This window comes from Aethalodelphis obliquidens, unplaced genomic scaffold (genome assembly GCF_003676395.1).
Source record: "Aethalodelphis obliquidens isolate GAN/ISIS:26980383/991018 unplaced genomic scaffold, ASM367639v1 scaffold33, whole genome shotgun sequence".
Taxonomy (NCBI): domain Eukaryota; kingdom Metazoa; phylum Chordata; class Mammalia; order Artiodactyla; family Delphinidae; genus Aethalodelphis; species Aethalodelphis obliquidens.
Window position 1 is genome coordinate 3057086 of NW_020837977.1, and position 70929 is coordinate 3128014.

The window sequence follows — 70929 nt, forward strand, 5'->3', positions numbered from 1 at the left end:
TCTCTTTCTTTCCCTTTTCTTCTGAGCTGTGTGGCTGACAGAGTCTTGGTGCTCTGGCCGGGTGTCAGGCCTGAGCCTCTGAGGTGGGAGAGCCGAGTTCAGGACATTGGTCCAACAGAGACCTCCTGGCCCCACATAATATCAAATGGGGAAAGTTCTCCCACATATCTCCATCTCAACGCTAAGACCCAGCTCCACTCAACGACCAGCAAGCTACACTGCTGGATACCCCATGACAAACAACTAGCAAGACAGGAACACAGTCCCACCCATTAGCAGAGAGGCTGCCTAAAATCATAATAAGATCACATACCCCAAAACACACCACCGGACATGGTCCTGCCCACCAGAAAGACAAGATCCAACCTCATCCACCAGAACACAGGCACCAGTCCCCTCCACCTGGAAGCCTACACAACCCACTGAACCAACCTTAGCCACTGGGGGCAGACACCAAAAACAACGGGAACTATGAACCAGCAGCCTGCTAAATGGAGACCCCAAACACAATAAGTTAAGCAAAATGAGAAGACAGAGAAATACATAGCAGATGAAGGAGCAAGGTAAGAACCCAACAGACCAAACAAATGAAGAGGAAATAGGCAGTCTACCTGAAAAAGAATTCAGAGTAATGAGAGTAAAGGTGAGCCAAAATCTTGGAAATAGAATAGACAAAATGCAAGAAACATTTAACAAGGACCTAGAAGAACTAAAGAGCAAACAGTGATGACCAACACAATAAAAGAAATTCAAAATTCTCTAGGAGGAAGCAATAGCAGAATAACTGAGGCAGAAGAATGGATTAGTGACCTGGAAGACAAAATAGTGGAAATAACTACCACAGAGCAGAATAAAGAAAAAGGAATGAAAACAATTGAGGACAATCTGAGAGGCTTCTGGGACACATTAAATGCACCAACATTCGAATTATACGGGTCCCAGAAGAAGAAGAGAAATAAAAGGGACTGAGAAAATATTTGAAGATATTATCATTGAAGACTTCCCTAATATAGGTAAGGAAATAGTCAATTACAGGAAGTGCAGAGAATCCCATACAGGATAAATCCAAGGAGAAACATGCCAAGACAAATATTAATCAAACTATCAAAAATTAAATACAAGGAAAAAATATTAAAATCAGGAAGGGCAAAGTAACAAATAACACACAAGGGAATCCCCCTAAGGTTAATAGCTGATCTTTCAGCAGAAACTCTGCAAGCCAGAAGGGAGTGGCAGGACATATTTAAAGTGATGAAAGGCAAAAACCTACAGCCAAGATTACTGTACCCAGCAAGGATCTCATTCAGATTCGACGGAGAACTTAAAACCTTTACAGACAAGCAAAAGCTAAGAGAATTCAGTACTACCAAACCAGCTTTACGACAAATGCTAAAGGAACTTCTCTAGGCAGGAAACACAAGAGAAGGAAAAGACCTACAATAACAAACACGAAACAATTAAGAATATGGTCATAGGAACATACATATCGATAATTGCCTTAAATGTGAATGGATTAAATGCTCCAACCAAAAGACACAGGCTTGCTGAATGGATACAAAATCAAGACCCATCCATATGCTGTCTACAAGAGACCCACTTCAGACCTAGGGACACATACAGACTGAAAGTGAGGGGATGGAAAAAGATATTCCATGCAAATGGAAATCAAAAGAAAGCTGGAGTAGCAGTTCTCCTATCAGACAAAATAGACTTTAAAATAAAGACTATTACAAGAGACAAAGAAGGACACTACACAATGATGTGGTGCAGAAAGTGAGGAAAGGGGGCCTAATATATTAAAATCAGGTGAGCCCACAGACATAGCTGCCATGGGAGGCTGAGGGAGAGGCCCTTGCTTTTTAAGTTCTCAAATAATTGATGGACTAATATCCTGAATGCAGACATGCATTATACATAGGTCAAAGAGAGTGTAAACTTTTTTCCCTCTAAGCCAGAAGCTGGTTTCTACCTTTTGAAAAGTTATTGAGTACAAGCAGGCACTAAGACCTTTGCTCAGGAACCAGCCAAACTGCAGGCCGTGGTTAGTGGAAATGCATATTTGTTCTGGGAAGCAAAACTAGTGGGAGAAAAAAGGGCAACTTTTAAACAAAATACTAAAAAGAAACAGATCTGAGGAATCTGGTGAAACTGAAACTTTTAATCCAAAGAAGATAATAATGACTGAATGGAAAATAATCTTCATACTCATATTTTGATTTCAAACATTGGAAATTCTTTTATGGTCTAGAATTGCTGCCATCGCAGTGTATAATTGTGCTCGATCGGCAGTTGTTTATTGGAGTTATTTCTTCTCTTAACCTCAGGTTAACTGATCGCAGCAAAAGAATTCGTTGGGGAAATTACTTCAAAGATAACTGTTTCAAATGAAAGCCCGTCAGCTAATAATACTGTGCTCCTTTGGCTTCCAGTGGAAGAACGATCCCATTATAAAACAAGGGAGAGAACTCTACATAGGCATGGCTACTTTCAGCGACTAAGCTCTGCTCAAGAACATCTCTTCCGGGTACTGATGTGATCTTCCTAGTGAACAGGCTGGCTTACGTTGTAGGGGAAATATCAGTGTAGATATGTGTCCATTCATAATCCATGTCCAAAAATGCCATGTTTTTCCCCATTTGGCAAATCCAGGTGGGAAAAAAAGAGATACTATGTATTAGAACTAGAAAGACAGACTTTCTAACCTATTGCTCATATTGAGCAAGGTGCTTCCTGTTTTTCTAGTTTAATAGTCTCCTCTGTCGTCCAGTGGGTACAATCTCTTGGTTATATGTTTTAACCAAGATATGCTTATATGTTTTAAGCAGGAATTTTAATTTTTATCTGAAGCCCTCTCGATCCTCTATGGAAACCTCTTGGGCTTTCTTTTTTTGTCAGTGAAAGCCGTAAGTGAAAGTGTAGTGAAAATTATATCCACTTTTTTTTTAGTGAATTAATGTTTTATAACTTGAAATGATAGCAATAAGGTAACTTGCATTCTTTCCTTTCATTGTTTCTCAAACTATTTGCTTTACCAAAGCATTTATTTGAATTATTCATCGATATAAAATGTAGTGTCTCTACGGCAAGCCTCAAATTCATCTCTTTCTTTAGGTAACTGTGAGCCTGAGATAGCAAGTAGAAAAATTATATTTTATGATGAAACAACAACAAAAAAGTATTCTAGAGAAAATGTTAACCTCTTTGGTGGAAGAGAGTTAACATTAGATTTTTTTATTATAAAAATGTTACCTTGCACATTTTGTGACTTCTAGTTAATGTTCCCAACTCTCAGTCTACTCTTTGCCCAACGCCAGACATCCGGTTAGTCTTTTGGAATAACAATATAGCATTTAGCCAAAAAAATCTAAAGCCACCTAAATTTTATGTCATTGTACTTAAATTACATATTATTTCCATTTCTATATTCATATTGGAGTCTGGTTAGTTTCAGCATCTAGAGTTGTGGTTTGGGCGACTATTTCTACTCTTTAAAAATTTTAGAATCAAAAAATGTATTCAAAACAACTAAAACCAAGTTTTAATTACATGCTAAAGGTTTTTAAACTATACATGAATGTGAATGCACTTTCATTATCATATTAAAATATTATATATTGGAATTTTTTTCTCAACCATCTATCCATGAAAGCTCAAATTACTGGAACATATAGTACTCTTTTAAGCTTATGGGGAAAAATCTCTGCTTGACAAGAAACTTGATGAGATCTCTGAAAGGGAAAAGTTTAAACAGCAGAATTACATACCAAAATTTCAATGGAGAATGTAATCAAATTATGGTAGTTTCATAAATGTTTTACAAAATTCAAATTGCAAAAATGAAAGATTTATTTTGATTTAGGAGGAGGAAAGTCAAAATGTAAAAAATATTTTATTCTACAAATAATATGAGTTTATAAGAAGTTCAATTATACACAACAAAGTGCCTAACTTCAGGGAAGGATCAAAAAGATATTAATGCGTGTTTGATGATTTACTGTCAGATGGTGGATCCAAATCCAAGATCATTTCTCCTGTTGCAATTTTGGGTGAACATAGCAACATATGGAGAATCCATCTAAGACATGGTTCCTTGATTTTCTTTACTCAACTACTTTCACTTCTATAATCACTTGAGTGTTATTACTTATGATAACAATAGTTATTGTTATTATTTATAACCAGTTATTTGGTCTTTAATTAGGAACAATGCCATTATTCAATATTTATCAAATTTCCATTAATTCTCTAGTAACCATGTCAAGAAATCTACATACAAAATTGAGTAGTAGTTAAGAACACAGTCTGGAGTTAATTTGTCTGTGTTCAAATCCTGGCTCTGCCACTTACTAGCTGAAGATACCCTTGCTTATGGTTCAAACCCTATTCAGATTATGTAAAATACAACTCTGTTTTTAGTAGTGTGGTAAAAGAAATACTTTGAAAACCCCTCACACTTGAAATTATTAAAATTCTGCATAGAATATTTATTTGCTTTAATTCATTTCTGAGCTGACACAGAAGGAAGGAATCTGAGGAACGTTATAATAAAAGAGGAAGCAGGTGGGTAGCCTCATAGGGGACTTCACATAAAGCTGGACCCCTTCAGTGAGTGTAAGAGAGGGTGAGAAATAAACCCACTACACAGGAGGGGACAGCTGGAAAACTTGCCTGACTTGATCTTGGCACTAGGTGGTAAGAAAATAAAATCGTCCTTGAGAATTTGTAACCACAACCTAGCCCTTACACGACAGATGTTTCCAGTCTAAATCCACCCTTTTTGCGGTCTTAAAAATCTGAATCAAGGAACTTAATTTAAAGTAGTTCCAGATTGGTAGCATCCCTTTGGGACTAACTGCAGCAAAGGAAGCTCATCTTAGAGCGATGGGGCTTCAACCCAGGCCTCAGATAATCTACAGATAACCTTCCTGGTTGTGTGAGGTGGCAGGAAGGGAAACGGGGCATTGTCAAAATCACAACAAAAACAAACCAGCAAGAAATTCAGATATTTGAATTAGCAGATACAGAGTATAAAATAACTATATTTAATTTCTTCAGGAATAAAAGGAGCCTATAAATATATAAAGGGAATAAGATGGTATAAATAATGACCAAGCAATTTTGAATAAAAGCCAGTTAGATCTTTGAAAATAAAAACTCAAATGTGTTGTCATTTTTTAGAATTATGTCTGTCTTTTTCTAATTGATTTATTCAATAATTCTGGATATAAAAACTTCCAGAAGTGCATTATAAAGTGTTTCTGCCAGTTCATGCTTTGCTTTTTTTTTTATAATTGAAGTTGATTTATAGCAGTATATTAGTTTCAGGTGTAAAGCATAGTGATTCAATATTTTATAGATTATACTCCAGTTAAACTTTTTGCAATATAATAGCTCTATTTCCCTGTGCTATACAATATATCCTGTAGGTTATATATTTTATATCTAGTAGTTTGTATCCCTTACTCACCTACCACTCTCTTGCCCCTCCCCACTTACCTCTCCCCACTGGTAACCACTAGTTGTTCTCTATATCAATGAGTCTGTTTCTGTTTTGTTATATATATGTTTGTTTTATTTTTCAGATTCCACATATAAATGATAACATACAGTATTTGTCTTCCTCTATCTGACTTACTTCACTAAGCATAATACCCTCCAGGGCCTTCCATGTTGTTGCAAATGGCAAAATTTCATTCTTCTTTATGGGCAAGTAGTATTCCATTGTGTGCATGTGTGTGTGTGTGCGCGTGTGTGTGTGTGTGTGTGTGTGTGTGTATATATATATACACACATATAATAATTTCTTTATCCATTCATTTATTGATGGACCCTTGGGTTGTTTCCATATCTTGGCTATTGCAAATAATGCTACTATGAACGTTGGGGTGCATGTATCTTTTCAAATTAGTGTTTTTGTTTTTTTCAGATATATACCCAGGAGTGAAATTGCTGGATCATACGGTAGTTCTATTTTTAGCTTTCTGAGGAACCTCCACACTGTTTTCCATAGTGGCTGCACCAAGTTACATTCTCACCAATAGTCTGCAAGTGTTCCCTTTTCTCCACATCCTTGCCGATATTTGTTATTTGTAGACTTTGATGATAGTCATTCTGAGAGCTGTGAAGTGATATCTTGTGGTTTTGACTTGCATTTCTCTAATCATTAGCCATGTTGAACACCTTTTCATGTGCCTTTTAGCAATCTGTATGTATTCTTTGGAAAAAAATGTCTATTCAGGTGTTTTGCCCATTTTTTAATTGGGTTGTTTGTTTTTTGATATGGAGTTGTATGAGCTGTTTGTATATTTTAGATATTAACCCCTTATCAGTCATATCATTTACAAATATTTTCTCCCATTTGGTAAGTTCTCTTTTCATTCTGTCAGTGGTTTCCATTTCTGTGCAAAAGCTTTTGAGTTTAACTAGGTCCCGCTTGTTTAGTTTTACTTTTATTTCTTTTGCCTTAGGAGACAGATCTGAAAAAATATTGCTGTGATTTATGTCAAAGAGTGTTCTGCCTATGTTCTCTTCTAAGAGGGAGAATAGTGATTCAATAGTGATTCAATAGTGATTCTTTATGGTTTCAGTTCTTAGATTTAGGTCTTTAATCAATTTTGAGGTTTTTTTAATATGGTGTGAGGAAATGTTCTAATTTCATTCTTTTACGTGTAACTGTCCAGTTTTCCTAGCACAACTTATTGAAGAGACTGTCTTCATGTTTTACCTTTTCATTCTCTTGATGCCATTTTTTGATAAGCAGAAGGGCTTAATTTTAATGAAGTTCAGTTTATTAATCTATCCTTTTAGGTTTAAAGTTTATTGTGTCTTGTTTGAGAATGTTTGTCTACCCCAAAGTTATGAAGTTCTTCTCTTAGGTTTCCTTCTAGAAACTTGATTTTTATACTTTTCACTTGTATATCTATGAGTCTATCTCAAATTAATTTTTGTGTATTGTGTGAGGTAGTGCTTAGTATTTTTTTCAAATGGATATCAGATTGATAAGGAACCATTTATAGAAAATATCAACCTTTCCTAATGAACTGCAGTGGTGCCTGTGTCATAAATCAGGAACCGTATATGTAGGGGTCTACTCATTTTGATTTGTCTATCTTTGTGCCAATACTACCCTGACTTTACAGTAGTTGTAAAATTAGTTCTGAGATCTGGTAATGTACTTCCTCCATTTCTTTGCTCCTGAAATTCAAGATTTTCTTGGATAGTCTAGGTTTTCTGCTTTTTCATATAAATTTTCAATTCACCTGACTGATTTTCACATACACACAAAAACACACTGGAACTTTAATAGGAATTGTATTGAATTTGTAGATCAATTTGGAGGGTATTGGCGTCTTCAAAATATTGAGTTTTCCAATGCATGAAAAAGATATGTACATTTCAATCAACAATTGAATCAAACTTCTCTCAGCATTTGTTTTTTTAGGGTTTTTTAAGGTAAAGGTTGTACATATAATTCATTAAATATATAACTATGTAGTACTTTGGTACAATTATAAGTGAATTTTTAAATGTTCTTTTAGTTTTAGTTGCTAGTAAGAAGAAATTCAAACTGGCATTTATATATGATATCTATAATGAGCAGTGACCTTGTTCATTTACTTATTAGTTCTAATTATTTGTAAATTCTTTTGGATTTTCTATGTATGCAATCATGCCTTGCACTAATAATGACAGTTTTAAATTTGTCTTTTCTATATTTTATATATTTTTTCCCCTTTTCATATTACAGTGACTAAGGCTGAAGTAGAAATACTGAATAGAAGTGATGATAGTGTACATCATTGTTTTATTCTTACCTCAGTAGAACATTGTGCTTGGTGTTTAACCAGATTAAGTAGGATGGCAGCAGTAAGACAGTTGTCAATAGCTTTTATCAGGTTAAGGAAGTTCCCTTCTTTTCCAAAGCAATGAGAAATTACTTTTTTTTTTTTGTTAGTGTGCTAATTTTTATCAAATGATCTTTCTGATTTTATTCAGATGATATATGAATTTTCTTCTTTATTCTAATAATGATGATAATTACATTGATTTCTGAATGGTAAATAAACTTTAAACTAGTAGAATAAATATTCATCATAATAAACATAATATGCTATCATATATATATATATATATATATATATTTTTTTTTTACTGGTTTCTATTTGAATATTTTATTTAGTATTTTAGTGTCTTGGGTTGAAATAACTTTCTAGGCCCAAGATGGAGCAAGTACTGATGGGGGCAACAAATCAGCAAGCTGAAAAGAAACTTAGATAACATTTGCATTTAGTGTTTTCCTGTAAATGCTCCCCTTGACCAGAAACACAGTATATTCAGTCAGCCAATCCCCAAACACCAAGCCAACCTGGGGCTTCTTACCCAAAACAAGGTTAACTATGTGGCCCCAGCAGTCAGGCATTTTCTATTTGTCTCTTCCTTGTTCTTTATTCTTTATCCTATAAAAGCTTCTTGCCTTCTGCCCCATTTGGTAGTTCTCTGAAAGCAGATGGTCCACTTCATGAAATGTTAAATAAATTTTGTTTGTATCACCTAAACGTTTTTCTTTAACCTTTTTTTCTAACATGTATTTTTTGAGAGGTATTGGCCTGTAATTATTTTTTTCTTGTAATGTCTTTGACAGGTTGATATATCAATGTTATACTGGCCACATAAAACAAATTGGAAAGTATCCTTCATTTTACTACTTTTTGGAAGAGTCTATGGAATTTTACTATTACATTTTCTCAAATTCTTGGATAATTCACTTGGGAAATCATCTGGTCCTGAAGTGTTCTTTGAAGGAATTATTTTTTCTAAGTTTTTTTTTTTTAATTGAAGTATAGTTGATTTACAATGTTGTGTTAGTTTCTGGTGTACAGCAAAGTGATTCAGATAGATACATAGATAGATATTCTTTTCCATTATGGTTTATAAAAGGATATTGAATATAGTTCCCTGTGCTACACAGTAGTGAAGGAATGTTTTTAATTACCTATTCAATTCATTTAGTAGATATGTTTTATTAAACTTTTTCATTTTTTCCTGTGGAAGTTTTGTTAAGTTTTCTCAACTGTTTTGCTTATTTTATCAGAATTTTCAAATGCATTGGCATAAAGCTATTTATAATATATTTATTATATTTTAATATTTGCAAGATCATAGTGGGTTCCAGTTTTTCATTCTTGATATATCTTGTTAAGGGGGTATCACTTCTATTAATCTTTTCACATAAGAACCTTTTTGATTTGTCTGCGTTCTCTATCATTACCTGATTTCTTTCATCTATTTTTTCTCTTATTATTCTTTTTTCTTCTATAATCTTTGAATTTATTTCATTATTTCTTTGTGAGATTCTTGTGATAGAAGTTTAAATCATTAATTTTTAACTTTTTTCCTTTCTACTGTATGCATTTAAAGCTATAACTCTATATTGAACAGTGCTTTAGTTGTATTACCCAAATGTTTTGGTAACTTTTTCATTATCATTCAGTTAAAGATATTTATAAAATCCTTGTGATTTCATCTTTGACCAATGGATACATTACTTAATTTTCAAACAGTTGGGATTGTTTTATTTATATTTATCTTTTTTTTTCTAGTTTAATTTCATTATGATCAAAGAACGTACACTGTGTGATTTCAGTCTTTTGAAATTTGCTGCTTTCTGGCTCAGCATATGGTCCAATTTGATAAATGGTCCATTAACACACATATAGAACATTATTCTGTTGTTGGATGAACTCTTTGATATGTCTCTATATGTATCAAATAATTTATATTGGTTGATCAGATCTTCTATGTCCTTCCTGATATTTTTGTCTGATAATTCTATAACTTACTAAGACATGTGTTAAACCCACCCACCCTCTAAATTGTTGAATGGCCTATTTTTTCTTTTACTTGTCATTTCTTGATATTGAAGCTATGTTATTTTGTGCATAATATTGATACTTCTTATATCTTCCTGTGGATCAAGATAAATATGAGTCTTTAATGTATAGTTGATTTAGTTGGATTTTAAACTAACATCCAGCCATTTATCTTCCCTTTGTCTCATCTCTTCTTTGTTTCTAAGTTCCTCCTTTCTTGACTTCTTTCAATTAATCAATTCCTTTCAATTTTCCTGATCTATTAGGTTTTTATTTTTACATTATTTATCTGCTCTAGAAATTACAATATGATTTCTTAAATTAACACTTAAATTAATACTGCTACCATTTCTTAATCAATGCAAGAATCTTATAACAGTTTAATTCCATTTATCCTCCTTTGTATCATTGTTATCACATATACTATTGTATATACATTTTAAAATCCACACAGCATCATGATTATTGTCATTTTAAGCAGTTAATATTTATTTATACTTACTCTCATATTCACCTTTCTGGTATTCTTCATTGCCTCCTGTAACTTCATTTTTCCAGCTAGGATCCCCTTCAGTATAGCTGAAGAACTCCTGACAGTACCTCTCACAATACAGATATTTGGGCAACAATTCTCTTAAATTTATTTTCTTATAATCCACAAGTATGTTTATTTCTTCTTCATTTTTGAAGGATGGTTTCTATGGGTGTTGAATTCTGTCCTGAAGGTTTTCTCCTTTTAATACTTTAAGGACATTATTCCCTTGCATTCCATCTAATAGAGTTTCCATTGAAAAGTCATCCATCAGTCTTATTATTGCTCGCTTAATGACAAGGGACCTCTATTTCTAGTTACCTTTAAGATCTTTCATTGTCTTTGACTTTTAGCAATTTGACTATGATGGGCTTAAGTGTGATTTTCTTTTTATATGTCATGATTGGGAGTGTAGAGCTTTTAAAATCTGTTTGGCAAATCACTTTGGGAAAAATCTCAATAACTCAGAGGCATGTGTAAGTTGGGTTATGACTATAGATTAAAAGGGTTATGGGGAGAGGGGAATTAGTTCAGTTATCTCCTTCAGAAAACCTCTTAAGTGCCCACACCCACTCACAACCCCCAGGTCTCCCTTAGGTGCTCTTTCTTGGGACATAGCATTAGAGCACATTTCATACTACATTGTAGCTATCTTTTTCACTACTGAAATGAGCAGAATGCAAATAATATGGACACTTTTTTTCAATATTTACAAATGTGTATGTATGTGAAGCATATAAAAATGTTAATAAATGATTTTATTATGGCATTAAGTTTTTGTTAGATCATTTTTCGTGTATTTTGCTTGTTTAAAAATTTTAAAAACCTAGAAAATAGAATAGGTGATTTAAAATGCCCTGAATAGTATTTAAATAGTAGAGTTGAATATAAACTAATTATTTATATAATAAAGTTATATTTGGCCAAAACTCATTAAAGTTACTTAAGAGGATCAACCCTTACATTGTAATCTGTTTCTAAATGTTTACTACATACAAATTACCTGTAGTTAATTCAGCTTTGAAAATACTTTTCAGTAAATATAAAGTACAGCATTGAATCATCTTTTAATATTTACAATTCTATGCCAGTTTCTCAAATTCTTTTTTTTTTAACATCTTTATTGGAGTGTAATTGCTTTACAATGGTGTGTTAGTTTCTGCTTTATAACATATACATATACATATGTCCCCATATCTCCTCCCTCTTGCATCTCCCTCGCACCCTCCCTATCCCACCCCTCTAGCTGGTCACAAAGCACCGAGCTGATCTCCCTGTGCTCTGCGGCTGCTTCCCACTAGCTATCTATTTTACATTTGGTAATGTATATATGTCTATGACACTCTCTTCATCCCACCTTACCCTTCCCACTCCCCATATCCTCAAGTACATTCTCTACGTCTTCATCTTTATTCCTGTGCTACCCCTAGGTTCTTCAGAAACATTTTTTTTTTAGATTCCATATATATGCATTAGCAAGAAGTATTTGTTTTTCTCTTTCTGACTTCACTCTGTATGACAGACTCTGTGTCCATCCAGCTCTCTACAAATAACTCAATTTTGTTTCTTTTTATGGCTGAGTAATATTCCATTGTATATATGTGCCATATCTTCTTTATGCATTCATCCGATGATGGACACTTGGGTTGCTTCCACGTCCTGGCTATTGTAAATAGAGCCACCATGACCATTGTGGTACATGACTATTTCTGAATTATGGTTTTCTCAGGGTATATGCCCAGTAGTGGGATTGCTGGGTTGTATGGTAGTTCTATTTTTAGTTTTTTAAGGAACCTCCATACTGCTCTCCATAGTGGCTGAATCAATTAACATTCCAGCCAACAGTGCAAGAGGGTTCCCTTTACTCCATGCCCTCTCCAGCATTTATTGTGTGTAGATTTTTTGATGATGGCCATTCTGACTGGTGTGAGGTGATACCTCATTGTAGTTTTGATTTGCATTTCTCTAATGATTAGTGATGTTGAACATCCTTTCATGTATTTGTTGGCAATCTGTGTATCTTCTTTGGAGAAATGTCTGTTTAGGTCTGCCCATTTTTGGATTGGGTTGCTTGTTTTTCTGATATTGAGCTGCATGAGCTGCATGTTAATTTGGAGATTAATCCTTTGTCACTTGTTTCATTAGCAAATATTTTCTCCCATTCTGAGGGTTGTCTTTTCGTCTTGTCTGTGGTTCCTTTGCTGTGCAAAAGCTTTAAAGTTTCATTAGGTACCATTTGTTAATTTTTGTTTTTATTTCCATTTTTCTAGGAGGTGGGTCAAAAAGGGTCTTGCTGTGATTTATGTCATGGAGTGTTCTGCCTATGTTTTCCTCTAAGAGTTTTATAGTGTCTGGCCTTACATTTAGGTCCATAATCCATTTTGAGTTTATTTTTGTGTATGGTATTAGGGAGTGTTCTAATTTCATTCTTTTACATGTAGCTGTCCTGTTTTCCCAGCACCACTTATTGAAGAGGCTGTCTTTTCTCCATTGTATATTCTTGCCTCCTTTATCAAAAATAAGGTGAACATATGTGCGTGGGTGTATCTCTGGGCTTTCTATCCTGTTCCATTGATCTATCTTTCTGTTTTTGTGCCAGTACCGTACTGTCTTGACTACTGTAGCTTTGTAGTATAGTCTGAAGTTAGGGAGCCTGTTTCCTCTAGCTCTGTTTTTCTTTCTCAAGATTGCTTTGACTATTCAGGGTCTTTTGTGTTTCCATACAAATTGTGAAATTTTTTGTTCTAGTTCTGTGAAAAATGCCATGAGTAGTTTGATAGGGATTGCATTAAATCTGTAGATTGCTTTGGGTAGTATAGTCATTTTCAGAATGTTGATTCTTCCAATCCAAGAACATGGTATATCTCTCCATCTGTTTGTATCAACTTTAATTTCTTTCATCAGTGTCTTATATTTTTCTGCATACAGGTCTTTTGTCTCCTTAGGTAGGTTTATTCCTACGTATTTTATTCTTTTTGTTGCAGTGGTAAATGGGAGTGTTTCCTTAATTTCTCTTTCAGATTTTTCATCATTAGTGTATAGGAATGCAAGAGATTTCTGCGCACTAATTTTGTATTCCACTACTTTACCAAATTCATTGATTAGCTCTAGTAGTTTTCTGTTAGCATCTTTAGGATTCTCTATGTATAGTATCATGTCATCTGCAAACAGTGACAGTTTTACTTCTTTTCCAATTTGGATTCCTTTTTTTCTCTGATTGCTGTGGCTAAAACTTCCAAGACTATGTTGAATAATAGTAGTGAGAGTGGGCAACCTTGTCTTCTTCCTGATCTTAGTGGAAATGGTTTCAGTTTTTCACCATTGAGAATGATGTTGGATCTGGGTTTGTCATATATGGCCTTTATTATGTGGAGGTAAGTTCCCTCTATTCCTACTTTCTGAAGGGTTTTTTAAAATCATAAATTGGTGTTGAATTTTGTTGAAAACTTTTTCTGCAGCTACTGAGATGATCATATGGTTTTTCTCCTTCAATTTGTTAATATGGTGTATCACATTGATTGATCTGCATATATTGAAGAATACTTGCATTCATGGAATAAACCCCACTTGATCATGGTGTATGACCCTTTTAATGTGCTGTTGGATTCTGTTTGCTAGTGTTTTGTTGAGGATTTTTGCATCTATGTTCATCAGTGATATTGGCCTGTAGTTTTCTTTCTTTATGACATCTTTGTCTGGTTTTGGTATCAGGGTGATGGTGGGTTCGTAGAACGAGTTTGGGAGTGTTCCTCCCTCTGCTATATTTTGGAAGAGTTTGAGAAGGATAGGTGTTAGCTCTTCTCTAAATGTTTGATAGAATTCTCCTGTGAAGCCATCTGGTCCTGGGCTTGTTTTTTGGAAGATTTTAAATCACAGTCTCAATTTCAGTGCTTGTGATTGGTCTGTTTATATTTTCTATTTCTTCCTGGTTCAGTCTTGGAAGGTTGTGCTTTTCTAGGAATGTGTCCATTTTTCCAGGTTGGCGAATAGTTGCTTGTAGTAATCTCTCATATCCTTTGTATTTCTGCAGTGTCAGTTGTTACTTCTCCTTTTCCACTTCTAATTCTATTGATTTGAGTCTTTTCCCTCTTTTTTTTGATGAGTCTGGCTAATGGTTGATCAATTTTATTTACCTTCTCAAAGACCCAGCTTTTAGTTTTATTGATCTTTGCTATTGTTTCCTTCAATTCTTTTTCATTTATTTCTAATCTGATCTTTATGATTTCTTTCCTTCTGCTAACTTTGGGGTTTTTTTGTTTGTTTGTTTCTTGTTCTTCTTTCTCTAATTGCTTTAGGTGTAAGGTTAGGTTGTTTGTTTGAGATGTTTCTTGTTTCTTGATGTAGAATTGTATTGCTATAAACTTACTCTTAGAACTGCTTTTGCTGCATCCCATAGGGTTTGGGTCATCATGTTTTCATTGTCATTTGTTTCTAGGTATTTTTTTATTTCCTCTTTGATTTCTTCAGTGACGTCTTGTTTATTTAGTACTGTATTGTTTAGCTTCCGTATGTTTTGATTTTTTACAGTTTTTTTTCCTGTAACTGATATCTAGTGTTGTACTGTTGTGGTCGGAAATGATTCTTGATACAAGTTCAATTTTCTTAAATTTCCCAAGCCTTGATTTGTGACCCAAGATATGATCTGTTCTGGAGAATGTTCCATGAACACTTGGGAAGAAAGTGTATTCTGTTGTTTTTGGATGGAATGTCCTATAAATATCAATTAAGTCCATCTTGTTTAATGTGTCATTTAAAGCTTGTATTTCCTTATTTATTTTCATTTTGGGTGATCTGTCCATTGGTGAAAGTGGGGTGTTAAAGTCCCTGACTCTGATCTTGTTACTGTCAATTTCCCCTTTTATGGCTGTTAGCATTCGCCTTATATATTGAGGTCCTCCTATGTTGGGTGTATAAATATTTACAATTGTTATATTTTCTTCTTGGATCTATCCCTTGATCATTGTGTAGTGTCCTATTTCTCTGTAATAGCCTGTATTTTAAAGTCTATTTTTTCTGATATGAGAATTGCTACTACAGCTTTTCTTTTCTTTTCTTTTCTTTTCTATCCCCTCACTTTTAGTCTTTATGTGTCCTTAGGTCTGAAGTGGGTCTCCTGTAGACAGCATATATACAGGTCATGTTTTTGTATCCATTCAACCAGTCTATGTATTTTGGTTGGAGTATTTAATCCATTTACATTTACTTTTAAGGTAATTATCAATATGTATGTTCCTATTAACATTTTCTTAATTGTTTGGGATTGGTTTTTGTAGGTGTTTTCCTTCTCTTGTGTTTCCTGCCTAGAGAAGTTCGTTTATCATTTGTTGTTCCTTTATCATTTGTTCCTTTATCATTTGCTGGTTTGGTGGTGCTGAATTCTCTGAACTTTTTCTTGTCTGTAAAGGTTTTAATTTCTCTGTCAAATCTGAATGAGATCCTTGCTGGGTAGAGTAATCTTGGTTGTAGGTTTTTGCCTTTCATCACTTTAAATATGTCCTGCCACTCCCTTCTGGCTTGCTGAGTTTCTGCTGAAAGATCAGCTGTTAACCTTATGGGGATTCCCTTGTATGTTATTTGTTGTTTTTCCCTTACTGCTTTTAATATTTTTCTTTGTATTTAATTTTTGATAGTTTGATTAATATGTGTCTTGTCTTGTTTCTCCTTGGATTTTATCCTTATGGGACTCTCTCTGCTTCCTGGGCTTGACTGACTATTTCCTTTCACATATTAGGGAAGTTTTCAACTATAATCTCTTCAAATATTTTCTCAGTTCCTTTCTTTTTCTCTTCTTCTTCTGGGACCCTTATGATTCAAATGTTTGTGTGTTAAATGTTGTCCCAGAGGTCTCTGAGATTGTCCTCAATTCTTTTTTCTTTATTCTGCTCTGCAGTAGTTATTTCCACTATTTTATCTTCCAAGTCACTTATCTGTTCTTCTGCCTCAGTTATTCTGCTATTGATTCCTTTTAGAGAATTTTAATTTCATTTATTGTGTTGTTCTTCATTGTTTGTTTGCTCTTTAGTTTTTGTAGGTCCTTGTTAAATGTTTCTTGTATTTTCTTCATTCTGTTCCCAAGATTTTGAATGATTTTTACTGTCATTAGTCTGAATTCTTTTTTAGGTAGATAGCCTATTTCCTCTTCATTTGTTTCGTTTAGTGGGTTTTTACTTTGCTCCTTCATCTGCTGTGTGTTTCTCTGTCTTCTCATTTTGCTTAACTTACTGTGTTTGGGGTCTCCTTTTCACAGGCTGCAGTTTGGTAATTCCCATTGTTTTTGGTAAACCTTATCAGTGGGTAAGGTTGGTTCAGTGGGTTGTGTAGGCTTCCTGGTGGAGGGGACTGGTGCCTGTGTTCTGGTGGATGAGGCTGGATCTTGCCTTTCTCATGGGCAGGACCACGTCCAGTAGTGTGTTTTTGGGTGTCTGTGAACTTATTATGATTTTAGACAGCCTCTCTGCCAATGGGTGGGGGTGTGTTCCTGTCTTGCTAGTTTTTTGTCATGGGGTGTCCAGCACTGTAGCTTGTTGATCATTGAGTGGAGCTGGGTCTTAGCGTTGAGATGGAGATCTGTGGGAGAGCTTTCTCCATTTGGTATTATATGGGGCCAGGAGGTCTCTGGTGGACCACTGTCTTGAACTCAGCTCTCCCACCTCAGAGGCTCAGGCCTGACACCTGGCCAGAGCACCAAGACCCTGTCATCCACATGGCTCCCTGGGCTATTCTGAGGTTCTGAGAGAAGAGGGAATTGCAAGGTGGATCAGAGGCTGGCATCTGAGCCATGGAAGGAGGCAGTGGTGTCCACCCCGGAGCCATCCATGGCTTCAGAAAGAGCCGTCCTTGTTATTTTTTATTAACTATTATTATTCACTTGGGAAGGAACAGGTCATAAATTTGGCTCTTGGATTTTTAACTGCCAACAATATTCATATAAATAATATATAGGAATTTTCACAAATGTAAAACATGTCACTAAAGTAACTATATTGGCTGCAATAAATCTGAGAAAATGTCATAGATAAATTTCTAAAACCTCATCCAAATCTAAATCTGTTTAATTTTATGGGTTAATTATGGAGTAGATTATTAATCTCAACATTTGCAGATGGCCAATTTATTTTGTAATAAATTACAAGATTATTTAGAGTTTATGGCTCTCTAACAAAATAAGGCAATAAAAAGGGAAGTGACTGTACAACAATAATTAATTAATTAAACAATTAAAAAGAGTAACCTAGTTACATACTTGCATTATTCTTGCTCTTCCTTCTCCCACTAATACTATTACTGACAGACTACTGATAAAGTTTTGTATTTCTTTGTAGCTCTGTATTTGCAATGTACTCCACTGAGGTTGTACCCTCAAAACACTGTCTTTCAAAATCATTTGAAAAATTTTTGTCCCCTCCATACTGTTTCTTTCGTATTCCTGGAAGTAATCATCTTTATTTGTTTTAAATTTACTGTTCCAGCTTTATTTTCACCAATTAAAAACAAATATCTATTATTTCCTGTGTGTATATATGTATCACTCCCTCTTATCTTTCTTACAAGGTTAACATGCTAGTTACACTCTTACATATCCTGCTTTTCACTTGTACTCACATCCCGGCAGACCACTCTATCAATTTAGAGATTTTTCTCATTCCACGTTCATTTGCATAGTATTCTCTTATGCCAATCCCCTTATGATGGACCTTTGAGTTGTGCCTGGCCTTTTACTAGAATAATGCGATAATGATTAATGTTGTACACATGTCATTTCATTATATTGCCAGTGTATCTCTGGAATGGATTTGCAGAATAAGAATTGCTGGGTCAAAGGGTAAATGCATACACAATTTTTGGAGAAAATGGCGGATTGTAAGGCTTGTAGAATTTTCATGTACCATTTAATTATTTTAGAATTCACTTTTTATGTTAGAAAAAAATCATTTCTGAAGAGATAATTAAGGACATTGCTCAATTTATTATGTGAAAACTCACAGAACAAATCCCTGTCTACACTCACATTTGGTAAAACAAAAGTGCCCCTGGATAAGTGGTCACATTAACTTCAATCAACAGGCTATCAATAAAGGAAACATGTCAAGACCTCACTCCTCTTTCATCAAGGGAGACATTTGGGGCCAGAGAGATTCAACTAAGGTTGGTGCCACCTCTCCAGTTTGCTAAGACAAAGCCAGTCACTCCTGCAGTGTTGGCTTAACAAGCACAGGTCAGGAAGAAGTTGGCGCCCTTGGTACTGCAATGCCAAGGTTACTGTCTCAGAAGGAACTGGGTCAGAGTCACTGGCAGTGGGAATAGGCTTTGCTCCCAAGAGCATACTCAGCTGTTTCTGGGAAAGCTGATGTTTGCCTTATCAGGGTGAGCCTGCTTCTCATGAGGTGGTCAGTTATCGCTCTCACTGTTGGGGAAGACTGAATGGCATCAGGCACCCACCAGCCCCGCATTTCTTCACTGTCAGAGGTGTGCAAGACTCAGGGACAAGACTTCTTTTGTATCCATCCGGCCTAGTCTGAGGGGCTATAAACTGCAACACACACACACACACACACACACACACACACACACACACATCAATGAATGAAGCCCCACCTCCTGTAGAGATGGAAAGAACTTTCCAAACATGTGGATGAGAAACTGGAGGCATAAAAGAGGAGGAAACAAAGTGAAAAGGGAAGACTAGCAAGAGAAAGAGAAGCTGCAAGGGAGCCACAGAGTTCTAGGGGGTGGGAGACATTCTGAAAAGGCTTAAGTTAGTGAGGCTTTCTTATCTTATGTGAAATAAGGAGAAATTTAAATTTTAAATTAAGTCCTAGATTTGGGTCCTTCTCAGCAAACTAGCCTGGGAGTAACACTCTGCAAGGCAGAGCCACCCTGTAACCAACAGCCTTGGGCCAACTAGTGACCAGAGGTAGTGCTTCTCCCCCAGGAATGCCTATGGTTTCTCTTCTTGCCCTTAATATGGGGAAGCATGAACATTTTTATGTTCAACTGCTGCAGTTTTCCTCAGCCAGAACTTCTTGATATAATGTTCTTTTCCTCTTTTTCCATGGAACCGTGTTTTATATTGGTACCTCAAAATATTTTTTGAATTAAATAGAAAAAAAAATGGAAGAAGGAAGGAAAGAGGCAGGGAAGGAAAAAAAGAAATGGAAAAAAAGAAAAACAGATCTGATGTATTTCAGTGATGCTCAAAGATATAATCATTTCTGCTTTAGAAAAGTAGTCCATTCCTTGTCAAAACTATCATGGCATCTACTTCTAATTCTATTGTAAAACTACTGAAAGCAAGAAAACAATTAGATTAATTGTTATTAATTAAAACCCTAAAAACAAAACAATTAATTATAATATTTTATTGAAAGAAAAAATACAGCAGAGCTCAAAAAGCTACACTTGTTATGCTTTATAAAGGTAGATGTTTACACAGGTTTTATAAATGCACACATTCATGACATTATACCACAATATCAAAGGCACCTTTTACTGCCACAGTATTAGGTAATGAATAAAAAATATCAAATTAATCTTAAAAAATCTAAAATGATACAATATATTTTAGGATTATGTACATATTTGAAACATTTAGCTATTTTTAAACACTTTATTTTCATACGTGCATCAGAATTATCTCTAATTCTCAAAATATTATGGTACCAAAATTCTGTTTGTCAAATAACAAAACACAAGATGCTGTAATCTATAACCAAGCACCAGTTAAAGTCAGTATTTGAAGCTCCATCAGTTTGGCTTCTAACATGTGCAAAGTGAAGTGGGTATTTAAGATAACCATTGCAAAACATTGAGTCTCAATTTTTTGTGTCTTTAATTAGCTGATTACTTTAGAGAAATGATTTAGATCAATGTTTTTCTAATGGTTCAATGGAATCCTAGGGCTCTCAGAAGAAACTTCCAAGGCACAGAAGAGGGTTTGGGAAATAAGTAGGTCCATTATATGTACATTATATGTTAGAGCTTTGTGCAGGATTGAGATCATACAAAGAGTTCTATTGCTTTAAAATGTTTGAAAATACTAATTTGGAAAACTGCTTCAAAACATATTTCATTTGGTTATGCTAACGCAGTTTAAGAAATATCTTTGTCAAAACAGATTATCACACTTAGTCAGTTGCACAACTCAAGTGAAAGTTTATCTAAAAATGTTGCCTTCATGGTTACAGGATATATAATTCTAAGTTTTTCTGTACATTTTTAAGTCTATAAAGACTTTGAATGGAATAATAAAATGTTATCATTAGCTCAATAGTATGACCAAAGAACATTATCAAATTATAGATCAACACATAAAAGTGGAGAGATAATCCTTTGATATATGGAATTGTTTTTAATATATAAAAATAAATGATCACTTCTGAAAGTGAGATGCACCATAATTCTGTTTGATAATTTTAACTCTTATTGTATTTATGATGTAAACAAATTAAAAATGTATTTTATTAATACCTACTTCACAAAAAGAACACTTTAATAAGCACCTCAGATCTGGAATATCATTTAAAAAAATATTATTTAGGAAAATGGATGTCAAGATATATTATCTCTATTATCTTCCTAGAAAATTATGCCAATAGAGTCAAGCACTTTTTAATGCTCTCGGATTTAGTGAGTATCCAAGAATTTAAAACTGTTCAGCTTAAATTTTTATTGAACGGAAGAAATGGTTTTGTTGCAGGCCAAGTAGCCATCAAGAATTTGTTCTTTTAACCACCAGAGGGCGCCGGTGCCTGCAGCATGGTTGGTGTAGGTGTAATCTAACCTTTACTTGAATTTTACATCGCCGTGCTAAAAAATGCCTTTAAAAAAAATTGAAAACTTCTAAGAAATATATTTACATTCTGTAACACCTAAATAATGTTGGGCTATTAGATTAAAAAATTGAGTGTACTGGCTTATTTTGGTTAAGACTAATTTAATAGGACTTTATTAATGTTTCTAAATCAGGAATTGAATGGATAACACTTTTAACTCTGAATAAAGAGTCCCTAAGCTCCTAACAGTAACAATTCATTTAGCACCACATATTTAGCACCAGAATAGATATTGATAGTTCACACTTAATAAAAACTTTAATTCCAAAGAAACTTCAAAATTGTAGCAAGCATACGGTGGTTGTTATGCATTTTCAGCACCATTAATCAGTGAACTGTGTAACTTTCTAAGTTTTTGATTGACCTCTCATAAGTCAAAGTCAGACCATGATATAATTTTTAAAAATCATTCTGCATGCGTTTAAATATGTCTTCCCTCACACATACAACAATACAAAAAATATATATAAAACAAAGATAATATTAGACATTGATAGAAATCTAATTTCACTCTACCTAAACACTTCTTCAGGAAAAGGCTTCCCTACATCCATGTCAAGATTTGTGTCCTATGCTACTGCAGAACATAGGGAATGCTGTTATACACGGGGGAGAACACAGACCCCAGGTTAACCATGACTTTTCCTTCCTGGACACATTCAAATTATCTGTTTAACTTATGTTAAGCAGGATATGAACACAAAACACATAACTGGCCTAAGTGTGTTTTAGATTTGCTTATGTAGATGTTATAAGTTGATCTAACACAAGCATGTATTAATGAGAAAAAGATATATTGTTTCAGTTCAAATATTCTGAGTAAATTGTATCAGTTGAACTTTCCCTAGTGTTTGGTCAACTCTTCGCTAAAGCTGCATGGAGCTTTCAAATGAATATTTCCATGAAGGTTTCAAATGAACACCACAGCACTGCCAATTGAATTTGGTAGGGAAGCCCTAATGGACCACAGAAGTGATGCTGCTTAGACTACTGAACAGACAAAAGCATGATAACAATAAAAACTGTTTCTGCCACATCTTAAAAGCATGCTTATCCATCATAACCAGCAACATTAAGGGTGTGCCTACACAACTCAAATACAATTCTGTAAAGAAAGCCATCAGTTTAACAGCGAAAATTGTAATTTTTCCAGTCTTTTGATGACATGGAAGCCAAAAAAATCTATATCGAGACAGAAATTTTTTACTTTTCTACTGAATAAAGGATGACATGAAAAATCTATACCAAAGATAAAACCAATGCTGTAGAATATGCATGCCAATTACTATTTCTTTTGAATGAAACCTATTAAAATGAAAACCTCAGTAATGACTATTTAAAGCTGCTCTTATGAAATAGCTTATACCCACACCCTTTGTGCTCTGGGAATTACAGTGAGAAATAGCTATCCTAGCACCATTGTTGCATGCTGTGTGAAAAAATATGACACTCTGTGTTGATACTAGCAAACTTTCATTTGCTTTAGCCTGGAAAATAAAACATTTCACATGGCCACTTCATATTACTAACTTTAAAAAGTACAGATAGAATAACAAATATACCCGTTATATTTTCAGCTGAGTTGTTAAGTTATAAATAAACTTACAGTTCTAGTTGTGATTTGGAAAGGACTGTTGTGTACAAGTTATGAGTGTGTGAACCACAGTCATAATCTGATATGTTTGATGATTTATCTGGATTGTTGATGCACTCAAAGCTTTGTATTTAAGACATTTTTGTCTTAATGAAACGTGGAAAGGTGGGGTTCCTCTAAATCCTTGCAATTCTGGACTTTTTAGTTAATTCTAAAAACCCATTCATGTAAACATTTATTACATTACAGCCACTATATAAGAAGCTGGTATAAATACAAAGATAAGACAGAATTTCTGCCAAAGGGGAGCTCAGATAATTTTATCTCAAATAAAAGTCTCACAACATGAATGCTAATTTTAATATTCATACATTTCTGTTACTATGGTAATCTTACCTTCATGTGACAAAATATCATTATACTTTTTGAGACTTGAGAAACGAAGCTACACAAGTAAACCAGCAACAGAACTGGAACTGATAGTAACCTTTTCTGGTTTAATAGTACTTTTCCTACTTCTGTAGAACTAGTTTAGCAAACTCAAGGAAGGAAATATTTTCTAGATAAATCAAATGAATATCGCGCTAATGAGCTTTCTCTTCAACTGCCGATATATATGTTAGCTAAAAGTTGAATTGGGGCCTGATTCTTACTGTTATTTCTATTTTTCATTTTAGTCTCCAAAATTTTTAGTTTTAATAAAATATATGTCCCCACAAAAGCAAAGTAGTATGATGTGAAAACATTTGGTCAGATTCAGTTCGTAAAAGGAATCAGGCCAATTGTTTGTCATCATGTAAACCTGACCTTCAGATGGTGGATGTTTCCACCATTGGATTTAATTAACTACCTCACCTTTCAGCGCATCTACCCTAAGAAATTGCAAACGTGTAGGGAGTTTTAAACAAGTAGTTTTCTTCTGTTATTTGTACTCTGGAACTAACCGTGTTTACTTATTCTGTGATCCTGTTGAAGCATTGCATAACCTGAAATATACACACACACACACACAAATGCATGCACACTTGAAATGTAATGTGTTAAGTGTCTTGACCCATGTGTTGAATTCTCCTCTCTGAAAGTGATTCCCTGATTTGGAAATAAGCATTTTCAAAGTCACATGAGTGAAATTTTCATAGTGACTTTGATTTGATTTCCACCAAACTTAATGGAGAACTGAAAATTATTCTTCTACTTAGATATGGGAATAAAATTTAGTAATTAGTCCTTAGAAAATCATCTGAAGAGGCCCCTTTAACAAAATCATAACTGTCTGTGGTGTGCACATGGGAACTTGCACATGATGCTCAAGGACCATGGTGATTAGATTGATTCTCACCAAGTAAGGATGGGCAAAGCAATGGAGAGCTGGAGGTATCCTTGACACCTACAGTGTTTCTTTCTGACATCCCTCACCTCCTGCTGAAAGGCTTCAAGTTACACTAGACCTTCAGTATATGCCCTTCAGAAGCTCTCCACCTGTGTGTGTGTGTGTGTGTGTGTGTGTGTGCAGTAACCCTATTTCTGCGACTTTTCTTACCTGTGACTTTTCATACCTGAAGCTCATTTCTCTTGGACCTTCTCAGTTTACTTAGGTCTTGCTTTCTGCCTTCCAAAATCACAACTATTTACTCTTACCCAGTAATCCCTAGGCAGTTGTTAATTTTTCCCTGCCTCATTTAGTTCCAGACGCTATAGCTACATTTTCATGCTAATCAGAAGCCTTACATATTACACAGTGTGGCCTATCACCTATTCCACCTACATGTGAACATTGTTGCACTCACTTCCTCAAAATTACATGGAAAATAAATCTGTTAAAAAATAATAATTTTACAGCAATATAATTAGGTGGCATTATTTCCTGAATATTTTTGTGAGCTTCTTGAAGTCAGGAATCATATTATCTTTGCATGATCAGAACATAACTATCAGAGTGCCTTGCCCATCGTAACCACTCAACACAAGATTCAATAAAAGAGATTAAGCAAAAGGCATGATTTGAACCTTACATAAGTCAAGAGTATCTTTTGGTGAACCCAAGTAAGATAAAATATCTCCAGAATGAAATCTGTGGTTGCTTAATTAAATTATTATATCCAGATATTACTGAGTGTTATTTTGCAAATTATCACTTTTGGGGCACTATAGAAGTGGGTGCTGAAGATGGCCCACCACCTCACATACATTTTAGAATAGGATTTTTAAAAATTTCCCTCAAGTTAACTACAAAATCATATTATTATCATCTATGTGTTATATCAGCTATGTGTGCGTATACACACACACATACATTATAGGCCAAATATATATTCTATTCCTTAAGAACATAATTCCTTTGGAAAACAAGTTTTGGAATTGGATGCATCAACTATGTCAATACTACATACACAATATTTTAATTTAGGCTTAGAGGTCAGAAAACAGAAATGGATGCTTTGTTTACCTCCAAGGATTAAACAAACATAATAGACAAACACTAATTTATACAATGAATAATAAGAGGAAAACAAGATTATGATAAAATATGTATAATATGTGCAAAACTCAATATATATATATGCCTATGATTCCCAGAAACCATTATATTTCCTGGAGGAAAAGACAAGCTTATTTAAACCAGTATAGGTAGTTTGACGTTACTCCTGCAAAACAAAGATTGTCAGTACAAGACCCCCCGTAACTGGGAGGGCAAGCTGAACATGGTACCCCTACTTTATATGGTGCTTCTCCAATCCAGTTGCCCCTTGAAAAAAAAAGAAAAAGAGAGCATTAGTGCTACTTGCCCATTCTTTAAAATCCGATTGTCCTTAAGCACAAGATCACGTGTTGACATGTGATGATATTTTTAGAAGTCTGTCGTTTTAGAAAAGCACGAAAAGTTATAACCATTTCTTATTTCTACAGTAACTTGTTCTGTATATCTTACTTTTAAAATGTTTTCTTTCTGAGTAAATTAATATTATGTTAATTTACAGATAAGAAGTGAGGCACTACAATGCATGGTGACATTATTAGTCATCTGACACCAGGCTTGATGCTCTATCCACTCACCACAGCTGCCTCGTTCCTGCAGCAGCCTTCTAGAGCACATGGGCTGTGTCCACTTAAACTTACTTCTTAAAAAACTCATGCTAATATTATTATAAAGATAGTAAAGTATATACAGATATAGATATATCCATGTCCATTATATATATAAAGATATATACACGTAATTCTGGGATGCTTAGAAACGGTGAAATTAGCAAGAAGTTGTTACAAGCATAAAAAATAGGTTTTAAGTGTTCAAAGGATTTCTTCCTCAAGTTGAAAAAATAGTTTAGATTCTCAGTATTCATAAGATGAGATAACGGAAAACTCAGTAAGAGAATAATGGCTCACAGAAGCAGCCATTAAAGGTGATTCCAAAACATTTTCCCATATGTAAACTCATAGTTATAATTTTTAGTAATACTATTAGTTTTTTGATAATGCTGAACCTATTTAACTGAATTATTATGTGTTATCAATATTTTTCTTCATCTGTAATTATGGCCATGATTATAGTGGTACACCAAATTCACCATTTAGGATAGTTAAAAACAGCCACAATGCCTTATGTTATTAAGCTCTTTTAGCTGTGAGGAAGGAGGCAATGAATGTATTCTCAGTAGCATGGTGATTAGTAACTACAGTACTATACAGCCAGTGATGTGAAGGAAATTGAATGGTCAGGAGAAAATTTGGTTGTAGATAGTAAAAAGTCAAGGTTGAAGATAAGACAACAGTGTAAAGGCTAAAATATGAAACAAGTGGGTCTCATCTTTGAAACCTAAATAAGAACAAGCAGGTGACTCATACAGTGCATCTACCAGACATGAACATATCCTTATTCAGTCAGTTGAAAAGTCACGTTTTTATCTATAAAATATCTGTAAAGGAAAAGTTGTCTGTAAAATGAAAAATATGCTGATTATTCATATTACAAAATGAGATGAGATTACAAGGCTGCCCACCTCTATCTAGCTTATTCTACACTCTGCCTTCCAGAGAAGCTTCCTCAAGCATAATTTTGGTAATGTAAATGTTTGCTTATGAACATTCAAGGAGGTCCATCCCTCAAGAGTGCAGCTCACTCCTTTATCCTAATCTCTCCCATTCTATATTCATAATCTTATTTCCCTCTATATCTTTACCCAAACCTATAAAAATATATGAACCCAGCCTGTGGTATTTTAATTTCATATTTTTCAACTTATTCTACATAGCTTTTAGAAATTACACAGCACATATTTTTGGTAATGTTAACTTAGAAATACAATTTAATTATATAAAAATTATTATATATTATATTACAAACTTTTATACGAATGGAAGATAATTGTATTCAGTATTAGATCAGTCAGTTGATAAACTTATATTATTTTTCCTTCTAATTTTTATTCTATTTCATCTAATTCAATTCATTCTCATTCTCTCATTTTTCTCTCTCTCTCTCTCTCTCTCTCTGTCTCTGTCTCTGTCTCCCTCCGAAACCCCTTTCCTTCTCTGTTTTATTTTGCCCCTGAAAAACAGTTATACTTGAGATAAATTCATATTGGGATTGGAAGAAACATAGTCAACTATCAGTCAGGATTTTAAAACTTTCTTCATTGCCTAGGTTTCAAAAGAATGGTTCTCTATCACAGCAAATATAGCATACTAACACAATATCTTAAACTCTCAGACTTATAAAACAACCAGACATCTCATCAATAGTATTACAAAATTCCAATCATTGGCCAAAAACAGAATAGTTAAATGAATGTTATAAAAAAAACCTCTTTCACTATTTGAGTACTACTTGGCCTATTTATGTCAGAAAGAAGGGTTAAAGTCTTAATAGGAAAATATATAGTATAAAACTGAAAATATCAAACAAATGCAGTTTTAATGCTTATCATAATGCAGCCACATTTTACTTTCCAAATCTTACTATTCTAATAACTGTGGAGAGGGGACCATAGGGAAAATTGCTATTTTTCTAACTTTGCAAAAACACTGCCACTGGCATACTACCATATAAATGAGTAATGCAGTTATTTGTGAAACATTTTCTCATTCCCTCCCCATACTGGCAAAGCTGGAGAAAATCTTTGTTTGGGACTTACTTTGGAAGACACCAGGAGTGTCATAAATCCTTTGTACATTTTAGTATTTATTCCAAATGAGAACAGACTCATGTATAAATACTGGAACATTTTATCCGAAGAGTCATTGTTATCAAAAAGGCATTTTATCAGATGTTAACAAATGCTTATTTATCCTCATACTATAAAGAATGTTCATAAATGTGAGCCTATTTTATAATCTTTGATCAATTTTCACAATACCTTTTTATGTATGCCGTAAGAAGAAATTACTGAATATTTTTTGTACTGAAATTGAAATCATGGCAAAGCTTTCATTAAAAAGAAGTCATAGCATTTAAATTTTCCCTTCTGATTCTGAATGCCTCCTTAACCATCTATGGAAAAAGTAAACTGTGATTGTAATTTTACTCTTAAAAGAAAGAAGAAGGGCTTGTTTTGCTTTCCTAGTGAAAAAGCTAAGCCAACATTCTAGTACTGATTGATGAGAATACTGTGGTGTTGATAAATTCCCTAGAAGATCCTTTCCTGATGCCTTTTATATAGCTATCAAAAACCTAAAAGCGTATGTTTATTTTATAATTACCATGCCTAAAGAAAGATGGTAAGGAGAATTTAGTGACTCTCCAAATCACAAATAGTCTTGCCTGCAATTTTAATCTAGAATCCTTGTGAAAAGAAACCTTTCAGCTTATAACTTTTCAGATATACAAGAAGATGGAAGATTTGAGGATTAGTGCTTGTTAGTTAAGTCTTACTCATATTATTTACCTGTTAAAAGTATCTATCAGACTGAAGATATTTAACATCATTAAAGATTCCAAGAAGTAGAATCCAACTGGATACTTACTTTGGGGCATAGTTGCATACCAAATAAACTGCACGGCGCCATACAGCTCCCCAAACATTCATGTTTTGACAAGTATGAATTGCACATCCTATTCGATTGGAAGTGGCCCAAACCATCTGAGAAAGTAAATCGATATACTGTTATTGAAGTTGGAGCGAAGAAAATTCATGTTCACCAAAATAGTAAGAGCATTTTTTAAAAGTATGAATCAAAAATGAACAAAACAATTAAAATAACCTGTGTATAATGTGTGCACATGGGGCCAAAACATCTCATAGGACATCTGGGATTGCAATCCTGGGGATACGGAAAAGCATAATCTTTCACTTCATCATACCATGGCTTGACCAACTGGAGAATAGAGCGATATCTAGATATCAAGAAACACAATGAGAACTTAGAGTACAGTAGTGGCAATATATAGTGGACTCACCTTAAATTATAAGTTAATTGGTCCTTTTGCAGATTATTCATGATAAATCAAGAACATACCCACCCCTCACAATTACCATCATCACCTAGTAGAATCCTCTATTCCTCCAAGTAGAGCCAAACATGAAAATGCCCAGGACTGGAGCAAGTGATCCTGTATTTGTCTAAGTATGTGTCTGGTTGTTTCAAAAAGAGAAATGCAAATCTTTCAGGAATTATCATCTTTATCTTGTTTTACCACCTGATTTTCCTCCCCTATGTGGAAGAGAATGAGTCTTTGGAATATTGGATGATGACATTCCACAGTGGTAGAAAAATTATCCTATTACTGGGAACAGCTTTATCCATTGTTGCATATACTTGCATATACATACGTGTGCCTATTTATATATACATATATGTGTAAATATATTGAATTTGTACAACACACACAGATACAGGTATATGCAAACGTGGGAAGGTTGCATACACAATAATGGCTTCTGCCACCATGAAGGGATTTTTCTGAAGTAGAAGAGATAGGATACAGGATACAGCCTGATCCTTTCAAAAATTCTGTGAGATAAGGGTAGAATACAGGCTAAGGGAGGGTGTTCCAAGGGTGAAAGGGAAAACTGGTTTTTCTAGGCCCTTTTAAAAAATTAAATAATCCTTGAAGACATCTAAAACAGTCATAGGCCAAGCATCAGTGCCTGACACATAGTGAGCCCTCTTGCAGATATTACTTGAAATTGGTGTCACTAACCCTTGGAGTCCATAAGCAATAAAGTTGCATGGATAAACAGTATCAGTGAAACTACTTCCTACCTTCCAGTTCGTACGGATAGATTTTGACCCAAAAATCTCAATAAGTAAGAAGGCCCATGGTCCCAAATGCAAGTAGCTGCCCAAGCCTCTGCAGATTTTGCAAGATTTTCATCCCAGACCTGTGAAAGTGAAAAAAACCTTCAGCTTTACTGGGTTTGCTAGTAACAAACAAAAAGAGAAAAGAAATGGCACTACTATTTCCTAAACTTCTTTCAGTTCTGCTTCCTGACTAGAAGAAAGCAAATTTAGACCATTGTTATTCAAAGTTCTACAGTGCAATATTGTTATTCCTCAAAAATCTTTATTGTTTTTACAGGGCCATCTAGACCCAAAGTCCAGACATAAATTTTGGTAAAGGATAGGTTAACAAAAATATCGTAACCAGATGTAACTTGGAGATACCTCATACTGACCACTGAAGTTTGAATCCACCAAAGTCAATTGATTTCCCTGGAGTTTATTCACAGCAAAAAGGAGCCATGCTATTGATATATCTTAAAAATTAATGAGATCAAATTTATTCAAATCAATGTACCAAAATTAACAATGTCTCATAGTCCAACTTTTTAATTGAGATATAATTGATATATAACATTATTAGTTTCAGGTGTACAACTTAATGATTTTTATGTACATATATATTGTGAAATGATCACCACAATAAGTCTAGTTAACATCCGTCACCACACACAGTTACAAATTTCTTTTCTTGTGAAGAGAACTTTTAAGATGTATTCTCTTAGCAGCACCCAAATGTACAATACAGTATTATTAACTACAGTCACCATGCTGTATATTACATCCTCAGGATTTATTTTATAACTGAAAGTCTGTACCTTTTAACCACCTTCACATATTTCACACACCCCACCCCCCAACCTCTGGCAGCCACCTATCTGCTCTCTAGATCTCTGAGTTCAGTATTGTTTTTGTTGTTGTTTTTAGATTCCACGTACATATGAGATCATAAGTTATTTGTCTCTTTCTGACTTATTTCACTTACCATAATGCCCTTAAGTTCCATGCATGTTGTCACAAATGGCAAGATTTCCTTGTTTATTATGGCTGAATAATATTCCATTTATCTACTTATTTGTTGACGGACAATTAGGCTGCTTCCATATCTTGGCTATTGTAAATAGTGCTGTTATGAACATTGGGGTGAAGGTATCTTTTTGAGTTAGTATTTTAGTTTCCAGACTAATACCCAGAAGTGGAATTGCTATATCATATGGTAGTTCTGTTTTAATTTTTTGAGGACACTCTATACTGTTTTCCATAGTGGCTGCACCAATTTACATTCCCACCAACAGTGCCCAAGGTTCCCTTTTCCCCAGATCCTCACCAACACTTGTTATTTCTTGACTTTTTGACAATAGTCATTCTAACAGGTGTGAGATGATGTCTCACTGTGGTTTTGATTTGCATTTATTCCAACTTTTAAGTGTCAAACTATATTAAATTATAATATATAAATGATATTTTATATCATTTGAATATTTGATAGTAATAATAATATTAGAACTTTTAATTGTTATGAGCTAGAAACATAGATTTACTTAATGTAACAGTGTATTTAAGTGAAAGGAAATTAATTTAGTGACTTTGAAATAAAATAGGAAAAAAAATTGATGAACCCTTCAGAGACATTTTTACCCTAGAAGACCATGGCACCCACCCTGAAAAAAGATTTGTTAGCCACTTAGAAGTTGTCTTAAATTAGAAAAACAAAGTCATCTTACATAAATCTATCTAGAATTACATTAAAATAAATTCACTCACAAAATTACATGAAATCAGAATTATCAAGAAAGGATCTGGAGTAATTCTGTGGTGACAGTGGCCATATCTCCACTGTCTGTGTAAAAAGAAAGATCATTCAAAAAGCTATAATAAAATACACTTTCCTTAATTATGCAGAATATAATCTGCCCATTTTGTGGATTAATTAAATGTGGCAAAACATTACATAATACCCTTTTAATAAGTAAATAATCAGTGTTAAATACAGTATATAAATGGAAAATACTCATTCTATAATATTTTAAAAGTTAGTGTCTCTTTATATACTTGTCTTCTCCTTTGAATTGATATCATGCTTTTTTACAGTTATAAAAAATACTTTGTATTATTCCTTCACACATAGCTCTGTAAAATAATCATTTGATATGTTTTATGAATTATTACTTCAAACCTCTCCTTTTGTTTGTAAAAATTCTGTGCAGAAATATCAGTGAACCAAACTAAATTTGCAATGAAAATCATAGTATTCTAGAACTGCAATTAACTTTTAAAAGCATTTTGTTTGGCTAATAATGGATTCATCTGGTATTTATTCTTCTGATATTTTTAATGAAATATGGATTTACAAAATATGGATTTCAGTTCACCAAAATGCAAAATATTACCATTAGATCACAAATGAATTTTAGACGGAATAGCATCAACAAATTATGTCTCTGAGCTAATTGTAGTCACTTTGGGGAAAAAATACATCTAAATATTATTAACATATTGAAGTGGTGTGCACTCAGAACAGTAACTGCTAAAAACACGGCTTTTCTGTGTTTTTATATAATCTTTCTAAAAACAGTCTTTCTTACAGTCTTGTTCTGAAATATCAGCACTGCATGGCACAAATAATACTGAAAAAGAAAATAAAATATCTTGTATTCTAACCCTAAGCCTACTGCTAAGATCATCTGTGACTGAGGACATGTCAATTATTCTGTCTCCCAGTTAACTCATCTCTAGGGTCCCTTTCCTCTTCAGCATTTCATGATTTAGTATCCCTGAGTAACTCCAGCATCAGAATCAGGAAGATCTGTTATATTGACCTATGACTTGTTCAGTTCTAGCCTTTTCCATACCACAGAAAGAGGAAACCTAGATTCTTCACAAAATAATTTAAAATATTTAAGGCAGTTAACAAATTTAAGGTAACTTAGCATATATAATTCTATATGCTTACTCATATACTTAAAACGTATTGTGTATGTCAAAGAGATAAACCAAAGAGTTCATGCCTGAAAAATATCTTACATGAGCACCATTTTTAAATTATTATAAAGGATTTTGATAGGAAGACCCTGTATTTAGCATTACCGATGCCTACGTTTTTAGGTGTTTCTATGTACAGATATCATAATTAAAATTTTTGAGATGATAGTTGTGAGGGAGGAGAGATGACCACTTTTTTTCATTTCTCCATGTTTGCTTTTAGGAAACTGATGGGAGGGATTTCTGCCTGTCCCTGAAGGAAGATGCTGGAGACCCTGGCAGCACTGGCCAGGTCCCACACAGAGAGTGGGATCATTTTGCCTTCCCATGGGAGACATACCAACTGTCTCTCTGATGCCTACTGCAGAAGAAGTCAGAAAGTCCTGTGCTCTTTCTTGCCTGTTTGTCCCCAGGCAGGACTCACACCCATCCTGTAAAGAGGGGAAGATCCTGCTCTGAAATTTACGAATTGCGTATCTACTGTATTTGCTGTCTCCGTCTTTCTCCACTGGTTACAACTCCCAGGAGAATATGGGTGAGTGATGTATCCCTTTAATCCACAGTGGTATTTAAATCTATTAATATGATGAGAGGTCTTTCAGGGTTGAAAACAGCAAATAAGGATAGCTTCTTTCTTATCCAGAAGCTCTAAATTGTGATGAATGTTGCCAGTTTAACCATGTGAAAGAATTCTAACAACTTATACAAATTTAGGGAATGAAGTTGTAATCACCTAAACATTTGACTAATATATACATTTCTGGATGCTTAGTGGATAATCTATCTGCTGAATTTTGCTGAACACCTGTGATATTTATTTGAAATAAGTTTAGTATCATACCCTACAAATACAGCAAAAGAAAAAAGGTCACAGGTGTGTACTTACTTAACGTTCTATGGAATGACTAGCAAATATGCAACATATTATGATCATTTGTTAGAAAAGCTAAACACCTTATATTTATTCAGCTTTTATGCAGCTAGCCTCAAATTCTGTATTTCTAGTTCTTGTCCCTCTAAATGGATAAAATACTTTCACAGGTAACTGAGTTGTGAACACTTAAAATATCATGCCTTCTAAAAATTAGGCAAAAATTAAGAAAATGATGCATGGAGACAAAAAAACATTTACAGGAGCTAGTAGGAGTTAGATGTTATGATTAGATAACTCACAAAGTGAAGATGGCTTAAAACGGTGTCAGAGCGCACAGAAGCCTATATATGTGCCCTATTGTGCCACAGGATTTTCTTCCATTCTTTGCTGTTACGAGCCATTTAGTTGGTCAGCTTGTAAACTGATTGATTTAGCTCTGGACTAAAATGTTTACCATGAACTACTCTGCTTATCAACAAATTTAGCACCTTGTCTGTGGAAACCACATAGTCTGATTAAGCCATGAGAAGCATCCAGAATTCAAACTGATGTCATTTCAATAGCTAGAAGAGTGTGGCTCCTAGAGATAGGAGGCATATGAAAAGAATGAAAAGACCTCAAGTCCAGAGATCTTCAGAGGTTAAGCCAAAGAAATACAAAATTGAGTCAAAGAATGTCTCAGCATGGGAGAAAATCACTGACTTCCGTAAATTGAAGCATTAGAGAGTGATATGATCCAGCCCAAAGATGAGGTTGTTTTATCAGCCATTTCCTTAAGTTTTGTTACCCACAACACAGTGGGCACCGGGACATCCGAAACTGCCTTCTTAAACCCCAGTCACTATCTCCGGACAATAAGAAATGTAGACCAACTGAAAGGCAACCCTGAAAATTACTTGAGAATATATCCCCAACATTGTTTGATATGACATACTGTTTTTTTTCAAGTGGGTAACATCTTTTAATTCCAAACATAAGAATTAAAGGTAGATGTGTTTGAAAGAATTAAATATAAGGTGTTAAAAAGGATAAATATTTCTAGGTAACGAACCTGTACATATTTGATGTTATTAATATTTATAGTGGTTCAGAGAATCTGGCAACAGGTTATTAAAGCAATACGTTAGCCTTGTAATTTCAACATAAAATATATCAATAATTATTTATATTTGTGGTTTTAAGTTAAAAATTTTAAGAAAATCTTGTTACAATTTTTAAACAGTATTGCAAAATTTAGAACTTAAGAGTCACTGTGTTACTTAGGCTTTTAAGACATTTAAATATATGGAAATTATTTTCAATAAGCCAGTTGAAGTACTAAAGGTCAAATATGTTAAATCTATAAATGCAGCTTAAAATTTAAATTAATTAGATTTGTAAGTAGTAACAAACATTAAACAAATGTGATTGCCAAAACTTGCTAGATTTCTGAATAGAACAAAAATATATGTAAATGAAGCTAAATTAGAGGAGAACAAGAAATATTAAATTTGAAAATGACCTCTTAAAAAATCTGTTCTGCACATGGAAACCATCTTCAAAGACATAAAATACTAAAAAATAAAATTATCACACTGAGTTTTTGAAGACACATTTCTAAATTGGTTATTGTCATGGATACTCTGATAGCAATGACATTGGAAACAGTATGGCATGTCGTATAGACACTTATTTTCTTGGACTGACATGTGGTCATTTCTCATATATTTAGATAAAAAGTAAAGGCAGTTTAGATAGACAAGTTTTTGGCTTTTAAAAATAACTCAGCTGGGGCTCTTTGTTCTTTTTCTGGGTTAGATTGGGAAAGCAGTGCTGACTTATAGAAGTGAGAAAGAGCCATTAAAAAGATATTAAGTGATGACAAAATTATTTTCCCTGAGGGCTGCCAGAAGCTTTTAAAAAACACTTCATGGGCATGGTTGTGGTTTTGTTTTGAAATTGGGGTTTATTCCCTTTCGGTGGAAATGCTTGTGAAGTGCCAATAAAGGAAACTGAGAGCTGAATATATGACCCAGTGTTAAACCAGACAGGAGGGAAGAATGGGCCTTGGTAAGACTGGGGGGGGGGGGGGCGGCACAGGAAGAGAAAAGGATTTCCCATGGGAAATTGGGGGCACTAATTGGATTAATTAAATGATATTAAACCAATTATACTTTTAAAAAGAACTAGCTAAGGAACTTGATTTAAAAAAAATTCCCTCAAGCCTCAAAAATGACCATAAATATGGGACCACATTATACCACAAAGTATCAACGTGGGGTCCTAAGCATTTTTTAAATGTTTAAATGAAAATAGTGAAGACTTTCCTCAGGTAAGATGAGTGCTACCTTTTATGTATGTGGGAAAGGTAAATTTCTATAAAAAAAAGGTGTAAAAGTATACTTTTTTTTGGAGGTATTCTGAACTGGATCATTGCCAGCAGCATAAAATTCTTAAAAACAAACACAAAAGGACTTCTCTTGACCCCTTTTCATCTTCGTCTTCCAATGCACCATTCCTCTTCTTCCTTTTACAATGAAATTTGAGTGTTGTCTTAACAGAGAATTTTCAGTTTTTCTTCTTCTACTCTTGAGCCCACCCCAGGCAGGTTCCCCCCGCTACCTCCACTCTACCCAAATTGCTCACATCCATATCATAAATGGTCATTTCCTGGTCACCATGTTTTTTGTTCTATTAGCAGCTTTTAGAATGCCTGACCACTTGCTCCTCCTGGACCCACTTCCACCCCCTGGTTTCATGACCCCACCCTTGCCTTGTTTTTCTCTGGCTGCTGCCTTGTTTTCCTCCATATGTTTGCTGATTCTTCCTCATCTCCCTAACCTGTGCATGCTGGAGGGTTCCCAGGGCTGAAGCCATGTCTCTGTCTGTCTCTCTGTCTGTCTGTCTCTCTCTCTCCCTCTCTCTCTCTTCTGTTTCATCAATTCACTACCTAGGTAACCACATCCAGTCTCACACATTGAAATACTATTTATAAGCTGGTGGTACTCTTCCAAATTATATCTATAGACCTCTCCACTGAATTCCAGACTGATTTATCCACCTATCCACTTTAAACCTCTACTTAACAAGTCCAAAATTGAGTTCCAGTATTCACAACCCTACTGCCACTCCCTACCCTCTAACCAGCTACTCCTACAGTCTTCCTCCCATCAGTGGATGACATTACCCTTTTTCTTCTGGTTCAGGGGTCACCAGATCTATCCCATTGCCTACTTATATGTTATCTATAGCTGTTTCTGTGTTACAGTGGCAGCACGGACCACAAGGTCTGCAGAGCTAAACGTATTTACCATCTGGTCCTTTACAGAAAAAGTTTACCAATTGCTTTTGTAGTTGCTCAAGCCAGAGAGTCCATAGCCATCTTTACTCTTTCTTTGCTTAATAATCTTTATATGCTCTATCAGCAAATCTTGTCGATCCTGCCATTAAAATCCTGTCTATCCAGAATATACCCACTGATCATCACTATTATTACCACCACCTTGAGTGAAGCCACCATCATTTGTTATCTGGATTATTGAAAAAGACTCCTTCCTGAGGGAGTGTTTCCTACATATAAAGCCTTAATATATAAATTAAGGAAGGCATGGATAAAAGAAAAATATTCAGAATTTGAGGTAAGATTATTTAAACAGGATTGGTGATTAGGAAATAAAGGAAAAAAAAATTTCAGTGCTTTAATCTATGCATGGCTCAATCTATACCTCAGTCAAGTGCTTTGAAGATACCAAAGTGCTATTTAAATATAATCAAACTCAACTGATTGGGTTGGGGGTTGGTCTAGTAATGAAAATGAGTATTGGGTGTAAGATGACAAAATGCAACTGCTGCTTGACATCCGGACAGTTATATGAAAGAGAGAGAGAGAGAGAGAGAGAGAGAGAGAGAGACTTGGAAATGAGTGAATTTTTCCCCACCCAAAGAGGCTCTTCCTTTTTAAACAATTGCTGACAAGTAGGAAGTGGGCACAATGTCTCTAAACCTTAAAACTTTTCAGGATAATCTAGAAATCCTGATGTATATGTGAAATGTATCCACTTCTACATGTTGCCAAATAGCCTTTTAAATGTAAAATTCTCTGCAGTTCAACACTTGCAGAGCAAATTAAACATGACTACTAATTGGAATGGTTAATGGGCCTACAGTTTATGAACTCTGATGGGAGGTATCATTGTCACCATTACGCTTATGTAGATGTGTGATCTTAATACACAAGGATGGTGGCAAGAAAGAGTGACCCTGGGACTGTCTTGGCCCCAAATCTCCTTACACCAAACTTACCAGATGGGGATTGCTGTTTTGTTATCAACAGTGGAAAATGCAAGAAATGCAAATTTCCAGATCAACCAATAGAATCCTAGATAATTCGTTAATCTAGGCAGCTAGTAATTGGCTACTTATTGGGAGGGCTGCACAGTATTGGGTACTGGGAATTCAACAGTCAGCAAGACTGACATGGACTCTGCTTTACAGTTTAGGAAAGAGACAGGCAATTAACGCACTACCAAATAAATAGTGAATTTATTCCTGTGTGTATGTGTAATGTAAGAGGTAGCATGGGGGGTGGGGAGGGACTTGATTTTCCATTCCCTTAATGGCACAACTTCTTACCTTTTCCAAGATTTTCAGAAAGCAAATATCTTCGTGCCACCTTCCTTATGCTGGCCATACTCTGGTTGCAAGAGGTGGTGTGTACAGGTATTTCACACAAAAGGGCTGGAGGCTTAGAAAGAGCTGGGAGACTGGGGGACAAAGGTTTAAGGCATAGATGCTCACAGGCTTCAAAGGCTTGAAACACTATCGTAATACAGAGTTTTCCTATGTGGTTGCCAAGGTTAGAAAGAGTACAGGAAGCAAGATTTGATTCCATATGAAGAAACACTTTCTAATATTCAGCGATGTCCTCAGATGAAAATGCATGTGGAGCGGGCTCAAGAGCAGGAGATGAACTCATGGAGGGGAGTGTGTATTGTAGTCTTTCAAAGCATGGGCTCTGTTGTCATACAGAACTGCTTTCTCATCATTTTGATTTACTTACTCTGGGACCTGGGGGAAGCAACTTACGCTCTCCAAACTTCAAATTTCCTGTCTCTAAATGAGGAAAACTGTCCCCATCTCACGAGACTGTTGTGAAGGTTAGGCAAGATAGTGATTGAAGAGAATTTAGCACAGCTCTAGCACGGCAGGGTGTACAGAATGGTAAACGCTATTATTATTGGAAGATCAGGCACTGGAAGAGTGGTGGTGTCTGTGAACTAGAAAGATGCCTAAAGTGAGAGGTAATGAGAGGTGCACTTTTGATCACCTTATCTGGCAGCCTGAAGTTTGAGACACATCAAGCTTTAATCTCAACTTAGCAGGCAATCAGAGAAAGTGAAAACATAAACCCTGAAGCAACAAACTAATCAGAAACAGAACTGTGTATAGATAACAAGGACCTTGCTTCTTGGCAACATAACATCAGACAGTGGAAGATAAAAATTAGAGAACATTTCAGAAGTTTTAAAACCTATTCATTCCCCTCCTTAAATCCCTCTTTAACATATGTTTTATCTTTAAATTTAAAGACCATTTGTTGATGGATTCTAGCAACAGTTCTCCTTTCCCGGGAAATTAATACCCACCAGCTATCATTTAATACTGTAGTTATATGCCAGGAAGACATTTTCATGTGTGGTTAATTTTTTTCACCAACTCAGTGTTACAATCAGCTAAAAACTGACTTCTTGATTGTTAAACTATCTTGTGAGACACATGCAAACCCCGTACCTTGCTGTTGCCCACTTAGAAGAATTCAAATGCCTTTCCGCCTACCTACTGCTTGCTGAAAACATGATCTCACTGGAATGCAGAGACAGATTTGGTAGAATGTTCATATTTAATGAAATTATGAAATGTGAATTTGATGCACTTTGTAGGGTAAAAAAATATTGTGCCCTTAAGCAACATTCCTGGACTGTTTCAGTTTGGAGTATGTGATGTGAAATTTTAAGAGTCATGAAGTTTAGTCTAAACACACAACTTTGGCGGCATTCTTCCATATTTGTGTCAAAAGAATGCTTGGTACCTGATTTTAGACTCTATGGGTAACATAGACTGGGAACATTCAAATCATACCCCTCCAAACCTCAGTCCATGATGTATTTTATGCCAAACATTTCTCTTAACCATTTTAAGCTGTTAGTCTTTATCTTCCCTGCCTTCTTTCCAAGCCATTCTTCAGAAATTCTCATAGACAATTAAACATCTCAAGTTCATAACCATTTAATGGCCATTGACTGACTATTAAATGGTTTTCAGATATACTAAATTCAGGACACCAGCCAGACTAGTCAACTTCGATTTTTCTGAAGTCCTTTGATTAGTTTCCAGAAAAACCTTATCCTGAGTATGTCAGAAGACTAGATGGACCTGGTGCTATCTAGGCCCCTGAAATAGATTTGGAGTCAGGTTGACTTAAGTCTCAGCACTGATTCTAAAAAAAAATATATATATATATATTCTTAAAAGATACATGAAACTTTCTTGCAAAAATTCTTGAGTAGATTCCCAGACATAAAATCATGCATCCATGCTGTCTCCATGACACTACCCTACCCCCATTATGTAAAGTGGTCCATTCTGATTACCAAAGCATATTCCCAACCAAAATTCTTTGTATTGGAAGAATGTTCCCTCCCACACACTAGCTACTTTTTTCAACCTCTGTAGATGTGTACCCTGGATGATAAACCTTCAGCTACTTAATGACTACCAGAAACCTGCACTTTATTTTGTGTTCTCCAACTCAGGGAAGCCCAATTGTCCTAGTCAAAGATGGAGGCATCCTCCTTGGCTTCTCCATCATATAAATCCTTATGCCACTTCTTCATATAAATCACTTACACATACTGATTTGATCCCCAAATTCATTTTGTCACATCCCTATGTCCTTAAATGTCATTGAGGCTTCAATTATCTCTCGCCCAGGCTATTATAACAGTCTCTTGACTGTGCCATTGCTTCTGCCTGTCTCCAATCCCTTTCTCAACCTGTAGCCAGAATGACCCTTCTGAAGGCAAATTAATTACACAACTTAAAACCTTCAACCACTTCCCTTAATCTTAGAATAAAACTCAAACAAGTTTCTGCTTGCCTTCCCAGCCTCATCAAACATCACTTTTTCTTTTATCCTCTACATCCAAGCCACACTGAATTTCATCTATGCCTTCAAGGTACCATGCACCTTCCCAAAACACCCTTCCCCACCTACCACATATTGCCTCTTTCCAACTCCTGCCTGTATAACTTTTATTTATTTTTCATATTTAATATCTGAAATCATTTCCTTTTGGAAGCCTTCCTTGCGTCTCTACCCCCAGTCCAAGTCTGGGCCAGATATGCCCCATGGGATCCCAAAGCACCTGTATTTATTCTACTTTAGCACACAGCTCACTGCTTTGCCCACTTACTCATCCATTCACAGTACTTCCTATCAAGAAATGTCTTTTTGCTCCCTGCTGAACCCCTCAGCACAATGCCAGGCACAGGAATAAATACTGTGGAATGAGTGATTGAATACTGAGTGACCCCTACCCACCTGAGCACCATAGCCATGTGCTCTTTACATGGAATGCCCAGCAAAGGTTAAAAGACTTCATTCAGTTGTTCCATAGATTGTTACTGAGTGTTCTCTGTGGGACAGATATGATGCTAGGTTCTATAAATAGTCAGCAGGAGTATAATAAAATTTTCTGTACCATTGCATATGGTCAAATATAATTTGCCACCAAAAAAGCAGTGTTGAATACTAGGAAATATGGTCGATATATATGTAGCCTATGTGTGATTCAAAGCTCTTCCTTCTACCAACTGATGGTGAGGTTCTGAATCATATCATGTTAATGTTTTTACATTTGCACATCTTAGAGCCTGTACTCAAAACAATCATAAACAAAATGTCCTTACTTTCAGCTGGCTCCATAAGTGGAGAGCTAAACATTCATATATAAGCAATACTAAGTAACTAATACTACGCAACATGCACCTTGGAAGAAAATTCATACAAAATGTGCCCAGTCTCCATTTGAAGCCAAGACACTTAAAAGGTTCTACATGTAAGAGAACAGGAATGTGGAGTTCCAGATGAGCTGGAGAAATGCCTTCCTGTCAGCAATCTTTCTCAGTTCCCTGCTGGCTGGCAATGTTCTCAGGAGGCTTTCTAGTGGTCATAAAAGCATTCATTGAAAAAATTTAAGTTAGACACATCAAATTTCTCATAAGAAGAAAATTGAGTTATCCTTCCCAAATGAGAGGAAAGGTGCCATCTGGTCCAGTATATGGTTTCATTTAAAACAACGATAAGGATAGACATCACAAGTGTTTTGTCAACTATGAATAATTTTAAAAAAAACGTCTTTTACATTATCTACATTCTCTTACACACAAAGCCCAAATAAACAAAATCCAAATTTTTCCTTATTCTCAAGACATAAATTACTGTAGGCAAATACTTTACTGGCTATTTCTGAGGACGGATTAATCTATTCTCCATTCATTCATTTGAGTCATGCTTTCTGTAACTTTACTACCTGCTGTGACTTGGTAACTAGTATTTTTCTCTTTTCCAGAAGAGTATAGGAGACTGATTCCCTTAGCTCTGCAAATAATATTTGCAGGCACCAAACAAATGAAATAGGGCATATTATCAATACAGCTATTTTGCTTTTTGAAATTACATTACACATTTTTTTTTCACTTTTAAGTTGTTCAGTTCATATCTATCATTATCTTCACGCTGTCCCCTACCTGTCTTTCCATCATTCTCTACTGTTTATGAAGATGGCTACCATGTGTTCTCATGAACTACTTCCATTAACTGTTCATACCTGTCACTGTGGTAGGTATAGGTGTCCAGTTCCTCCTCACCTTTGACTAAAAGAATGGCCCTGTTGGGCTTCCCTGGTGGCACAGTGGTTGAGAGTCCACCTGCCGATGCAGGGGACGCGGGTTCATGCCCCGGTCCGGGAAGATCCCACATGCCGCGGAGCGGCTGGGCCCGTGAGCCGTGGCCGCTGAACCTGTGCTCCGCAACAGGAGAGGCCACAACAGGGAGAGGCCTGCGTATGGCAAAAAAAAAAAAAAAAAAAAAAAGGCCCTGCTGATTCAGTGGTTGCCACCTCTTGGGTCACCTTCACAGCCAATCTAAACTCCATCAATTGATAGTGCCATCTTTCTCATATGCACCTCTGACCCTGCTCTAAAACATCCGTGGCCTCCCTAATGGCTCTTGTATTAAGTGATCCTCAATCTTTTCTCAAAATCCTTGAAAACATGGCGAATGTGTTATGCTTTTTCTCTCCTGGCGATTTTGTTCATTCATTGCTTTACCTACTATAACATCCAATCCTACCCTTTCCTGAGCATCTATCTCATATACCCTTCCTCTAAGCAGCCTTCCATGATTTTGCCAACTAGAGATTACCTCTTCTTTCTTTTATTTCTCCATGGTATTTTGGTCTGTACTCTTTTATTACATCAGTCTTACACAGCAGCGTCTTATACTGAATTATGTGCCTAAGGTTTTTTTTTTTCCTGCTTGTTTTTCCTGTTTACAGTTTAAATACAAAGATTTCTGTTATCTTTGGATCTCATCCTCTTACAGAAGGACTTCAAATTTTTTAAATTAATTTATTCAATTGCCTTAAATTCAAGAAATATCTTACAAATTTTACTCCATGTATGAGTCTTGTAATTTCATTCTTTTAGGGAATGATTCTTATTCTAAGAAACTAGTGTGGTCTGTGGTTTAGAGTCACGGTTTAAGTTGCCCTTAGGAAGAATGAAAAACAGCTGGTGTCCAAGGAGCTATGGAAATTTGTCAAAAAACTAATCGTAGAACAGAAGCCAAAAGTTTGACTTGCATATCTTAAGCTCTATCTATATTATTATTTTTTGAAAGGATACAGTGTTTGGAAAATCATGGCCAGTATACCCAAAGAAGATATTATACACTAAAATATGAATGTCAACACTCTAGTGTTCAAATTGTGTCCACTTAATTTACTCAAGCATACACTAGCATAACCAAGTACTTAAAGAGGATAAAATCATTTAATTTTAAGGGGCTTTTTGCTTTTTAGAACTTTGAAAAACTTCTTTCATATTTTAGGTGCACAGGATAAAATGTTATTATAAATGATAAGCGAACTTTAAATATAAATAATAATATCAAAATTGATTTAAGTTATAAACATGTAACAATTCATAGGGATTTCAAATTCACCAAATAATGGTTGATTACTGTCTATACACAAGAAATTTCCCAAGAAAATAGTTATACAAAGGTGAATAAACATAGACTGAGCACCCTGAAAGCTTAAAATTAGGAAGATTGCAAGAAATATACAAATAACTGTAAATTGAGTCTGATTTTAATAAGAGCAGTGTGATAAACATAATAGGCTACAGTGGTTCAAAAGAAGGAGAAATCAAATATGACTGTGAATGTAAGAAACATCAGTGAAGGACACAACATTCTTACATAAAACTTGAAGGGTAGGATTATAAATATTGGAATAAGTTAAGGAGGAGACATTAGAAGGTGAGGAAATGGCATGGGAAGAGGCTCAGAGAGTAAAGTTGTGAATGAAGGGGATTGCAAATCAGGCTGATGCAATTAGAAACAGCCCTGATACCAAGGGGGAAAGGGGTGGGGTGGGAGGAATTGGGAGACTGGGATTGATACATATATATTATTGATACTATGTATAAAATAGACAACTGATGGGAACATACCATATAGCACAGGGAACTCTGTCTAATGCACTGTGGTGACCTAAATGGGAGGGAAGTCCAAAAGGGAGGGGATATCTGTATGTGCATGGCTGCTTCATTTTGTTGTGCAGTGGAGGCTAACACAACATTGTAAAGCAACCGTACTCCAATAAGAATTAATTAAAAAAAAAAAATAGAAAGAGCCCTGAGCTGAAGACCATTTTCTATGAGGCTCCCATAGTGATATCACCCACTGATGGGGACAGTTTGAACACAGGGCTGGTAGCCATACTGAGGTAAGTGTCCTAAGCTTTTGAGGTCCATATTTGAAGTTAGGAATTGAACTCACTTTCGAATTGTTCACAGTCCAAAGCAATGTTAAACAAATTAAAATAAAAGTAACAGTGTTCAACTGAGATCTGTATTTTTCACCTGGCCTGGAGGTTAAAGTCACTGACATTCCTGCTCTGACCTGTTAGATTTTATTTCTCTCAAAGTTTCTCTGAGTCTGCATGAGGGATCCAATGAATTATTTCAGTTAGTCAATTTACTCACAGAGACAGGATTTCACTAAATTGAGCACATTTTTCTAACTGAAGTAATCTGTTCCTCTCCCCCCACCTCAGGGAGTTTGCCCACTCTCTTCCCTCTGTCTGGCATGGTCTTCCCTCATCTGTCAGTGTGGCTTACTGCCTCACCTTCCTCCAGGACATCTCAGGGAGCCCTTCTCTGACCACACTATTAAATGTCCCAGCCTCAACCTGCTTTATTTTTCTTCATAACCTTATCACCTTCTAACATACTATGTAATTTATTTATCTTGTTTATTGCCTGATTGCCCACCCAGGAGGCCAAGGACTGTCTATTTTATTCATGAATTTATCCTAGGTGCTTAGAATAGTACCTAACATATAGTAAATGCTCCATAAATATTAAGTGAATAGATACATGTGTGATGAAGTGTATGCAGTATTTACATGATAATTTGAGACAGTGTTACTTTATAGAGCTTAATATTCTGACTACTGTTTCTCGTTAACTTTACTAAGTGAAGAAGGATTTATAAAGCATTTACTATATAACAAGCACTGTATCTGGTTCTTACAAAATAAATTATTATGTAGTAGCTCCCATATTTGAAAAGCAAATAATAAGAAAGGAATGACAAATAGAATATGAAAACTATATGATTTCAGCTGGCATTGCAAAGAAGGAAACAGTGATATCCTGACATCTCCAGCAGTTTCCCCCAATGTAGTATTTGCTCGGTCTAGAGAATGAAAAGATGCTCCCCAATACAAGCATAGGCTTTGAAATGACACAGACCTTAACTCTAATTCCAATGATACCATTCATTATCCAAACCACCTTCACCTAGTCATTAACTTCTTTGTGTCTAAGTGATTTCATTGGTAAAATGAGGATCGAAATCTTAACCTCACAGGGAGACTGAGCTATCAAATGAGATCATCTGTGGAAACAATTAGCCAAGTCCTTGGCACATAGAAACAATTTAATAAATGCATGTGGAATGAATTAATTCTTGATCAGTGGGGAAAAGTATAACTAGAAAAATGTGGCTTTTTAAAATATATTTCTACTGTGTTGTACCCCACATATTATTCATGATGATCCCTCTTCCCTCAATATTATTAAAATAATAAATTGCATTATATATTGATTGGTTATCATATAAATTATTGTTCCCATTTCACAGAGAAGGAAGTAGAGTCTTATGCATATTAAGTAACTTGCACAAGGCCACAAAGTACACAGCAGAGTTAGGATTTCACCCCACATGAAGTCCTCTCCAAAGCCGGTTCATTTGTCTTGATCCTTACCTTAGTCTGCATAGCTATGTGATTGCCGCCAGAAAGTATTCCCTAAACCTGCAGTCTGGATAGCATACCTTTTTGAGCTCACATAGAATCTTATGCATATTTCTCTCATAATGCATGATGTTTGAAAACATGTTTGTTCCTCTCCTTTCTATACCTGGGCATCACCTTCTAGAAACACCTGTTCAATGTGAGTAATTGTTCCTATTTTTAGATCTTGAACAGGTTTTCACTGGGCACTTTCACAGTAAGCTCACAGAAACCCATAAAAACTAATGTTTATTGAACATTATTTTTCTGTAGGCTCTGGTCTAATTGTTCTAGTTCTCAACTCCATACATTCCTCATAACAACCCCATATGGCAGATACTACCTTTATCCTCATATTAGAGATGATGAAAATAAAACACAATTAGGTTAATGAATTCACTCAGCTTATATTCCAGGACTGGGGTTTGAACCCAAACATTTAGATTCCAGACTACATATTCTTAATCATGAGACTATATTGCCCCTCATACACCAGGACTGATGACATCTTCTTTTCCACTTTCATTTAAAAATCCTAGAAAAATGCATTTTCATAGAGTCTAAATTGTACCTCTATGAACCATGACTCTCTTACATTTGGCAAGTCTGTATTTTTCTGTGACACTAATTTCTACAATTAGTCAAACTTTAAAAGCTTATTTAAATAAAATAGATACATTTAGAATCTGACAGAAACCCCCAAATTTTAGGTCAGCACTTACAGAGTGTTGTTAGTGGTACTGCCATACCCACCCCAACTTAGAAATACCATACTGGTGGTCTTCATTGCCTTAAACAGGCTCCAAGCTGTGCTCTTGGAAGGTGCTGGAAGTTAAACCATAACCTTGTATAAATTCAAAACCAAAAACAAAGAAACTTTAAAAAGACATCTATCCTTTTAATACCAACTTTTTAAAAAAACTTTCCAAGTAAAATGATTTAAACACAGAGAGCCTATTTTTTATTTTTAAGAGAGAGCAAAGAATGTGTTCATGGCAAGTTGGAACAGTGTGCAAATGTGCTGACTTCACTGTTATCTGAACGACAAAGCATTAAATCACAAGAAGGAAAAAGTCAGCATGTTCTCTGAGAATACAAATAGATTAGTGTCAGGAAGAGCTTTGTCCAAGAAAGGGAAGAGATACCTATCCAGAGAATAATTCATGCACATGAAACCTATAATTTAAAAAAATCATTTTCAAAAAATATTTTAGCTGATAAATATGACTATTAGATAAACAAAGCACAGAAAAAGTTCCATGTGAATTTTTTTTTTAAGTGGACCTTCCAAATGTGATCAGTCATCACACCCCACTCTTTACCTCTTTCTTATATAAGACCTGATTCATTAATGGTTATGGAACTCACACAAAAATATTAGATCCCTTTCCTCCCTTTTAATTATATGATGGAACAGTACTTAAGTTTACTAGGCACTTAAGAACATTCCTTAAGTTAAAAGGTGTAAAAAACCCCATATCCCTTAACATATGAACTCTTTAGATTCTCCTAATGTACAATTTAAGTAAAGCGTCCTCACTCAGAATTCAAAGAAAACAAGGTTCTCTTACCATATATTCCATGTTTGCTGCTGGTGGGAACACTTTGCCCCGAACTTGGTTATGATAATCAAGAATGGCGATCATGTCATTCTGCGAAATGTAGCGCTTCCGCCTGGCTTTGGGGATGTCCGCAGAATCTAGTTGTGCTTTTAGAGCTGCTTCAATATCAGTGAAATTATTGGTTGGCGGGGATGAGTCAGTGGAATTGAGTAAGATGACGGCACTTGCTTCACAGAGAAGAGAGAGCAGGAGTGCACTGCTGATGGCAGAGATTGCTATCATTTTGAGAGGTGGAGAGGGAGAGGCCACAGAGTTTGCCTTAAAGCAGAAAGGTAGAGTTAGGGTCTATGAAAGGGAAAAAAAAATAGGGCCAGAGGGTATGAATTTACAAAATCATTGCTTGACTTGACTTTCTTCAAAAAATCCAAGCAAATGCTGAACTCAAGCCTAGAAGACAACCTGTAGTGGTCTCTATACATTTTACTTGGTGTTATGAAGCAGTCCCCTAAGAGGAACTTCCTATAGCTAGAGAAAAATAAACAGCATGGCTACTAACCCTAAAATGAATGTGAGCCATTTACCCCAAACGCCTGAGCCACAGAATGCATTACTGCATATTTATTTTCAGAGGGAAATCTTTAGGAATTGAAATTCATCTTGAGAGTGAAAAGGAAAAATGCATCACAGGTAATAACAGAGAATGTGCTGATAATGTCCCCCAGACATATATGGACACCAAGTAATAGAACAGATAGAAAAAAAAAAGTTATAATAATCCAATCTCATTTCTAAAAAAATAAAAATGTGAGCTACTTTAAAAGCAATGCATGCAAAATAAACTTGTTGAGCTAAATAGCTTACCTCTGCACAATGCCAAAATGAATATAGTATTCTTCCAAAAATTTAAAGTTCTTTGCTAGGTTGTAGCATGAACTCTTGTAAGAGGAGTGTGTCTTATTACAAACTCTCAGAGCAAAACTCTGCAAGGTTTGAGTGCTGCTGGCTACAGGAGCAGCTAACAGCTTTTATATGTCACAGTCTGCAACGTCCAGAAAGGGCAGTCTTTCTTAGGGTCTCTCTTAGCCAAAATCAAAGGGGAGGGGTTTTGGATAGAAAAAACAGTGATTGGGTGGCAACCTTTTTATGTGGGTGGTGAGGAAATTGAGTCACACCCACAGCTTACAAAGTACAAACCATAAAAGACAAACCCTTTTTGCTCTGAGCTTCCACCTTTTCTGTGACTGGTTAATTTTCCTCATTTAATGCCTTCTAGTTCCTGGTTCCCATACAAAAAAAGGAGAAAAAAAAAGGGACTGTGAGTTTTTGAAAACACAGAAGGTTGAGTAACAAGCAGTACATTTTTTTTTTTAAGACAGTAAATGACATGGGAGCTGAAAAGAGCAAGCTGATATTAACTCAAAAGATCAGCTCACATAGTTAATCTGGGTGGCCACAAATATGATTCAAAAGAGATGCCAAGCAAATCAGTAGTAGTCAAACTATAGCATATGATATTGGGATAATAGATGCTCAAGTGGTTGCACTTTCTGTCTCCATGTGGCTTTATTCCTCTAATTTTCATATTTAGTCTCTCTTTATCTCTTTCTCTTGTTTCACTCTCTCTCCTTTTTTTCCTTTCTCTACAGAGAGGCAGCAAATTACCTGCCTTTTACCTGCCTTGTATAGAATGCAAATAGAGAAGCTTATGACAAATGACAGCAGCCAAGATAACATCTGTTTCAGGTTTAGAAGCATAGAGTTGACATTTTAAGCAAAGAGTAGCCCAGCCTCTCAGGAAGCATATTGGAGGGCACAGCTCCGAGGCCATGAAGAATGTCACAGCAGCAGCTGCAGCTGTCAACTGTCAGAAGTGCCTTCCTAGAAAGATGCCATTGGAGCAAAACCTGTGTCTGGCAAGACAAGAGCCAAGAATGTGACTATTAGGGCAATTTGTAACAAAAGGACCCTCACAAATACCCTGTGTCATGAGAACTTTAACAAAATGTGGGATATTCCCAGTCTGTGGCAACAGGAATCTTAGAAACTACACATTATTCAGTTAAACTTGCGTAACGTACACTGACTAGTCTAGTTGGTCATTGTGTGTTGCCTCCTGCATGTTTCAGCAGGAGGAGTACTATGTGGATTTATATTTGTCAGAAAGGATGATCATGTGGTAAGAAGCACACCAGGCTGGGAGCCAAGTTTCCTGGGCTATATTCCCAGTCGTGTCTCTAGCAGTATGTGTGGCCTGACGCACATAGTTTAGCTCTTCACTGGTGCATCTAAAAATGGGAGGGAAAAGGTGTGTATTCTATTCTTCATCAAATTCCTTATGAGAGCAGGACAGTGTTTGAAACTGAAAGTGCCACTGAATTTCAGAGTTCAGTGTGGAGATGCATTCTTTGATGTTGATAACATGTGCCAAAGTTCAGGTTTTGCTATATTTTCATGAGCCTTAAGTTCCTAACTAATTTCGAGTAATTTGAGAAGGGCTCAAGGTGCAATACTGAAAGCTGTAAATAGGAATTAATGAACACTGTTAAATTGAAAAGGCAAGAACATCTAATAGGAGCACAGAAGGTGAGCATGAGTATTATGAAACATCAGAGCAGCTTCAGGGAATGCACGTGGCTGCTCACAGCTGCCTATGTTTAACAACTGGAGCTGTCCAGCTAGGGTCTCACCCCTTCAGAAAGGACTCATGGCACATTGAATGAATCTCAAGGATGCTGTGTCAGAGATTCCTGAATCGAATAGAAGATTAGATGACATATTCTCTGTGGGCCATCCAACTCAAAGATCCAAGACCTTTTGAGAAATAGTGCCAGCACTGATTAGCCTATACTTTTCAACATATCTCTTATAGCTGTCTAGCATACAGGAGACTAAAGGACTTTTAATGCCTAAGCAGCAGACATGAATCTTTCTTTCTCCAGGGTGGCTGAGTTCTTGCTTAGAATCTCATAAAAATCAACCATTGCTTTCACGGTTACCTCTTTGTCATGTATACAAAGAGATATTGTTCATCTGTTGAAGTTTGACTTGAGGTACTTCCACAGGGATGAAAATGTGTCCCTCAAGAAACTTGTCTGAACCATAAAAGGATTTCCTCTACGAGAAAGTGGAGGGATGGAGGAGGAAAAAGAGAAAGAAGGAATTTCTGAGATGGACCTAAGCATGCCCAATTACATGAGGACAGAGATGATAGTTACTTAATCCTGAGACCCTGAGGCATGTCAATGATTTCAGATGTCTTTCAACAAACATGAATTATAGTGTGGAATTTCAGACTATTAGGAAAACCCCCAAGGGTATGGAATCATAAAAGAAAAGACCTGTGGGAGGAGAGTTAAGAATTCTGCTTCCAAGCAGACATTATTGCCAGAAGAAGTATTTTAAATGCTTTGGAAGTCATTTTAATTTTAAAATACTTACAAAATTAAGAGGCATACATCCAAGTTGTCAGTAAAAGACTACTAATGAACAACTAACAATGAGGTGGTTCTTTATGAGATCTCTTCTTGAAAAAGAACATTGATGTGTATAGAAACATTTAGGGGAATGCTTGCCAACATGGACAGAAAGGAAATGCAGTTATATTACTGAGAAGAAATATATAAACAATTGGCAGCAACTATTGTATACCTTGAAACCTGTGAGAAAATGGTTGCGATTTTAAAATTGAAATCAGATATATTATGTATCCCAGAATGGCACAACTGCTTAAGCAAAGGTACTGTGAGTGTTTGTGTGTGGATACAGATACACATATGGTTTTAGTCTAAAACATTTCTAATCAATGGAAAACAAAGAAAGAGTTACACGAAAATGAGTGAAATGATTCAGTTCACTTTTTAGGAAGGTAACAAAAGGCAATGTTGATAATGAATGACAGGAGAGGCACTAGAGTAATACTAGGAAAAGATTGTGGAATTAACTTTAAGCAGTCATAAAAATGTTTAAAAGAGGGGAGAAATTGGCAAGACATTTCAGGCATAAAAATCCACAGGTTTGGCCAAGCTGTGGATGTAGGAAGCAAGGTGAGAAACAATAAGCAATGGATAATTTGGGTTTCTGTCCTGGAAATGACAGAAGAAAGTTATAATTTCTATTTATATGGCACAACAGAAAACACTGTCACACACACTCAGCCACCTGAACCAAGATGGTGGAGTAGAAGGGTGTGCTCTCACTCCCTCTTGTGAGAACACCAGAATCACAACTATCTGCTGGACAATCATTGACAGGAAGACACTGGAACTCACCAAAAAAGATGCCCAACCTCCAAAGACAAAGGAGAAGCCACAATGAGATGGTAGGATGGGCACAATCACAATAAAATCAAATCCCATAACTGCTGGGTGGGTGACTCACAAACTGGAGAACACTTATACCACAGAAGTCCACCCACTGGAGTGAAGTTTCTGAGCCCACGTCAGGCTTCCCAACCTGTGGGTCCGGAAACGGGAGGAGGAATAGCTAGAGAATCAGACTTTGAAGCCTAGTGGGATTTGATTGCAGAACTTCTACAGGATTGGGGGAAAAAGAGACTCCACTCTTGGAGGGCACACACAAAGTAGTGTGCGCATTGGGACCCAGAGGAAGGAACAGTGACCCCATGGGAGACTGAACCAGACCTACCTGCTAGTGTTGGAGAGTCTACTGCAGAAGCCGGGGGTGGCTGTGTCTCACCGTAAGGACAAGGACACAGGCAGCAGAAGTTCTGGGAAGTACTCCTTGGCGTGAGCCCTCCCAGAGTCTGCCATTGGCCCCAACAAAGAGCTCAGCAAAAACCACATTCACAGAAAGATAGACAAGATGAAAAGGCAGAGGGCTATGTACCAGATGAAGGAACAAGATAAAACCCCAGAAAAACAACTAAATGAAGTGGAGATAGGCAATCCTCCAGAAAAAAGAATTCAGAATAATGATAGTGAAGATGATCCAGGACCTCAGAAAAAGAATGGAGGCAAACATCGAGAAGATGCAAGAAATGTTTAACAAAGACCTAGAAGAATTCAAGAAAAAACAAACAGAGATGAACAATACAATAACTGAAATGAAAACTACACTAGAAGAAATCAATAGCAGAAGAACCGAGGCAGAAGAACAGATAAGTGACCTGGAAGACAGAGTGGTGGAATTCACTGCTGTGGAACAGAATAAAGAAAAAAGAATGAAAAGAAATGAAGACAGCCTAAGAGACCTCTGGGACAACATTAAACGCAACAACATTCACGTTATAGAGGTCCCAGAAAGAGAAGAGAGAAAGGACCCAAGAAAATATTTGAAGAGATTATAGTCGAAAACTTCCCTATCATGGGAGAGAAAATAGCCACCGAAGTCCAGAAAGCTCAGAGAGTCCCATACAGGATAAACCAAAGGAGAAACATGCTGAGACACATAGTAATCAAATAGGCAAAAATTAAAGACATAGAAAAATTATTGAAAGCAGCAAGGGAAAAACAACAAATAACATACAAGGGAACTCCCACAAGGTTAACAGCTGATTTCTCAGCAGAAACTCTACAAGCCAGAAGGGAGTGGCATGATATACTTAAAGTGATGAAAAGGAAGAATCTACAACCAAGATTACTCTACCCGGCAAAGATCTCCTTCAGATTCGATGGAGAAATCAAAAGCTTTACAGACAAGCAAAAGCTAAGAGAATTCAGCACCGCCAAACCAGCTCTACAACAAATGCTAAAGGAACTTCTCTAAGTGGTATACACAAGAGAAGAAAAGGACGTACAGAAACAAACCCAAAACAATTAAGGAAATGGTCATAGGAACATACATATTGATAATTACCTTAAACGTGAATGGATTAAATGCTCCAACCAAAAGACACAGGCTTGCTGAATGGATACAAAAACGAGACCTATATATATGCTGTCTACAAGAGACCCACTTCAGACCTAGGGACACATGCAGACTGAAAGTGAGGGGATGGAAAAAGATATTCCATGCAAATGGAAATCAAAAGAAACCTGGAGTAGCAATACTCATATCAGATAAAATAGACTTTAAAATAAAGAATGTTACAAGAGACAAAGAAGAACACTACATAATGATCAAGGGATAATCCAAGAAGAAGATAAAACAATTATAAATATATATGCACCCAACATAGAGCACCTCAATACATAAGGCAACTGCTAGTAGCTGTAAAAGAGGAAATCGATAGTAACACAACAATAGTGGGGGACATTAACACCTCACTTACACCAACGGACAGATCATCCAAAATGAAAATAAATAGGGAAACAGAAGCTTTGAATGACACAATAGACCAGATAGATTTAATTGGTATTTTTTACTACATTCCATCCAAAAACAGCAGATTACACTTTCTTCTCAAGTGCGCACGGAACATTCTCCAGGATAGATCACATTTTGGGTCACAAGTCAAGCCTCAGTAAATTTAAGAAAATTGAAATCATACCAAGCATCTTTTTTGACCACAACACTATGAGATTAGAAATGAATTACAGGGAAAAAAATGTAAAAAACGAAAACACATGAAGGCTAAAATATACGTTACTAAATACCCAAGAGATCACTGAAGACATCAAAGAGGAAATCAAAAAATACCTAGAGACAAATGACAATGAAAACACGATGATCCAAAACCTATGGGATGCAGCAAAAGCAGTTCTAAGAGGGAAGTTTATAGCTATACAAGCCTACCTCAAGAAACGAGAAAAATCTCAAATAAACCATCTAACCTTACACCTAAAGGAACTAGAGAAAGAAGAACAAAAAACCCCCAAAATTAGCAGAAGGAAAGAAATCATCAAGATCAGAGCAGAAATAAATGAAATAGAAACAAAGAAAACACTAGCAAAGATCAATAAAAATAAAAGCTGGTTCTTTGAGATGATAAACAAAATTGATAAACCATTAGCCAGATTCATCAAGAAAAATGGGGAGAGGACTCAAATCAATAAAATTAGAAATGAAAAAGGAGAAGTTACAACAGAAACCCCAGAAATACAAAGCATCCTATGAGACTACTACAAGCAACTCTATGCCAATGAAATGGACAACCTGGAAGAAACAGACAAATTTTTAGAAAGGGATAACCTTTGAAGACTGCACCAGGAAGAAATAGAAAATATGAACAGACCAATCACAAGTAATGAAATTGAAAGTGTGATTAAAAATCTTCCAACAAACAAAATTCCAGGACCAGGTGGCTTCACAGGTGAATTCTATCAAACATTTAGAGGAGAGCCAATCTTCTCAAATTCTTCCAGAAATCTGCAGAGGAAGGAAAACTCCCAAACTCGTTCTATGAGGCCACCATCACCCTGATACCAAAACCAGACAAAGATTCTACAAAAACAGATTACAGACCAATATCACTGATGAATATAGATGCAGAAATCCTCAACAAAATACTAGCAAACAGAATCCAACAACACATTAAAAGGACCATACACCATGATCAAGTGGGACTTATCCCAGGGATGCAAGGATTGTCCAATATACCCAAATCAATCTGTGTGATACACCATATTAACAAATTGAAGAAGAAAAACCATATGATCATCTCAATCGATGCAGAAAAAGCTTTTGACAAAATTCAACACCCATTTATTATAAAAACTCTCCAAAAAGTGGGCATAGAGGAATCCTACCTCAACATAATAAAGGCCATATACGAAAAACCCACAGCAAACATCATTGTCAATGGTGAAAAACTGAAAGCATTTCCTCTAAGATCAGGAACAAGACAAGGATATCCATGCTCACCACTATTATTCAACATAGTTTTGGAAGTCCTAGTCATGGCAATCAGAGAAGAAAAAGAAATAAAAGGAATACAAATTAGTAAAGAAGAAGTAATACTGTCACGGTTTGCAGATGACATGATACTTTACATAGAGAATCCTAAAGATGCCACCAGAAAACTAATAGAGATAATCAATGAATTTGGTAAAGTTGCAGGATACAAAATTAATGCACAGAAATCTCTTGCATTCCTATACACTAATGATGAAAAATCTGATAGAGAAATTAAGGAAACACTCCTGTTTACCATTGCAACAAAAAAAGAATACAATACGTAGGAATAAACCTACCTAAGGAGACAAAAGACCTGTATGCAAAAAACTGCAAGACACTGATGAAAGAAATTAAAGATGTTATAAACAGATGGAAAGATATAGCATGTTCTTGCATTGGAAGAATCAACATTGTGAAAATGACTATACTACCCAAAGCAATCTACAGATTCAGTGCAATCCCTATCAAATTACCAATGGCATTTTTTACAGAACTAGGACAAATCATCTTAAAATTTGTATGGAGACAAAAAAGACCCCAAATAGCCAAAGCAGTCTTGAGGGAAAAAAATGGAGCTGGAGGAATCAGACTCCCTGACTTCAGAGTATACTACAAAGCTACAGTAATCAAAACAATATGGTACTGGCACAAAAACAGAACCATAGATCAATGGCACAAGATAGAAAGCCCAGAGATAAACCCACGCACCTATGGTCAACTAATCTATGACAAAGGAGCCAAGGGTATACAATGGAAAAAAGACAGTCTCTTCAATAAGTGGTGCTGGGAAAACTGAACAGCTACATGTAAAAGAATGAAATTAGAACACTCCCTAACACCATACACAAAAACAATCTCAAAATGATTAGAGACCTAAATGTAAGACTGGACACTATAAAACTCTTAGAGGAAAACACAGGAAGAACACTCTTTGACATAAATCACAGCAAGATCTTTCTTTATCCACCTCCTAGAGTAATGGAAATAAAAACAAAAATAAACAAATGGGACTTAATGAAACTTCAAAGCTTTTGCACAGCAAAGGAAACCATAAACAAGAAGAAAAGACAACCCTAAAAATGGGAGAAAGTATTTGCAAATGTATCAATGGAGAAATGATTAATCTCCAATATATATAAACAGCTCATGCAGCTCAATATTAAAAAAACAAACAACCCAATCCAAAATTGTGCAGAAGACCTAAATAGAAACTTCTCCAAAGAAGACATACAGATGGCCAAGAAGCACATGAAAAGCTGCTCAACATCACTAATTATTAGAGAAATGCAAATCAAAATGACAATGAGGTATCACCTCACACCAGTTAGAATAGGCATCATCAGAAAATCTACAAACAAGAAATGCTGGAGAGGGTGTGGAGAAAAGGGAACCCTCTTGCACTGTTGGTGAGAATGTAAATTGATAACAGCCACTATGGAGAACAGTATGGACATTCCTTAAAAAACTAAAAATAGATTTACGATATAATCCAGCAATCCCACTACTGGGCATATACCAAGAGAAAACCATTATTCAAAACGACACATGAATCCCAATGTTCATTGCAGCAGTGTTTACAATAGCCAGGTCATGGAAGCAACCTAAATGCCCATCGACAGACAAATGGATAAAAAAGATGTGGTACATATATACAATGGAATATTACTCAGCCATAGAAAGGAACGAAATTGGGTCATTTGTTGAGATGTGGATGGATCTAGAGACTGTCTTCCAGAGTGAAGTAAGTCAGAAAGAGAAAAAGAAATATCGTATATTAACGCATATATGTGGAACCTAGAAAAATGGTACAGATGAAGTGGTTTGCTGGGCAGAAATTGAGGCACAGATGTAGAGAACAAACATATGGGGGGAAAGCCATGGGGGGAGTAGTGGGGTTGGTGTGCTGAATTGGGCAATTGGGGTTGATATGTATACACTGATGTGTATAAAATTGATGACTAATAAGAACCTGCTGTATAAAAAATTAAATTAAATTAAAATTTAAAAATAAAACAAAAAATAACAGTCACATATCTTAACCACCTTGTGATAAATTAATATGTATTAAATAACAAATAGGGTTTATACAATGATCTTAAAAAGTCTCTGACCACTAGTAAATCCATTGCCATAGAATCAAGTTCAAGTGCCTTGACCTGCCTGACCAGGGTCTTGAGAATATAAATCAATTTACCTTTTAAGGTTTATTTGCTTCAATCAATGGTTTCTGTTTCTGTACCCTGGCCACACTTTATGCCCCCACTACACTTAACCACTCTTTTTTTCTGTTGGCTTCAGTAAGTTAAGCCCATGTGTGTTTATTCATTGGGTAGGATGGCAGGCTTTTTGCCTTTAATAATATAATTAGTACAGATAATTATGTATGTTATTATAAAAAGAGCTTAACAAACAGATAGCACTGCATTAGCTGTGAATTGACCTCTGTTTAATAAATTATTTTCTTAATTACAAGTCTCACATAGCATTGTAGAGTGCCCAACATCTACAGATGTTTAAATGAGCTTTGCAAACATTTTCCCCCATATTTAGCCGTTAATAACTACTAATCAAACTATAACATATATAGGGGATAGTTTGATGAAAGGTGCTAGAATGGTAAAATGTTTCAATGTCTAATGTGTATTTCAATTTGTAATGTAGAGGATTGTGAATTTATTGAATTCAGAAAATATGCAGAATAAACATACAAAATATTTTCAAATTTTAGCCCTCTGTCTAATTAATACTATATATAAATATATAATATGTATAGGTTATATATTATATACTTATGTAAATTTTATACATTATATAATATATATATATTTATGATATGTAATACCAAAGTACAGCATTTGGGGAAATATTTGAGAAATTATGTAAGATACATATGAACTACCATCTTCACATAATTATGATTTCTTTTATTATATTACCTAGTATTATGAAACCAGATTCAGGGTATCTGTACATTGACTCACCATTATCTCTTCCTTTTCTCTTTCTTACAAAAGTGATTAGGAACTAAATATCACATTATGATATTTGTGTGATTATTCCAACTTCTGTGTGTTTATTTTTCCTCAAATAAAAACAAAGCCAAAAACACTTTTAGGTATTCTTCAATAAAAAAGCATAAAAATTTACACTTATGTGTGACCAAACTTGAGCTTTCTCATTGAAAAGCATGAGAAAGCTCATTGAAAACCGTTGAAAAGCATGGTTCCAAAGCAGCCTTTTAAGTCCCTGACACAGCTTGTTTCTAAAATAAACAAATAATACAAAGTAATAAAGAATGATAGTTTAATGAAATATTTAATGTAAAAGTAGAATAAAATTGTTTTATATTCATACAAGCTTTTAAAATCTTATCATTCGTGTACTTTTTTTGAAAAGCTATTGGAGAATTTGCTACAACAAAACAAAATAAGTCAAGAAGAAGATAGATGTGGAATTCAAGAAATAGGTCCATAACATGAGAATAAGAGATTCCCTCAATGATGGAAATTCCTGTGATAATGGTGGAGGGAATTCTCAAGCAAAACTTGTGGTACCCTAGGGGCCAGCCAGTCTCGGTTGGAATAGCAGCACAAAGAACACCAATATAGAGTATTTCTGTAGGGGAAAAGAATGAAATTGATATATTTCATAATACTTTTTAACATGTTGAGCATATACTCGTGAAATAATGTAGGAGAAAGGAAATATAATCAGAGTACTATGTGATTCTGCCATGAATAATTATATATGTATAATATAAACAATGAATAATGCTGTAACCCAAAGAGATGAAATTACTCTGTCAGAAGGATGAAGAAAGAAGTGTGAATTTGTATGTTAACAGGGAAGGAGGTGGGGGACTTGAAAGAGAGCTTCTTTGAAACACTCACCTTCTGTTATAGTAAATGTATGACATCAACTACTGCAAAGCAAATTATTCTGAAGCTTAGAGATTAAAACAACAGTAAACATTTATTATCTCACACAGTTTCTGTGGGTCAGGAATTTGAGAGTAGCTTAGTTGGTGTTCTGGCTCAAGGTTTCTCATAACATTCCAGTCAAAATCTTGGGACTAAATGTAGTCAAATGTGGCTGGGAGACTTTAATAGGGCTGGAGGATTAACTTCCAAGATGGCTCATTCACTTGCCTGGAAGGTTGGTGCTGTTGGCATGAGGCAAACACATATGGACCTTACCACATGGACCTCTCCATAGAGCTGCTTGAGTGTCCTCACAGCATTGAAGCTGGCTTCCTCCATAGTCAGTGATCCAAGAGTGAGCAAGGTAGAAGATCCAGTGTGTTTTACGACCTACCTATGGAACTCACACACCAGCATTTCCACTATATCCTGCTGGTTACATGAGCCACTCAGACCTATTCAAGGAGGGAGGAGACTGTACAATACCATGAAACAGTAGGTGAGAATTACTGAGGGTCGTCTTGAAGACTAGCTACCACAGGAAATTTTTGGAAAATAGCTAATTTTTAAAAAATCAAGACATATGTATAGTAGTTGAAAATATGGAGTAAACTATCAAGGAAAACTATTAAAAGAGGTGAAAGTGGGAAGCAATCTGAATGTCCATTGACAGAGGAATGAGTAAAGAAGATGTGGTTCATATATACAATGGAATATTAGTCAGCCATAGAAAATAATGAAATAATGCCATTTTTAGCAACATGGATGGACCTAGAGATTATCATACTAAGTGAAGTAAGTCAGAGAAAGGCAAATATCATATGATATCACTTATATGTAGAATCTAAAAAGATGATACAAATGAACTTATTTACAAAACAGAAACTGACTCACAGCCTTCAAAAACAAACTCATGGTAACCAAAGGGGAAAGTTGGGGAGGAGGGATAAATTAGGGGGTTGGTTTTAACATATATACACTACTATATATAAAATAGATAACCAATAAGGATCTACTGTATAGCACAGGGAACTCTACTCAATATTCTGTAGTAACCTATGTGGGAAAAGAATCTGAAAAAGAATGGATATATGTATAGGTATAACTGAACCATTTTGCCATACACCTGAAACTAACACAACATTGTAAATCAACTATACCTCAATATAAAATAAAGATTAAATTAAAAAAATAAAAAAGGTGAAAGTGGCTGTTTCTGGGGAGCAGAAACGTAGTAGAAGTGAGGGACATGAGACTAATGTATTTTTTTATTTTAACTTTATAGAATTATTAGACTTTTTAAAGTATATACATTTATAACCTAGTTAAAGTAAAAATTAATCAACTAATACAAATTAATTTGGTAAAAAGTGCAGAATAACGTATGTCTACTGAGCAAATAAACAGATGACAAAACTGGAGATGAAGATCAAAGTGAAACCACAGCTGAGTTTGCCTGGTCTCTCTCTCATTGGATTTGATTATGTTACAGGAGCTTCTAACTAACTGGACCATTTTATCTTAATAATTCAATAGCTTCACTCCTAGAATAACTGTCCTATAGGTCTTTGTCTACCTTCCTTGTCTGAGTTTGAGGCTACGCTTTCATCCTTTTGTGTTTCAATGGAGAAAATGAGGCCCTGAAGGAACATATATGTAGCAGTTGCTGTTGTGGATGTTTCATGGTCCTGGATAAAGAGGAGGTAGCCATAACTCTCATCTAAGGGACTTTAAAACGTTATTGCTTTAAAACGAAGTGTATGAACACTGTAGTCACGGTTTCTTTAGCATCAGTATTAAAGGAAGGCACACCGTCTCTTTTCTAATTAATCCTTAAAATGAGTACATACTTTTCTCTACTTCCTCTAGATATCCTTCAGAAATCTCAAGACTCTTAAGACCAAAGTGTCTGATGAATCAAGAAGAATCTCATAGCTTAGCTACACTTCATCAATTTAGACTTTGCCAGCCCTGAAGGAGGACAAACATGAAGGGACTCTTCAAACAGCTAATGAGTTTGTGTTGATGTAAGAAAAATAGCCAGTTGGAGAGCTGTATTGTTTTCCACTAAGACACTTTAATGCATCTGAAAGATTGTGTAACTGAATTTATAATTATCTGGCTTCAGAAGGTATAAAAATCACATTCATGATTAGCAGATAAGAGAGAAGGTTATAGTGGTAAATTCTGGTATGAAATGTTGGTTATATCTGGTAAAACACACAAAGAGCCAAACATGTTAGAGGGAGTTGGTTGGAATTAGAGTATGAGTATTGGTTTCTTAATGAAGGGAAAAGGGACTTGGATATTAGGATCATCCAGAAATTGTATGTTACCTTATGGAGATGAAAAACCCTAAACTTCTATGCTATATATACATATTTTTTTCTCCCTAATCTTTAGGATAAAGTTGATTCTAGAAAAGAAGAACAGCACAGTGACCCAATGGTAGGATATTTCTTTCCATGTGCCAAGAGTGTATCAAAATAGAGGCCAAAAGGTCTGTGCTGTGGCCAAGTAGACAGAGAGATTTTAATGCACTTATTCATGGCATTATTTCAGACTTTGCCTATAGTTGGCATTCAAAAGATGTTTGTTAAATTTGATAAATAAACAAATGCTATATCAGTATGGCCCTTTTCTAATCCAGGACCTTAGCACACAGCCAGAAAAAACTTGCACTCTCCAAAAGCCATCTGCATTCTGGCCAGAGTCATCAATTCTGCTTGGTCCTTTCACAGTGAAGAAGGTCTGGATAAACTTTGTGGGAAAGTCTCGTTAGCTGCCCAGTAAAAATTTAGAAAAGAACATGGGAGATGGTGGTATTAGGATGCCTTGAGTCATTGGGTAGATTATATATCACAAAGTCCATCATTTGTCATTCACAATGACCATGATTAAAGGTGTGCAATCATGTGGCCCTTGTGAAGGGGAATGGAAAGAACATTAAAATCTCTTGAATGTGTACCATTCCAGACATTATACAGCAACCTCAGACCATCTGGTAATCAACAGTTATGAAAAATTCTGCTGAGTAAAATTTTGCTTAGTGGGTTAATATTCTGAAAATAATAAACTGAAATAATTATTATGCTTCCCATTAATCATGTTCCCACAAAGGCTGACTGCCACTGTGGCCCCAAGGAAAGGATTGGGTTACTGACACCTCAAGGATAAGGATGCTATCACATAGCACAAGTCCCTTCTAGACAGAAGAGGAAGAAAAAGAAAGCCTTTCTTGTTCCAGAGAAAAGAAAAGAAACAGGAAGATAGATGCAATAACTGTAACTCAACATTCTCGGTGACAGTCCTGGATAATGAAGCATGGATGACAAAGGATAGATACTTCATGTATACAAAGCAGAGAGCCAAAAATAGGAAGGCTTGAACTTACATCTAATTGGGGCTTTTAGGAGGAGAACCATTGCAGGGTGCCCAATACCAACATGCCATTCCCACCTCTGAATGGTGTGGTGGCATTGGCAGCATGGCATATTTGAGCAGAGAAAAGAGCAGATGTAGTATATGTCAAATCTCTTCCTGATCACAGGTATCACAGAAAGCAATCTTCAGCATGCTCCAGTGGTGGAGAGGATTGGGGGACAGAGGGCTGTAATGAAGAGTGAAGTAACTTTGTTAACTGAGGCTGCAGATGGAGCCGGAGAGCGCAAAGCAAGAGTGGGGAAGAACAACCTGATTGAAATTCAGAAACCCTGCAGTGCCATTGACAGCTGAAGTGAGGGCAAGTCTACAAGGGAGGGCCACTGGATTCTCAGTGTCCTAAGTGAGAGACTCAAGTTTCAGCACTACAGTTTCGAAAGTAGATGTTAACATAATGCCCAACTACCAGACAGTACAGAGTTTTGACACTAAAGAAGATTAGCCTCCAGGGGAGATAAAGACAGACAGAGAATTTAAAACCTCTATCCTCATGAAATTATCCAAGATTTACTCTACTCTCTAGTGTCATCTTGAGTAAGAGGATGAAGGAGAAATCCTGAATTACCGAGTATTTACTGAAGACATTGAGTTGCGATTCCCTCTTTTGGCAAATTTAAGGATATGTTTACCTCCAAATCCAGCTAGCAGAGTGAGGGCTTGGGGGAAGATTAAGGAAAAGAAAGGAGCTAAAATGTTTTGGGAGCAATCCTGAATTGTGCTGTGTAACTTTCTAATACACTATAGATGTTTAAGTAGGATTGTTTGGAGGACCTATCTAGATTGCTTAGGTGTTATCTCTGTATTAAGCTAAATGTCAACAGAGAGCCACACTTTTGGAGCACATTTCTTTTAGTGCTACAACAGTGCTTTCACTGACTTGTGCATCGGTACTGTGCCTCAGATGTAGAAGTGCTAATGGAAAGGGAAATGGTGCTAGCTCAGTAATTCCAGGGATATTGTTAAGGGTGTTGCCAGCCACATCATTCAGTGTTTCCAACAGAAGTCTCAGCATGAAAAGCTTATTTCCTATAGCTAATAGGAAAAGCTTCATTTCTCTAGCAGAATTTGTATGCTTTTCCTTTATGACCATTTCAAACCTTATAATTGGTTGTGTTTCCTTTTCTGCTTTGGTTAACAGAACCCAGATAGTCAATTTTAGCGTCCAACATAGACTGTAGGTTTACATATCTACATATTCATCTGATTTTATGTTCCTGATCTATTTGAGTTTTTGCTGGCCGTGATTTTAAATTATGATTTTCCCTTTAATATTGTTCTGAATCATTTTAAAATGTCACTCAATATTCTTGAATGACAACATATAATGATAAAAATAATAGTTTTGATATCTATGATAGGAACTTTTCTAAGATAAGATTTAATTCTCACTACAAATCATGACCTGTGAGAAAGTTTCCACACATCTCTATTTTACTGCAAAGAAAATAGGTATAATTAGATTGGGCAATTTACTCAAGCACAAAGCTAGAAAATGCTGAGGCTGGGATACAAACCTATATTTTCTGAGGACAAAGCGTGATCTCTTAGTCGCTATAGTATACCATCATTTTGGAACAAAATGAGGTTTATATAAAAAAAGTTATCAATTATTAAACAATTATTAGAAACTTTCTCAAATTTCAATCCTCTATTGAACACTAAAGATAACAACAGAAATACTCATAGAAAATCAATTACCCTATGCTCTTAAGGGTCTTATATGTTAGTTGTAGAAATAAGACATGTGTATTGAATTATCTAAATTTATAGAAGATAATTTATAAATAAATATATTCATATACTAAGTAGTAGAAGAAAGCCATCTGGAAATTTTTAAATGGAGGAAAATCTGCAAGTATTAATTGTGGATTTCTTATCAAAGATGAAAATTAGGCTGAATATAAAGGTGGCTAAGAATAAACTGATGTAGGTAAAGACAGAGACTTCCACATAAAAAAAAATAGAAATTAGGTACAGAAACAAAAACAAAAGATAGCACATTTGTGGGACAGAGGAATTAGATGTAGTCAAGGAATAGGGTTTAATAAGTAGATCAATAATAAAATTTAAATGTCTCAAAAGTTCTAAGCCTAAAAGCTTGGGAAAAATATCTTTGCCTAAGAATTTGGGAAGAAAATCCCATCTGGGGAGTAAAATGAAAAGCTTACTATGCAAGTGTTGAGTTTGAAATGATATTCAATTGGAACTATCAAGCTGTGGAGTTGGAGACATAGTACTGGGAATTGGTTAATTGTCAGGCTTTATGACACTGGGACAGATGGGAGTAGGACATAGAATATACTGCAGGTCAGGTTCTGTCCAGAAACCAATCAACACTAGAGAATTAGTTAATATGTGAATAAGTAACTTAGCATATCTTCTTAGTTCAGACAAGGAAGCAGGTATAGATTTGAGAAGTCTACATAAATGAAAAGAAGAAGTGGAAACAAATCTAGGGGTAAAAAGCAAAACCAAGATATACAGTCTCTGGTGTGAGGCCCTATTATATGTTGTTAGCTATAGGTGGGTGGTTAGATAAGAGTGTGTGCATGCGGAACTAAACAAAGACTGAGTCCCATGAGACTTAGTAGACTATGATCATAAAAAAGAGCATTACACCTTCAAAAATATTCTTATAATACTAGAAATAAATATAATCTTCAAATTCTAGATGCGAGTGAAATCCTTGAAAGTATACTACCTATTTAAGGTAGTGATGGTAAACAGAAAAATATACAAAAATAGGTAAATATAAGCTATACAATCTAATATGATAGAAAATAAAGGTCTTGACTAATCTGAAGATGTCATTGTGTAGGGCTGGATTTCCATGCACAAATAGTGACTGATTATAATATATTTTGAAGAAATTTCAAGACTACTTATCACTTAATCTCCCCACTCCCTACTGTGGTGTAACCTCCTGGCCTTTCTCTGATAAGAATACCCAAACTAGAGTTGCTAACAAAATAGGCAACAACTGCAAGGTGAATGTGTCCATAGGCCAATGGTATCATGCATTTATGATATCTAAGGCAACTTTTTACCTCTTTGCCAATCAGCACGCTCATATCATAAGTTGATTTTGCTATATAACCCTTGAAAGGCATAGATGGTCTGCCTCAAGCACATCCCAAACCCCACCTCATCCTAACTCCAGCTTGTAATTCACCGTATCTTCCTAATTCTCTCAGAACAGAGGCTCTCCAATTTTAGCATTATTAGAATTATCCAGAGGTCACGTTAAACCACAGATTGCTGGGCCAGAGTCTCTGACTTAGTAGGACCGGAGTAGACTCAAAACTTTGCTTTTCTAACATATTCTGAGATCATAGTGATCCTGCTGGTTGGGGAAGCATGAGAACCACTGACTTAGAAGAAGATCGTAGGTATTTGTATAGTTAGAGTTGCTAGTTAATTTCATATTGATTTCCCTCACAAGGTAGTGAGGTAAGGAGAAGACTGTCTCTGGTGCATCTCTGAACTCCCACTGGGCTGCACACTACCCAGTACAATAACAAACATGGACTGAACAGATGGATTCACCTCTCCATTTGAACTTTGATTACTCCATCTTAGGCATTCATGAAATGGATGCTCAAATAAATGCTTAACTAACTACTAGACTTCAGTTTTCCCTAATGCTTATATAACTAACCCATTATTTACCAGAACTTTATAAACATCCTTATTTTTTATTATTAATTTCATAAACACCCCTGTCTTATTATTCCCCTATTTAAAATTGCAAAAGTCTCTTACTGCAGAAATGTAAATCCTTTCTCCATCGTACTGTCTATTCCTATTTACCATTAGTATTAGGCTAGTCAAGCCAGTTGCCTCCACATGAGATGATGCCTATGCTCATTGCAGCTTTGCTCAGAATGTGTCCCCAGTGGCATAAACTCAGTCCGTCATTACTTCTGCAAATCCTATCTACAGGCTTTCTAGAATACTTCAACAAATTGTCTCAAATCCTTTTGGAGACAAGATGAAGAAGTGCAAACCAACACTTACCTCACCTATAACTGATGCCATTTTTATTCTGTATTAGATTATATCTTTTATTATTCCTTATGTGTCTAATGTACATTAGTCTTCTAGCTACCACACAATCATAAATTCCTTGTGGACAAGGACTATATCATCTGTAGCCCCACAGTACCTAGAAAAATAATTTGTACTTAATATGGATTCAACAAATACTTTTTGGCTGTTGAACTGTTTAGACAAATAAAGGTCAAGAAGAACATATCTTACCTTAATGAAAAGTACAGATCATAATATGAGTGGGAAAGAACTATATAAAAAGGTTTGAACTGTGATTAATATAAACCCTTAAAAATTTAAATAAAAGGTACCTTTTTTTTTAAAGTGACTGCCCTTTAATATTTGAAATTGTCTTGCACAAACAACTATGTGCAATCTCTAACAGTGACTAAAGCAAAAAGAACAATTTCCCAACATTGTGGTGGGAAAATCATCCCATAATACCCACTTCTCTGTAATTTTCTATTGTTTATTAAACAGTTTTTTTGATGTGTACATACTCTCACTACAGTTTAACGTCAGCTGGGTAATCTCTTATCTCCTCCAAGTTTGTGTTCTTGGCCCAGGGCCATATCTTCAAGCCAACTTTTCGAAGATCTGAAAAGTAACAAGTGGTACCCTAAGCTGAAAAGTCCTATAACACAGAAAATTATATTTTACTTTCCCAGAAAATGGTGGGAATTGATCGGTGAGACATGCAGTAAGGCTTCTTCCTTCTTATCTCTTTCTAGCTCTAAAAAACTCAAGCTTATACAAGTACAAGGCTCACGTTTACTACAAGTTTTCCATATATTGTGAGAAAAAAAATGAAACAATATAGCAGGGCAGCTGAGAGCATGTACTCTGAAAATACACAGCCACACTCCAACATACATCTTGCTCCACGACTCCCCACCTCTAGGATTGTCAGCCAATTACCTAATCTTTCCTAAGACTAGACTTTTTTCTCCTTAAAGGAGGGATAATAATGTACCTCACAGGGTTGTTGTGAGAATTAAGAAAAGAAACCTACGGAAAGCATTTAACAGACAATTTTATACACATACGTATACATATATTACATAGGACATTTAGGGCATTTCTGCTTCTGCCCAAAGACCCTGAGAAGAGGGTAAAAACTGTGGGAGTTAGGGGCAGGGGTGTGTGTGTGGAGAAGGCAAGGGAGAAAAGGAAAGAGAATACCCAAATTGTTGATAAAAGGAAAAAGGAATCATTTCTTACAATTTTTGAATTTTCTTCAAATGGTATGGAGTTGAGAAGACAATCATAAAGAGAGTAATAGAATTAGAATTAGAATTTAATGTGTGCAGATATAAAGTATGATTTTAATGCAATGAAAGAGAGAGGAAAGAAGGTTAAAAGGAAACAACAATAACTGAGGGATGCAGTCTCCCACAGCTGTTCAGAAGCGCCATTCTCAGCCTCAGAGTGAGGTGTTCAAACCAGCTGCCATAGAAGCATGTGCCAAATCTTGAAGAAGGTTGAGATGGGAAAGGTGAAGATGGAACTAATAGAGATAAAGTAAGCAGGGATGTGTAGGACACAGGGGTAGTAACAGGCAGTGATGCAATTCATTATAATGTGTGGGAAAAGCCTGGATGACTGAACACACCAGTGAAGTCTTGATGTCACACTGTCTTAGTACATTGAGTAACATCTAGAACAGGACTCAAATGTCTTTCAGATTTTCCCCTTGTTCCATTTTCCCACCATAGTGATTGCCTCTGTGCTTACAAAATATCTGTGCATCATCTGAGCTACATGAGTCCATTGAATGATGCACTTGTTCAGAAAGAGATACATGTGACTGTCCAAATGTTTAGGCCAACTTTAGAGGGTGCCAAGCAAGATCCACTTCAACAGATCATAATTTATACTGGCAGCTGGACAAACAAAAGCAGAGTGACGCATGAACCAGCTTAAGAAAATTGCCAATCCTCCACCAACTGCTTGTTATATTACTCTTAAATGTTTCTAAATAAGTCAGTTAGAATAACATCATGTGGGCCATGGTAAGTCAGAAGAAAATAAATGTCACTTTCAACAATTTGAATTCTCTCTCTAAATGCCTTCTCTTTGGTCCTTTTATTTAACCATCATCTGGCAAAGGGTAAAAAACAAAATTGTCATGGTTTTGTAGTGGTCAGCACTTTCAGTGATTCACATTTCAACGTGGCCTTGTGACAACTATGGGTCTTTTCCAGGTGGTTTTTGGCATTACCTACATGGCTGGTCACACAATGTATTTTGCCTTGGAGACTGGAAGAATAATAACAATGACCCCATCTTTCAGAGAACCACAACCTCACTCTGGCAGAGGTTCTGAGCCAAAAGCTCTGAAATCATGAGCTCTAGGATAGTAAGAAGTTCCAGAGTCTTGGGTCACCCAGCTTCTCCTTCCTCAATATTCAAAGAACATGATAATCCCTGGAAGTATCCCAAATCAGTTCTTTTGGCTGAGGTTAGGTATCATGTCAGAAGTGCCCTCTAATAACATTTTAGCCAAATGGAGTTGGGTTTATGGTTATGCACATCTGGAAATGCAACCAGAGGAAATCTGTCAACAATGATAACTATAAAGGGCAGCTGACTTCTTTTTGCTTGTATATGCTGTTGGGGGGAGGAAATTACCAGGGTTCATCTTTTTTTTTTTTTTAACATCTTTATTGGAGTATAATTGCTTTACAAAGGCGTGTTAGTTTCTGCTTTATAACAAAGTGAATCCGTTATAAATATACATATGTTCCCATATCTCTTCCCTCTTGCATCTCCCTCCCTCCCACCCTCCATATCCCACCCCTCTAGTTGGTCACAAACCACCTAGCTGATCTCCCTGTGCTGTGTGGCTGCTTCCCACTAGCTATCTATTTTACGTTTGGTAGTGTATATATGTCCATGTAACTCTCTCACTTTTTCACAGCTTACCCTTCTCCCTCCCCATATCCTCAAGTCCACGCTCTAGTAGGTCTGTGTCTTTATTCCCGTCTTACCCCTAGGTACTTCATGACCTTTTTTTTTTTTTCCCTTAGATTCCATATATATGTGTTAGCATACGGTATTTGTTTTTCTCTTTCTGACTTACTCCACTCTGTATGACAGACTCTAAGTGCATCCACCTCACTAAAAATGACTCAATTTTGTTTCTTTTTATGGCTGAGTAATACTCCATTGTATATATGTGCCACACCTTCTTTATCCATTCATCTGTTGATGGACACTTAGGTTGCTTCCATGTCCTGGCTATTGTAAATAGAGCTGCAATGAACATTTTGGTACATGACTCTTTTTGAATTATGGTTTTCTCAGGGTATATGCCCAGTAGTGGGATTGCTGGGTCATATGGTAGTTCTATTTGTAGTTTTTTAAGGAACCTCCATACTGTTCTCCATAGTGGCTGTATCAATTTACATTCCCACCAACAGTGCAAGAGGGTTCCCTTTTCTCCACACCCTCTCCAGCATTTATTGTTTCTAGATTTTTTGATGATGGCCATTCTGACTGGTGTGAGATGATATCTCATTGTAGTTTTGATTTGCATTTCTCTAATGATTAATGATGTTGAGCATTCTTTCATGTGTTTGCTGGCAATCTGTATATCTTCTTTGGAGAAATGTCTATTTAGGTCTTCTGCCCATTTT

General features: G+C 35.7%; 1 protein-coding gene across 1 annotated transcript; it reads right to left on the bottom strand.

The window, feature by feature from the left end:
• Positions 1–19744: 19744 nt before the first annotated feature.
• On the bottom strand, positions 19745–48827 carry PI15 (peptidase inhibitor 15). The gene is made up of 5 exons (XM_027127882.1): positions 48096–48827; positions 30028–30146; positions 29026–29158; positions 28789–28904; positions 19745–25573 (listed from the first exon to the last, which is right to left on the bottom strand). The coding sequence occupies exons 1-5, from the start codon at positions 48366–48368 to the stop codon at positions 25438–25440; spliced, it is 777 nt and encodes a 258-aa protein (XP_026983683.1). The 5' UTR covers positions 48369–48827; the 3' UTR covers positions 19745–25437.
• Positions 48828–70929: the final 22102 nt, after the last annotated feature.

Excerpts from the sequence above, each read along its gene's own strand:
- PI15 (XM_027127882.1), bottom strand. The coding sequence starts at position 48,368 with ATGATAGCAATCTCTGCCATCAGCAGTGCACTCCTGCTCTCTCTTCTC. Across the intron at positions 30,147-48,095 it reads CAGCAAACATGGAATATATG|GTCTGGGATGAAAATCTTGC; the intron begins GTAAGAGAACCT and ends TCACTTTCACAG. Across the intron at positions 28,905-29,025 it reads TGTGCACACATTATACACAG|ATGGTTTGGGCCACTTCCAA; the intron begins GTTATTTTAATT and ends TTACTTTCTCAG.